This window comes from Furipterus horrens, unplaced genomic scaffold (assembly GCF_987537825.1).
Source record: "Furipterus horrens unplaced genomic scaffold, mFurHor1.1.pri manual_scaffold_1, whole genome shotgun sequence".
Lineage (NCBI taxonomy): Eukaryota > Metazoa > Chordata > Mammalia > Chiroptera > Furipteridae > Furipterus > Furipterus horrens.
The window spans coordinates 60,838,485-60,910,573 of NW_028327171.1; the positions used below are offsets into that span (position 1 = coordinate 60,838,485).

General features: G+C 38.4%; 1 protein-coding gene and 1 pseudogene across 2 annotated transcripts; both read right to left on the bottom strand.

Moving 5' to 3' along the window:
• Positions 1-7,349: 7,349 nt before the first annotated feature.
• LOC150021196 (cytochrome c oxidase assembly protein COX19 pseudogene) lies at positions 7,350-7,622 on the bottom strand (annotated as a pseudogene).
• A 7,179-nt stretch (positions 7,623-14,801) lies between these two features.
• On the bottom strand, positions 14,802-44,528 carry TM4SF18 (transmembrane 4 L six family member 18). Of its 2 annotated transcripts, none has more exons than XM_090285298.1 (7): positions 44,192-44,528; positions 34,618-34,711; positions 34,336-34,529; positions 31,334-31,423; positions 19,336-19,478; positions 15,828-16,008; positions 14,802-15,069 (listed from the first exon to the last, which is right to left on the bottom strand). In XM_090285298.1, exons 3-7 carry the CDS (start codon positions 34,510-34,512, stop codon positions 15,055-15,057), a joined length of 606 nt encoding a protein of 201 aa, XP_090141424.1. In that variant the 5' UTR covers positions 34,513-34,529; positions 34,618-34,711; positions 44,192-44,528; the 3' UTR covers positions 14,802-15,054. The 2 variants fall into 2 exon arrangements, with proteins under 2 accessions (XP_090141424.1, XP_090141491.1); XM_090285365.1 differs by having other exon boundaries at positions 34,618-34,768.
• Between the last annotated feature and the right edge of the window lie 27,561 nt (positions 44,529-72,089).

Consider the following 72,089-nt stretch of genomic DNA (forward strand, 5'->3'; position numbering starts at 1 on the left):
TCCATGAGGGGACCGAATGCCCATAAAACAAAGCACAGAAAGGAACAGTGAGGCATAGAAAGGATATTGAGGACCAGGGAAAAAGAGAAGAGCAGCCCCTAAAGTCCAGAGCTGTCCTGGCACTAACAGACCTTGGTCTTCTCCTGGTAGACACAATTTCCAGAACACTCACAACAGGTAATGCTACCTTGACCAGATGGATTGAGGCAAAGACAGACAAGGAACACAAACATTGTACAAACCTTTAAAATAACCAAATATTCCCTTATCCTGACTATAGCTGGCTGCTGCTTCTTTGCTAACTATACCTTTATTTTTGCTTTATTTTTCTGCCTTATAGATAAGTTTTATTATGGTATCCAAACATAGAATTGCCCCTACTTCCTCACTCCTTTCCTGTTCAGCTAAAGGAGAGAAGGGATCCTATACAAGAAGAAACACTTGTGAAGGTCATAGGCCAGTAACAGAGGCCAACTATAAGACTGGGATCTTCCCCACACCTTACCACTATACAGACAAGGCTCTAGTAGAATAAAAGTGGGTTCTAGCTGAAAGAGTTATAAGACACAGACTGTCCCTTAGAAGGACTCCTTAGGGAAGCCCAAAATCAAAAAAGAGAGACAAAAGGTGACACTGGAGGAGGTTGGAGCCTTTGGCACTTATAGCTACAGCAAACATTAAACATAATATCATAAATCCTCACACTACAGGCTTATTTACCTCAGTCCTTAGTACCTAGCACCACATTTTCATCTTTAAACAAACACAAGGCACACCCAAAAAACAAGAAAAAAAAAACAATCTAAAGAGACAAAGCAACTATTAGAACAAGAATCAGATATGACACAGATGTTAAAATTGTCAAACAGTGAACTTAAAATAACTATGATCAATATGTTAAGGGCTCTAATGACAAAATAGACAATGTGCAGAAATATATAAGCAATGTAAGTACAGAGATAAAAATTCTAAGAAAGAATGAATTGTAACAAAAATGAAGAATGCTTTTGATGCTTCATTAGACTGGACACAGCCAAGATGAGAATGAGTGAATTTGAAGATCAGTCAACAGACGCTTCCAAAACTGAAATTCAAAGGAAAAAGAAAAAAAGAATAAAAACAAAACTAGCAAAACAAACAATAAAGAACATGTAAGAACTGTGAATTAATTCCAAAAGATGTAACATACACAAACTTAAAATAGCAAGAATAGAAGTAATAATGGCTAAGAACTCTCCAAGAAGCCAAGAGTACAACAAATGTCAAAATAAATAATTTTAAAAACCTACAAACAAAAACCCTATATCTAAGCACATCATATTCAAACTACAAAAAAACCAAAGACAAAATCTTGAAAGAAGCCAGGAGGGGGAAAATATCTTACCTATAGAAAAACAAGGATAATTATTATAAAGTTGAACTGATCTTGTTCATCTCCCAAAAGCCATTCCAATCACTGTCTTCTTCATCTCAGTTAATGGTATTTCCAGTCTTCTAATAGCCCAGGCAAAAATCCTTTGGATTTATCCTTAGCTTCTCTCTTTCTGCTGTTTCGCATCCAGCCTGTCATTTGTTCAAAATATATCTAAAATCCAGCCACTTCTCACTACCTTACTGATACTTCTTTGGTTCAAGCCTCTAGGATTCTTGAAAAATATTCCTCTTCAATCTCCCTGTCCCGACCCCCAGGGCTGGATCTATCTGCCTCTACCAGATTTAGGTGAAGAGAAGGAGGCCCAGAGTTCAGAACAGAGACTTCCTCTGTCATATCCAAGAACACCAATGGCTCCTAAGAGCCTACTTTTCCATTTCAGAGAAGTTGATGAAAGACTCCTCCATGACAGGCAGCATCTGTACTCGTGGAGATTCACACCATGGTGTACCTGACAAATTACCTAGGGTGGCAGGACTCAGCCAGCATACATCATTCTGCTCACTGGGGTGGAAGCTCCCACATCTTGCTCCTTCCCAGGCTTCTAATTTCTAAAGTCCTGTTTTCTAGGTCTTTCAGGAATAGCTTTATTTGCCCTGAGGCCTCATTTAGCAGGGTTCTGTGTCCTTGGTCTGCAAAAGAAACCTCAATTCCCAGCCTAATGGAGCTCTGACTTCCATTGAGTGCCTTCTGTTTGTATCCTTACATTAGATACAATTGTTCTGGAAGTAGAGCCAGAGTTTCACTGAAGATGAAAGGAAGGATGGGGAATTAGAAGATGTATTGAGCTGCTCTCTAAAGATCTCAGTATCCCACGTTTGTCTATAGATAAAAATAAGTTTCTCTAAATATTTTCAGAATCATTCAAATACATTAACCTTAGTCCCTAGAGTGACAACCACAGTTTTTATAGGTACTCAAACATCTGAGGGCACATGGAAGGACATGCAGGACCAGATCTGGGTCACACAGAGGCTAACTTACAAATTTTGGAGAATGTAGTAAGGCTCCCAAACCTGCAGTTTAATGCAAGTTTCTGGGCTGCTGTGTTTGAGGCTTTCCTTGAGCTTGATTTCCCCAAGACTCACAATAAAACATTTTGTACAAAATCCAGAACTGATTATTAAAGATCCAGTGCCCTGGCTGGTGTGGCTCAGTGGATTGATTGCCAGTCTGCAAACCAAAGGGTTGTCAGTTCAATTCCTACTCAGAACACATGCCTGGGTTGCGGGCCAGGTCTCCAGTTGTGGGTGCATGAGAGGCAACCATACACTGATGTGTCTCTCCCTTTCTTTCTTCCTCCCTTCCCCTCTCTCTAAAAATAAATAAATAAAATCTTTAAAAAGATAATAAAATAAAATAAAGATCCAGTAATAGCTGGGTAACACAAGAATTACCTTGGTGAACAAGCTCACCCCCTGGAAAGTGAATTGTTCTTTTCTGTATCATTTCACCATTTTACTTGGATATCAATCCCTAAACAATATATTATTTTTGAAAAGTAATAGCAAGCATAAACATGCTTGCGTTAGCAACTGGGACACTATTGGATTAAAATTTATGTGAGAAGATAAGCTGAACCGTCTTGAGGTCATAGTCTGGCTTACATGGTCCACCTTTAGCTCTCAGGAGCTGGCAGAGGAAGACTGCTAGGGAATGAGCATATGTCCTTAACTGATCCGAACAGTGGAAATTGGAAGGGAGAGCAGGAACATCATCAGCATATAGTTAAACCAAACTACATATGGATAAAAATCTCACCCAGGCATACTGGCCTGAAGTTAAAAGAATAGTACATTGGCCGCAGGGTTGGTGACAACTGCCCTTGGCACATTTCTGTATCAAGTTACACTGTTTCAGTGGTGAACAGGTGTTACTCTGGGACACACTGTCCTCTGTCATATCCCCCGTTTCCTGAATCCTGTTTCTTCCTCTTCTTGAAGGAAGAATTCTTTCATTTTGATGAAGTGTATTCTCTAGAAACTTGCTGGAAAAAGGATGTTTTTGAGAACTTCCTCCTTAGAAAATGTCCTATATCATAAAAATAATTTCCTGCAGAATTTAAAGGGCATTGCTCCATGGTCTTTGTCCAATTTAGCTGTTCAAAAGTTTAAAGTCAATATGATTCCCTATACTTTCTATATGACATGTTCTTTCTCCTTGGAAGCTTATAGAATATCTTTTTTTGGGGGGGGGTGTTTAAAAATTTGGTATTACTTCGCTATCTGGATATTCATACTCTTCAGTTTCATGAAACTTTCTTAAATTATAATGATTTTTGTTCTCCATTTTCTTTGTTCTTTCTTTCTACAAATTTCTATTATTTGGTGTTGGACTTCTTAGACTGACCTGTTCTCTTTTTTTCTTAGTTTTTGCTCCATTAAAATAAGTCTCTTATTCTTTTTGCTCTAGTTTCTGAGTGATATCTCAACTTCATTTTCAAAATAATCTTTTATTTTAAAAAGATGTTATTTATTTATTATTAGAGAGAGTGGTAAGGGAGGGAGAAAGAAAGGGAGAGAAACATTGATCTGTTGCCTCTCACACACCCCCAACCTAGCACCTGGCCTGAAACCCAGCCAAGTGCACTGATTGGGAATTGAACTGGCAACCTTTGGGTTTGTGGTAAATGTCCAACTCACTGAGCCACACCATTCAAGGCCGTTTTCAAAATATTGAACTGAGTTTTTTGTTTAAGCTATCTTATTTCTAATTTCCAAGAGTCTTTGTTGTTGTTCTATTAATGCGTCCCCCTTTTTTGGTCATTTATAAATGATATAAAATTAAACAATGATTTTATTATGTCTATAAAAATGAGACAGGAGGAAAGTCATGTGATACCAGCAATGCTGCCACCCAGACAAGTGTCGTGGATTTCACTGTTCAGGACTCCAGCCATGTCGCCTGTGCACACAACCAAAACAGTCTAGATGTCAAAACACTTAGGAGACCAGGGACCATGTAACACACACAGTGGCAGGTTCTGATGACTATCAGATTTTGTTTATTGAAAGAGTAGGCCCATCTTCCCTGTCATTTGCCAATAAAGCAAGTGCCAAAGATTTCAGAGCATGAGAAACAGCCACCTATGACTATGATGCCGCTATGGTCAGTGGCATCATGGGGGTCCTGTAAGAGGGAGCAGGAGGGCTGGAGTGGGAAGACAGACAGAAGCAGAAGTCAGGGAGGAGAGAGGACAGCCACAGGCCTAAGTCTGCAGGTACCTCTAGACACTGGAAAAGGCAGGATTCTCCCCGGTACCCTTAGAGGAAACATGGCCCTGGGGGACATTTCAGTGACACAGACTCCAGACTATAGTAGAATCATCTGTGTTGTTGAAACCACTGAGTTTATGGTGACTGGTTAGAGCAGCGCAGGACATTCTGTGGAGGGGAAGCACTTGGCCTGCTCCCGAAGGATGGGACATGGCCAGCAGAGGGGCAGAGACACACAGGGCTGAGGGACCCAGGGGGACTCAGGTCTGTACCCTGAGCTCCTCAACATGACTTGTGTGGATGAGGCCATGGGCAGGGGCTGAAGTGAGCTGGGAGCAGGAGAGACAGGGTGTGACCCTGGCTGATTGACATCTCAACTTCTCTCCTGACTCAGGACACTTGGAAAATGTCCTGGAAGTTTGGGTGCCTTTTACTAAAACTGATGGCTTATTGTGACAAGTATATGAGAGATAAAATACACTCTTTACATAACAAGGGATGAACTGCTACGAACATCTGATGGCAGCTTTGGCAGGATCAGGCAGGACGTCTGGCTCCTAAGTGTCACATTTTTAGTAACGCGGACCTAGAAAATCCAAGGCGGTGTCAGGAAGCTGTCTACTGTTCCCACCCAGGGCTATTTTCAGACTGCTCCTCCCTTATTTCCTCTCCTGACTCTGAGACCCTCTGTGTCTGCACTTCCCTACTTGAAATTCACTGAATGTACTTCAGAATGATACTCCCGTAGAAAAGTCTGTAGGAAGTTGAACAACAAAAAGTTTAATACAAAATATGTTTTCATTTTGAAATAATTTGACTTCCAAAAAGTTGCAAAAATAGGAGTTCCATTTCTCTGCATAGCATCTTACAGAGTCACAGAACAAAAATGGAGTTGCCTGGGTAACTGACCTGCAGGTCTTCAGGTCTGGCCCAGGGCCTCTGGAGAGCCTCCCATCTGGTCTGGACAGCCACTCTGTTAGTTACTGAGGACCTGACACTTCTGATGATACTGATCTTCATTTTGTAGAAGCTCCTTGCCAGACTGAGGTTATGCACTTTGGGCAAGAAAACCACTGAAGTGTTGCCATGCCCTATTAGGGCATCAGGTCAGGGTGACAGCCTGGCAAGCCTCACTCTGTGGTGATCACTCAGTTATGATGACCACAGTGTAGTCTCTATCGTTCCCTTCACAATCACTAAGTGCCTGAGGGCAGGTCCTCTAGACTAGGCCGCTGTCCAGTCCACATCGCACTCCAACATCCACTTCACATCCCCCGACGTGCCTGAAGGGAACCATTCCTACTGCAGCATTTGCACACGGTGACTTGTCTCTGTCAGTCTCTTCATACCCATCAGAATCACCAGGAGCTGTCCTCTGCTCAGCTGATGTGCTTGTTCAGGTAGTCTTATCAGTATGGATTCGTGGGCTGTGATTTACTCTGTGGGCTACAACACACTACGGTCTTTATGTTATTGCTCAAATTGTCCCTGATTTGGCCATTGGGAGTGCCACACTCTTTATGTAGTCTCCTGTGTTCCTTGGACAAATCCCCATCATTTTTTCAGCATCTCCTTACTTTTGGACACGAGATAGTCCAGGCTTGTCTTGTACTTTGCAGTCCCTGGAGCCAGCCTTGCTTCAAGGAGCTCTGTTGATGGTGCTGGAATCCAGAATCCAGGTGCTGGGTGTAAGCCTTGCTGCTGGGTCTTGCTGCTTCCAGGCCCCTCCATGGTCAGAACTGAAATGGCTGCATGTAGGCGCACCTGACACACAACACATGCACACATGCACACATGTATGCACACATATACTCACATATGTACACATTTGCACATGTCTATTTCTGTAGTGAGCATAATGTGTCAGCAAACTAGCAGTCCAATATACCCAGCTCTTACCCACAACATAATTAGTCTTTTCAGTCTGAGAATACAGTTCCAGAACTGCTCTTCATGTGAGAAACAGACTGACTCACTAGGGTACAAAATCCTTCTTTACGGCTCTAGCTCTAGCTTTAGCTCTAGTCACAATTTCCACAGTGTCTGTCCCCTGCCCCATGCTGTAGTCAGAGCTGTATCTGTACCATGGGGCTGGTGTTCCATTTGGGGTCTGCCACATCCTGGCCCATTTTTTCAGCATGTAAAACATGAATATGGTTCAGTCAGAACTAAATTACATGCTGGTGACCATTCTCATTAGTTTCTGGTTTGTCCTTCCTGAATTTCTTTTTTATACAAATACACAGATATATCCACAGTTTTTTTTTTTTTAAATATATCTTGGATTCTGCTTTCTCATTTTTGTTTTAAAAAAGGAAAGAAACCATTTTGCTAGGGAATGGTTTTCTGAAATTCACAAACATGTAGCACATCAGTATTCACACATTCAGTGCTACAAGATGAAGTCACCACATCACAGGAGGCCCACGGGGATGAGTTCCCTCACTTGTGAGACCCTCTCAGTCCACCTGGGCTTCCCCAGGGACTCCGTAACAAACATGCATTTAAAGACAGAACTTAACACTCTTGAGGGAAATGAGAATCTAAAAGGAATAATAATTTCCCAAAATAATCTGGGAAGCTCAAAGGCATTCTGGGCATGCTATTCTCAGTCACACCACCTCACAAGTGACTATCAGGGTGATAGGTGAGTGCCACCACTCCATCCCAGGTGACCAGCCCAGAGGTCTTTGCATGGAAATTTAGAGTTTGTCTGCTTTTCCATCCATCAAATTTCTAAACCCCAGTTTTTCCAGTGGCTCTTGTGCCATTAGTTACCTCTCTATTCTGCATTCTAAATATTCTTTTGATCCATATCTGCACAAAGCATTTTCAAAATTATTTTCACAGAGACACTTCATGAACTTCTCCTTAAAGCATTTGCATTCACAGAAGTGGTCCAGTGGGAAGCTGCCCTTGTGGAGAGTGAGGTGCGGCTGGAATCTCTTGGCCCCAATGTTCATGGCCATCAACATGATAGTGGCACCAGACCCCTGAATGTACCCTTTCAAAGAGATTCTTATCATTTTTTCATGAAAACAGAGTCTTTTATTTTTTCAAGGAATTAATGATTTTTAAAAAGTTTTTTTTTCTTCATATTTGTTTCCTCCAAATTAGTCTCTATTTAAATTTGTTTTAGTCTCTACCTTTCATGCACGAAAGCTTTTATCAGATGTCTGGGAATTCTTGTCTATTTGTTCATGATAATGAATGGACAAAAGCTCATTGGAAACTGTGTGTGTGTGTGTGTGTGTGTGTGTGTGTGTGTGTGTGTGTAGGGCTTATTGAATCTGAACTCACTGTTGGATGAACTGGGTAAGCCATTTATTGAGGAATTCAGTTACAACTATATTAATTTCCTTTTGCTACTGTGACAAATAATCACAAACTTGGTGAATAAACCAACTCAGATATATTATCTTACAGTTCTGGAACACAGAAGTTCAAAATCAGTTTTACTGGATTACAATCAAGATTTCAGGATGCCTGAGTTGATTCTGAAGGTTCTAGCCAAGAATCCATTTCAATGCTCTACTGGCTGCCTGCACTTCCTCCATCCTCAAAGCCAACAGTCTAGCAGCTTCTCTCCTCTTTGACTCCTGCTTCTGTTCTTACATTTTCTCTCTCAACATGATACTCTTGCCTCCCTTTAAAAAAAAAAAAATCCTTATCTGAGGCTATGTTTATTGATTTTAGAGAGAAAGGAAGGAGGAGAGAGAGAGAGAGAGAGAGAGAGAGAGAGAGAGAGAGAGAGAGAGAGAGAGAGAGAGAGAGAGAGAGAGAGAGAGGGAGAGAGAAACATTGATGTAAGAAAAAAAGCATTGATTGGTTGCCTGCCCTGACTGGGAATTGAACCCGCAAACTTTTGGTGTATGGGACACTTCAAGCAACCTGATTAGGGCACCTCCCTCTTATAATAGTCCTTTGTGATTAATTAGATTCACCTGCATATTACAGGATACTGTTCTTATTTTAAGAACCTTAATTTAATCACACCTGCAAAGTTCATTTTAAGGTAACATAGTCACAGGCTCTAAGGATTAAGACATGGACATTTGGAGGGCCTACTATTTAGGCTACCAGGATGGGAAGCATCTAAGTTTTTCCTCTTGCACTGGTCAGCCTCCCCAGATAGAGATTTCAGCTTGGAAGGTAAAATTCTGGCTGCGAGCATTCTGGGATCTGGGTGAGTTAAGAGGGCTTGGGAGCAGGTGTGTCTTAGCATTCATCATTCAGGATATACCAGTCTCTTAATCTCTTCGGTTTTGGTGCAGTGTGTATATCTTTGGTGAATCTAATTCCCTCTAATTCAGAGACCCTCTACTGTACCCTTTCAGATGTCTGCTATGTTCCAGGGGCATGGAGAGGAGAAGGGATATAGGGACTCACCCCATTCTTCTTGTCTTAGTGATCTTTACTTCTAGTTCCAGAGATATCTAATGCTATCCATTTGGGAGTCTTTTGAGGATTCTGAGGTGTAAATCATGCTGGGTCTCAGCTTCCCCCACTGATAGCTTGGGATTTTCATGTTCCTTGAGTTATTTTGGTTAGTTATGTCTCATCAGTAGGCTTTGTAGCTTCCAAACTTTTATTGCTCTTGTCTCTTTCCCTAATATCCCCATATGTGTTGGTTTATGTCTTAAAAAAAAAAAAAACTTTATTGTGAATTTAGTGTGATTTTAGGCAGAAGTGAAAGTAGATGTGTATGTGAACATGTTTTTATATTAACCCAGAAAAAGCACTTGATTTGAATTGGTTATGTTCTTTGGGTCAGGCATGAGTTGGTTCTGACCTGGGTAGCCAGGTACCACATCTAGTAAAAATATTTTAGTGCCCAGGTTGTGTATCCTGAGCTTACCTGCCCAATTATACACATTCAAACTTGACTCCTTATTTCCTATTGATATCCCAGTTCTTCCGGGACTGGAATCTTGTCCTTAATTCTCAGCTTCATTTCAGAGCATAAAGCAGAACTGGCAGGAGTCTTTCTGAATGTAAGTGGTTATGGTTTTTATAATTGTAACCTTGAATTGGCCCTATCCCTATGGTTTTTTAGTGGATGGAAGTGTATAGGCCAAAGGCTGGAGTTTTAGGAACCTAACTGTGATAGCTATTAGGTTCACAATCTCCAAGCATGTAACAAAAGGAAGTGTTGGCCTCTCTTATACTTTATCTGCTTTAGCAATGCCTACCTCTTATCTTTGCCTTCTGTCTCTCCCCAAACTTCTGACCCTATGATCTTCCACTACCTTCTTCCTTTTCTGTTGTATTAGTGGCATCTCTAGGTCTCAGCTACCCCAAATCTACTCCAACTGAACCTGGGTTCAGATTTTAAGTCATTCTATTCCTAGGAGCTTTATACATACTAACTCACTTAATCTTCCCAGAAACTCTATTATTATTATTCCTATTTTATAAATTTGGAAACTTAAGCATAGAGAGGTTAAGTAAACTTGACCAGGATAACACAGCTAATAAGGCAGAGCTCAGATTTAAATCTGAGTAATTTGACCCCAGAGTATATCTGTAAATATCACTATGTTGTTATTACTGATAAATAAATCCCATCCATGTGCCAGACACTATTTTCTGAAATTATAAATATATATAAATTAGCATACATATACACAGGCATTTAGTACTCATAGAAACCCTAGATCAAGGAAACAACCAAAAAGGATAGTGAAGATCTAAACAAAATTAACAACTTGACACACACTGAAGCCTACACCCAGTATTTTGAGGAAACATACACTCATGCATAGAACATTTACAAATATTAGCCATAAAAAGTCTTAAAAATGTTCAAAGTATCAGTATCATATAGACCACATTCTGTGATCACAATTCAATTAAGTTAGAAATCAATAAAAAAGTAACCAAAATATATATTTGGGAATTTTGAAGCACATATAAAAACTCATAAATCATAAGTAAAAGTATAAAATATTTATAACTGAATAATAAGAAAATTACATTTCACAATTTGTTGATGTTAGCTAAGTAACAAAGTCATAGTCTTAAGCGCTTATTAAAAAAAGTTTGAAAATTAATAAGCTAGGCATTCAATTTAAGAAGTTAGGAAAAGTATAATGAGATAGAAGCAAGGAAATGAGAGAAATAATAAGTAGAAAAGCATATTGCATAAAATAGAAATCATTCTTAATTAGGATTAGCTGGCAATACTCAGTCTCTCTGAAAATTAGAAAACGGAAAAAGTTCCTTCTAAAAAGGGTAAGAAGAAAGGGCTGTCACACTCACACCTCATGTCCAGTTCTTTCTGAATTTAAGCTCCTTAAATGAATTTTACAGAAAAGGTTAAAGGACGTTTATTTTTTAATTACTTATTTTTTCTAATTATTCAAGTAATACATTTTCAAAGGAAGATTTTAAAAATACAGAACAATGTAAAGAAATGTCATCATTAGGTGCTAATTATTAACTATCAACATTGAGGTATTTTTTTTCAGGCTTTTTTCTGTGTATCTGCAGAGTTGTACATGTCTACTTGTAATTACAAAGTTGTTTTAACAATTTGGGCTCAAACTGCACATATAGAATTGTATTGAGCTCTTTTTAAAACAAATATGCTTTATTGATTATGCTGTTACAGTTGTCCCAATTTCTTTTCCCTTTGTTCCCCTCCACCCAGTGACCTCCCTCCCTCCATTTGTTCCCCCACTCTTAGTCCATGCCCACTGGTTGTTCATATAGTTCTTCTCAACATCTTCCTGTCTACTCCACTCCCTCCTAATATGCTTCTTAATTCCTGAACCATCTCCCTCCCTTACCTTCTTCCCCCTCCCTGCTGACCTCCCCCCAAAATGTTCCCCATACCTATAATTCTTGTTGCCTACTTAGTCTTTGTTTTGATTCCCTAACTTCTGTTGTTGGTTGCTGTGATACAATTTTCATTTTAATGTTCATAGTTTTGATTCTCTTTCTCCTAAACAAGTCCTTTTAACATTTCATATAACAGTGGTTTAGACCTGATGAACTCCTTTCAGTTTTACTTTGTCCTGGAAGCACTTTCTCTGCCCTTCTATTCTGAACAACAGTTTCTCAGGATGGAGTAATCATGGTTGTAGGTTTTTACTTTTCATTACTTTGACTATTTCTTGTCAGTCTCTTCTTGCCTGTGGAGTTTCTTTTGAGAAATCAGCGGATAGTCTTATTGGGACCTCTTTGAACGTAATTCTCTTCTTCCCTTTTGCTGCTTTTAAGATTCTCTCTTGATCCTTAATTTTTGATATTTTGATTATAATGTGTCTTGATGTGGTTCTCCCTGGGTCCAGTTTATTTGGAATTCTCTGTGCTTCCTGGACCTGTAAGTCTATTTCCTTCTCTAAGTTAGGGAAGTTCTGCTTCATTATTTTTTCACATAATTTTTCAATTTCTAGTTCTTCTTCAGTTTCTGGCAACTCTATGATTCAGATGTTGGCCCACTTATAGCTGTTCGATAAGTTTCTGAGCCTCTCCTCATTTTCCTCACTTTTTGTTTTCTCTTTCTGCACTGGTTGACTGTTTGTTCCTTCCCTATGTTCCAAGTTGTTGATTTGATCCCTGGTTTTCTTTCCCTCACCACTAGTTTCATACATGTTTTTGTTCATTTCAGTAGGACTAGCCTTCATTTCTTCCCCATCTTGTTTAAGATCTGCTGTTAGGTCTATAAGCATTTGTAAAACCAAAAGTCTGAACTGTGCCTCAGAAAGATTTCCTATCTGCTGAGCCATTAGATTAAATATTTGCTGGCTGGTCAGCTGCATCACCAGGATCTCTATCATGATCTGTGCCATCCTGACAGTTTTGTGTTTACCTCTGCTTCCTGGGCAGGGCTGTCACACCTCCTACTCTATAGGGGGCAGAACCCCGTGCACTTGTCACGACTGGGTGACTCTTCTCACCATGCTGTGGCATTTTGTGTGGGGGTGGGGGTCCAAGATGGATTCCTGCTGTTCGCTCTCCACTGAGAGACTGGAAGCCTCCTCCTCCATCTCCACCCCCTCTGGTCCTCACAGTCCAAGACAATGGGGGACTGCCTTCCCTGGCATTGGAATCGTGAGCTGACAGGTTTGGTCTGCAGCCAGGGGTGCTCCCCAGGTACTTTTTGCCTCCCCTTAAATATGGGTGTCTGTGCTTACCACCGTCCTGCCACCATTGCCACAGCTGCTGCCACTGGTACAGCTTGACCTCTCCACCCCAGTTTTGCCTCTCCCACCCGTCTGGACAAGCACCACTTCTTTATAACTTCATACGTTGGACTTCCATGTAGCTTTATTTTCTGGAACTTCTGGTTGTTTCTGGTTTTGCGGTAGTTGTATTCCTTCTTAGTTGTGGAGGGAGATGGAGCATGTCAGTCTAGGCCTCCATCTCGGCCAGACGTCCTGTATTGAGCTCTTTTACTTGAAATTGCATCATGGCATATCTTCTTTAGGTACTAAATTTTGAGTGGCTGTGTTTGTATTTAAATCACTGGTAGATATACTGTATTGCATTTGACTGTGCTCCGGTTTTTTGACAATGTTCCCGATTCTGTGGTGGAGTTATTTAGCTGACATCTATCCACAGCCAGCTCAATGTAAGATACCACATTGAATCTGAACACAGTTGAGAGAGTCTGAATATGTCTGACAAATGGGTGGGGTTGATCTGCCAGAAGCATCTTTATAAGAGTACTGTAAGAACTAAAGAAAGAGGGTACTAGACATAATGAGATTATTGGCTTTATAGAGTAATCAGATATTCTGTATGTTGGCTTCCTTCTTTGTCCTTTAATTATTTTTCTGACAGTAGTGCCTGGGTTGTTTCATTCTTGGCTTCCTAGGTCAAATTCTCAAACAAGAATGACTGCTAATCTTGTTTGGATATGTTTTCCTATTGGCTAAGTAAGAGACCACTAGGGTGACAATAGGCTGCCCATGGCTTGAGTACCTGGCCTAGTTCTGTCAGCTAGATCCAGGGCATGGGGTCGTGTGGTACACACATGACTTGTGTTCAAGATGTTCACTTCAGTGAAGGTTGTGGACTGGGAAGCTTCTCTTAAAGAAGTCAGTCGGCTGAGCAGGAACCAAGGAGAGAGCATTCTCCAAACTACTGGCTACTACTGCCCAGCTTTGGCACAGGGCAGGTGTTGGCAGAGCATCATTGACAGTGTCCATAGAGTACAGTGATGGGGAAGTGGCAGAAGAGTTAAGGCTCAGTGGGCTATGTTGGAGAGAGGTACTTAACAGAGCAGCCACAATGAGCAGAAGTTGAATATCAACATTGAGTGTCTAATATGCCCACTTTGTGCTACACTTTATGTGTCATGGGAAAATGTAAGACATGGTTGCTATTCTCAAGGAGGTCAAGGTAAGTATAGGTAGAAAAAAATGTTGCTGTTTTGCTTAATACCCTTTAAAAAATAAATATAGATAGTGATAGCTCCCCATGACAATTATAATATCAACTGGTCAATGGTTACTTTCTTTAACCCATTGAACATATCCTCAACTGATTTATTTCAAGGCTATCTCTTGTAGCCCACCACGCTCATCACAAAGAGTGAGAAAAAAATGCCAAGAAGTCAGTTAGGTTATATAAATTTATATAAAACTTTTTTGGCTTATCTATCTCACTTTCTTCATTGAACATTGATTGAAGTGTTATTCTATTGTATTTACAGGTACTCAAGGGTGGAAAAAGCATGTACTTCTTTAAAGTTGGAAAATAAGAAAAAATTTTAATTATAAAAATTTGAGTTTTTAAAAAGTATTTTGATAATAAAGTATAATAAAGAAAACTTGGAAAATAGAGAAATGTGGGAAGAAGGGTCACCTATGATGCAAATCAACCACAGTTAACATTTTTGTGTAAACACTTCTAGATTTAGTTTTTTTCTGTGTTTTGATTATTTGGTGTTTAGTTTATTTATTTTAAATGGTTATGCTTATACTGTAAACATAAATTTGTAATTTTCTTTTTCACATAGTGCTATTCATAATCTTTAAAATATTATTTGTAATGACCATATATTATAACTAATGTACCTACCTTAATTTAATCATTCCCATAACCTTTAAATTTTTTGTTATTTCAAATTTTCCAGATTATTAAATATTGAAATATATACATTTGCTTAAAATTTTATCTTGTATCCTTATTTATTTTGATAATATAGATTATTAGAAATGGGCTTTTTAAATCAAAGTGTGTAAACATTTCCAAAGATCTTGACACATATTGCTTAAAAAAATTCTAAATGAAAGTGTGGCAAAACTTGCACTTCCATTGAGGACTGTAAATTTCACAAATGGCTATAATAAACCCCAAATGGGGAAAACAACATTTGAATATTGCCCTCAACTCTAAATATAAGACTTTGATAGATGACTGTAACTTGATCATGGAAAACACTCTTGTCCTTATTCAAATGATTCCAGGCTATAAAAAAAAAGGAAAACCAAAATGAATAAAGCAGTAAATTTGACTTGATTAATGATTCATAATCCAGGTAGCAATTTAAATTTACAGTTTATATTCAAAACATAATGGACTAGGAAAATACCTACTTTACATTACTATAAAAGGAATTATCTAATATATGTTGTTAACAAGACACAAGATATCTCAATCATGATTTCTCTTCACTCTGGATTTGCTGGATAAGTTTAGCAGTTTCAACCATAACTGAATTAACATTAATATTTTAGTAGATGCTGCAGAAATAGTTCCAAGAGATAAAGACATATTTTACTTCTTAAAAACCACTCACTAATGAATCAGTATAAAGAAGGATTATTAGCTAAATGTAACATCATTAAAAACATTAGGGTGAGGTTGTAAGCCCTTGATTATTTTATGAACAGTAAAATTCTCAATAAATGCGTGTATTTATTTGAGCTTTGGGTTACAGCTATACAGAACACTGAAATGTTGCTCACTGAAAACACCAGGCTGTTTTTATCATACAACATGGAATTCAGATTTTATTATTCCATTGACTGAATCCATATAGATAAACCAACAGACATATTGGAATATTGGGGGGGAAATAGAGGTATTAGAGGTTGAGTAAAAATGAGGGCTGTAAGAATGGAAAGGGAATGATGGAACTCTAAAAGCCTTTTAACAAAATTCATTAAAACCTGGGCAGCAGAGGTAAAATGGAGGATGTCCAGGTGCCAGTGAGGATCTGTTACCTGGATAATGACTGAATAGGTTCCACACAATATCTTGGATAACTGAATGACTACTCTGATGAGGCAGACGATCACCTGAAGCCCACTGAGTGCTATGAGGATGGAAAACAAAATGATGTTCCACTCAACTACATGTGCAGGTTCAAGGCACTGAATCCATATGCTGGAATCTATAAGGAAACTGAGAAGGACAAGGGATATGGTCAATAAGACCTAACAAGGCCAAACTTACATACTTGTCCAAGGACAAAAGCTATAGTTATTTACATGTTTGGGACACTAATATATATGATTAAAATACATAATATTATCAAACATAAATTTATATGTTTTAAAAAACCATTCAGTACATATATTGAACATAGAGAAGGAAAACTCTGACTCCAAAAAACCTCCGCTGCCTTGCGGCATACTTCTTCAGGGGAAAGGCTAAGGGAGTAAACCCCGACAGAAAATCCGGAGCCGGAGTCCCTAAGGCGGTTTGACGTTGTAGTCAACACCGGCAACTCCTGCGGCGCACCTGAAGCCAAGCTGTATTGACTCCGTCTTTCCCTTGGACCCTTCAGCTGCGAAGAGAGGGGGGGTCTGCTGCATGGGCAATAGCAGACCCTCCATATCACCCTGCCCAGGCTCTGTAGCTTCAGCTTCACTGGAGAGGACACTCCAGCGTCATCGCAAGATGTCGATTCAACACGGGAGGAGACAGATACCGTGTCACTCCCGAGTCGGACTGCACAGCCATTCTCGGCGGTGCAGATAGACTCTTAAGAAGCTACACCATCGTCTCTCGAGACGGACGGCTGCCGACGAGTATACATAGCACCAGGTTATGCTTATTGTAAGCATGGTGCCTGCTGCACAGACAGTTCTAATTCAATGAGGAAGTAAGATACATAATGAAGAGTTCAATAGCAATGAAAGGCAGCGTATGTCAATACCAAGAGAGGTAAAGACTTTCCATTCTTTGGGAGTCTAGAAGTTTAGCCTGGGCTATCAGGGGCAGGGCTGAGCTTAAGCTGGATATAAAAATCATACAGGTGGCAAAATAACAAAAAGAAATTTTGCTAGATATTCCTGGACTGTCCCAAATCCCTTTAGAATAGTGATTCTCAAACTTGAGCATACATCAGGATGTGGAGGGTTTGTGAAAATGCAGATTGCTGAGCCTCTCCACAGAATTTTTGATTTAGAGGTTCTGGATGGGGCTCAACAGTTGGCATTTCTAAGTTCCCAGGTGTCGGTGAGGCTGCTGGTTTGCGGTCCAGAATGTGAGGGCTACTACTTTAGAAAGTTGCTATTCTGAAGCTCTTAAGATTTAGATTGTGTGGTAGGAATGCATAAGGTTTGATCAGTCTAGTTTTGCTCACAATTGTGAGAATTAAACTACTTCTGAGATAATTTGAAAGCCACTCTGAATCAACCTGACCAACGTTTGCTCACTTCCAGGTCTACCATGACCATTACTACTTCTTCTAAGGATAACGACCTCTTTGTTCGACTAAATCAAAATGGAACACTGGTATTCTCAAAAAGAAATCCCCCAAACAAAAACAATCAAACCTATATACAAGGCAGAATTTTCTATAAATATTTTGTCAATAGTAAGATGATTTTTCTTAAAATGGCAATGCAGGCAATTTGGGTACCAGCCAAGTAGCTCTGGGCAATAATGCTGTGGCAGAAAGGGGGGAGTTCTACATTTTGGTGACTACTACCACCACCATGACCTCTCTCTTTTCTTTGTTTTTCTCCCTCCCCACTCCATTTCTTTTTTATTCCCTTCATTTAACTCTCTTTTCTACTCTCTATGCTCCAGAACACTCAGTCGCTCTGAGAATTTCTTAGTATTGCCAATGGCCCTTGGGTCTCAAGAGGTAACAAGCACTGAATATGAAGTGAGAACTCCCAGATCTGAAGGCTCTTGGGCAAAGGACATTACAGCTTTGACCTCTAGACTCTTATCTGGACAATGAGTTTAAAATAGCTAACCCTAAAGGTTATTGTGACTTTTTGTTGAGCTATGTAAAAATGTCTTGGAACCTGTAAGGCACAGAACAGATCTAATTTCATGCTAACCATATCCCTAGGCCCATTTCACATGCCGTTATAGTCCTAACTCAGCCACCAGGGAAGCTAAACTCTTCAAATCATTACTCTAGACTGTTGCTAGTATGTGCTCTACACAGATCATCCAACACTTTAACACAAGATGACTTGCAGGGATTCTTTTTCTCTCCCAGCAGGGTCTACAAGGAATAGAGAAGCTGGAAATGGGTAAATGCAAATATCAAGGGCAACTTTAAGGGAGTAATGGAGAGGCAAGCAGGCATCCTGAGAGTCTCACATAGAAAAGGAGGCTTCTTTGGTTTCGGGGTGAGGAAAAGTTCAGGAGCTAATGACGTTTAAAAAATAATTTTTTTTTTTTTGGTACTGAGTAGGATTTTCTACATTAGGATCCCCTTTCCTGAAGCCCTTCAACCCCACATGATTGTTTCCTCCAAATGCCCACAAAGGCCTGGGGTTGTTTTCTAGGTTCTGACTTGGTGAGGAGCTCTGGACATAGCACCCTGTGGGACCTTCAGAGTGACGGCGCACAGAAGCAGCTCTGCCATCCAGGTCTAGGTGAGCATGTAAGACCTCAAATAGATGTGAGTCTTGAACAATAAAGCCAGTCATGGGAGTTGTGAAAAAAATGTAACTTCAGAGAATGGTACAGACACTCTCTCATTTTATTCCATAAAAAGTCTGAGCACAGGATGAGACGGGGAGATTCAGTGGCTCTCTCCTGTGTCTCTGCCTGGGCTCCATAACCTTTTGAGCTTCCTCTGCAAATGCTGGCACAGCAATAAGCCCAGCACAATGCCAGTGTGAGGCATTCTGTGATCTAAGATTGAGTCTCTCAACACCTGACTGACCTACTATCCCAGCCTTTTGATCAGCCCTTTAGAATGTTCTTCAAAACATGCTAGATGAGCTCCTGGCTCCTTCTACAAATTCTTGCACGTCTCTGGATCTCAGACTGCACTTTGCTACTCACTCTGCCTGGTCCTATCTCTGTGTAGTCCCTGCTGGTATAGCCTTTGGTGGCACTAGCCAAGGGCACTGTGATTCTCTCTCAGCTGAACCCTTTTACCTCTGTAATACACTACATGTCCAACATGACCACAAAATAATACTGACTTCACAGAACCACTCAAGTCCCAGGCTCCAGCAGTTGCCAGACCATAATAATCATGAAGCCTTGTTCTGAAGCATGGGAGAAACACGTCTTTCATTAGGATATCTCCATCACAGCCTCAAAACAGTGAATGTATATGGCATTAAGAGACTGGAGAAAAAGAAAACATCTAAACAAAGATTCGTGTAGTAACATATTGACCTGGAGATTAGGAAATGAATAGAAAAATTCTGCACTAAATTATCTGCATGGAACCCCATAGTGATCATGGAAAATAAGTATGAGCATCAGTGAGGTATTTTTCACTTGATTTGGGGAATTATTCCTTACCGTCCTGCAGTGCCTTCAAAGGCATATTCCCAGCCATTGAGGGTGCGGCAGTATGGGCCTTGGACAAGGCCCAAAGCTGATATGGCCAGGCAGTATCCAGAGAATGCAATTCCAAGGGCAGAAAAGATCATTGATAGCAGTGTCTAAATTAAACAGAAGTAGGAGGTTAGTGCCATAGAATGAGACAAAAGGATATTGTGGATAAATGATCAGATAGGTACCTTCCCTTCTCAACCAATCCTACTCTACTCTGTGTAATAGCAAATGTCCAGATAAAAATGGAAACAATCCAAACCCACCTAATTTTTAAAATACATTTTTATTTTATTTATTTGTTTACTTTTATTTTTAGATTTTATTTATTTTTAGAGAGAAGGGAAGAGGGGGAGAGAAACACCAACGTGAAGTTGCCTCTCACATATCCCCAACCAGGGACCTGGCTGCAACCCAGGCGTGTGCCCTGACTGGGAATCAAACCAGCGACCCTTTGGTTCACAGGCCGGTGCTCAATCCACTGAGCCACACCAGCCAGGGCCTAAAAATACATTTTTAAATGACTTTTTTGTTTGACAGTTCATAGAGACAACTAGTTAATTTACTGAATTTCTTTCTTTTTTCTGAAATTTTGATGTTAAAATAATGATCACCTCATACATAATGCATTGAAGGGATGTGATTAATTAGGATATACTTATTTATTGAAGATGTTATTTTCTAGGTAGGATGTTCTCTAAGAATCATAAGCTATGGTCCATGTTTTTCTCTTATGTAGATGATACTTTAATATCTTCACATATAAGAACATGGGGAAAATATCAGGTAGTCATATTTATATTTAAGTAAGGATGGGATTGATGAAGAAGAGGTTGTTTTTATTTAGACAGCAAAAATGATCAATGATATCAGGCAGACCAGCATAGGGAGAGTTATGAGAGTAAGTAGATTGGTTTGATGGAAGAGGGGGTTCCTGCAAAGGCATAGAGGAGAGAGTTATAAAGACCAGACTGGCACAGTGCTAATGCTGGGAAACAGGGTTGATAGGATACAATCTAGCCCTTCTGTCTCTTACAAAGTGAGTGCAGCTTGATAGATCTGGGTGGAACATGGCCTAGAATTCTGCATCAAGGACTCTTCACTTCCTCTTTCAGGGCAAGCAGCAGTCCCTCCATAAACTTTTATTTTAAAAATTTCAAATCTACAAAAAAGTTGAAAGTACAGTACAATGAATCCCTATATACGCTTTACCTAGACTCACCCTTTGTGAATATTTATCACTTTTGCTTGCACAGCCTCTCTCCCTCTCTGTACATATGTGTGTATGTGTATTTGATACATTTTTGTTGCTGAAGTATTTGAAAGACATTATGATTTCTCACTGCTACATACATCAGCTCATGTCTTCCAAGAATAAAGACATTCTAGTGTTCTGTAGCTGTTTTTTACTTTTTATACAGAAGCCAATGAAGGTTTATGCACAAAATGACATCTCTTTAGTTTCCTTTAATTTCCTTTAATGTACACTAATCTTACTGCCTATTTGTTTTTCAGTATATTAAATTATTTTTGAAGGATCCTAGCGAGCTTTCTTGTAGAATGCTCTACATTCTGGGTTTTTCTGGTTGTTTCCTCCACATTGGACTTGGGTTGAACATGTTCATGAGAACATGTCATTGGTGTGGGTTTATTTGGGGCTTCTTACTGCTATTGGTGATGCTAAGTTTGAGCTCTTGGTTAAGGTGGTTTCCTACAGTTCTATGAATGTACATTTTCTACTTTGCAAGAGTGAATAGTTTTTTGAGGTAGTACTTTGAGATTGTGTAACATCGTTTCCCTAAACACATTTCAACTGATGGATTTTGCCTTCAAGGATGATCCGCATATCCATTGGTCACCAATTTTCATAATGATTGGTTGCAATGTGCTGCTTTTCCAATTCTATCACTTCTTCTGCATTTATAAGTTATCATTTTTCTGCACAGAACTTTCATTTCCCATTTCTTTCTTCACTGAATTTCTGTATTATTGTAGACTCATAAATATTCTACTTCACTTGTTATAACTCATAACTGTTATCGTTTTAGATATGGGGATGGTTCAAATATGGCCAGTGGAACATCTATTCGAAGTCAGTTCCTGTGCCCTCTGACATGTCCTGATTATTCTTTGAACACCTCCTTGCTTTCTGGCACAGATGTCCCAAGCTCATCTTGGATTTATGTTGCCCTAGACCTGGAATAAGTTCTTTTTCTTACAAGTCATGTAGTTGGTTTTTGAGCACGAATGTGATATAAACCAATACATGATATTGGAAGATTTCTCTAGCAGTGATTTCATGCCAGCTAGAAATAAGACAGCCCAGGAATAAAGATTCCATGTGGAAACATCCTCAAGTTCAAGTGTCAAAGACATGCACTAGAGAAAAAAAGACATTAAGGAAGAAATAAGTAGCTGAAGTTGGACTTTAAAAAAAAATCCAGATTTTGAGACATGCATGAAAAGAAGACAGGAATAGGGATTCCAAGAAGGATGGTTTGGTTTAGAAGAAAAATTTAGTTTTAGAAGTGTTTATTTTAAGTGAGAGTAGGACAGTCACACAGAAACATGGAGTAGTATGTTGATGATAAATTCAAAAGCTGAGGCCAGAAAAAAGTGAAAACAACAAACCTGTGATTTTAGGAACAAGAGTTATCTATATTTCTTGGTTTAAAATTATTTTACTGATTAGCACATGTTTATTATGGAAAATTGTAAAAATTATTTCAAAAACAAAAGAACAATTCTGCTTTTCTCCTGTCTGCTATTATTTCATTGATATTCTCTCATACGATTAAAAGCTCTTTCAAGTTATATTTCTCACATTGATTATAATAGGGTTTGCCACATTATGGAATGAGATAAACAGAGCTACGTTGTTTTGTTTTGTTTTTTTAAACAGTTGATTATGGCTAGTTACACTGTGTAAAGAAAATTTACCTATTCACCAATGCCACCTTTGCAAAAGGAAGAAGGATGTTTTGAAAAGATTGAGTTCCTTGTTTACCAAATGTCCTCTTAAGCAGTTCACTGGGAAGAGCAGTGAATGATTTCTTCATCTGGGGAAGTTGGCAACCATAGCATAGTATGTATATGTGACACACGCTCATTACAATGTAATTAGTGTTAGATACCATTGCAAATCGAGGTAAGCATCAAAATAAATGAGAATAAGAATCTCTGAATCACAGTTTCATTTTCTGTAAAATGCAGATTATGTAGATGATTATAGCCCCCACATAACAAGGCTATTTGAAAAATTAAAGGACACCTTAGATATAAAACTTATTTGAAAGTGTAAAGGGAAATTAAAACATTACCTATTTATTCCAAGTGCCTTTCTTTGGCCAATAATTGTTTTCCAAACAGAACAGCCCACAAAATTTGAGAAGATGAGACTCCATGGAGGAATGAGTAGCAGCCAAGAAGTTTATGGAGTTCAGGTTACGCTACACTAAAATATAGCACCTTGGCATACTGAATATCTTAAGCTGAAGGAGTTTAAGAAAAGTGTAGAAGCAGAATGCCATGTGCAGACAATTTCCAGTTGAGGTGTGTTACTCTGACCCCCCACCCACCCTTCTTCTCTGAAACAGATAATAAAACTCCCATAATAGATACCCTCCCTGTACCAGGAAGAAGGAAGACATCACCAGACACAGGAAATCTGGGACCAAGAAATAAATATCAAGAATCTTGTTAACCTAAACTAAATCTTTCTAATTACTCTTCACCATTTACTACCCCTAACTCAAACCCCTCTGTTTTGTCAATGTTCAAAACTATATTGTTTCTTTGTCTAGAAGAAGCTTGTGGCTCTGGCTGCTTTTTCAGGTCTTTATTCTCTTGTGAAGGATCACATGTACATGTAAAGATTCAGTAAAATTTGTATGCTTTTCTTTTGTTAATATGTCCTTGTTTGTTTAATTTTCAGCTATAGCCAGAGATCCTAAGAGAGTCAAGGAAAACTTTTTTCTCCCTGACAGTTCTTGCACCCGAAATGCGGCACCTTTGGCTGGGGACACCTTGCTTGATCTGGAAGTTGCGCTCAGAGAAAGATACTGAACCTCTAACAAAAGTGGGTGGAAGGTAAAAATTCTTCACACATCAGTCTTTTAGATCTGCCTGTTGCAATGAGTTGGGCAAAGGTGGTAATAACCTTTGTCCTTTTCAGATTCAGATTGACAGAAGAAAAACATTTGTGAGAATTAGTTCTTTGGTTTGTGCTCTGGTTAAAATTTGGTTTTGGCATGCCCATTACTTACTGATCCTTTCCCTCCCAGAGACAGCTGTTGCTTTCCTGTTTCTCTCTTGTTTTGTGTCCTGAGAACTTGGCTTTTCCTTCTGCCTGTTGGGGCATGCAGGTGCCTCAGGCAACCAATTGTTAAACTGGGGGCCCCCAAAATATGGCTGTATAGAAATGTGGGTTGCACCTATGTGTGGCTAGTGTCCTGCTGACTTTTTGCCAGCTCTCAGGAAAGTCTTTTGGTTAGCATTGGGAGTGGTTCTGGGTCTTGGGAGTTTGCATCTTTTTCACTTTTTGTGGGGATGCCTCTTGAGTTCATGGCTAAATAATGGCTTTGGTTTTAAGTCACTTGATAGGTAAACCTTTGGTATACATATTTGAAATATGTGAAACTACTTTTTAAAAAGAGCTCTATGGCCAGAAGTTGGCCCAAATTGGAGGTTGCTATTCAGAGCCAGATAGGACTTTTTTAAAGGACTTCTCTCTTAGCTAAAATGAAACGATGTACTCAAAGGGAAAGAAAACATGATGCAGGCTTTGTGGGATGACTTATTAAAGCATTCCAAATGCTCAGCTCTAAATCTAGAACAGATTTTTTTTTATTTCTATCTTAGTTGGAAATCTCCCTGATATAAGAAGCAAATTGAAGATAATGCAGTTGGATGGGTGAGGCATCCCTTTGTTTCGTTCAGGCTGCAAACCAATTCTTGGAGGAATTTTTAAAAAACTATCCTTGTCTTACAAATCTAGTCTTTACAAAACCAGAAATGTGGCTCTAATAGCAGTTCAAAGTCCACCTACCCTTACCAATACTCAAATATCCCCTATTCATCTCAAAATGCTTGTAGACATAAAAGATCAGGACATTGACAACAGAATTGTTCTGAATTTAAGAGAGAGAAGAAAAATTAAAATAATAATCACCCTAGACCTCTGATAGTAGACAAATATGCACCAAAACTCCTTCTCAGAGGAAACCTATATACTTTCTGTGACCCTAGAAGACGGAAATCTTACCATGTCTTTGAAATATAAACATCCCAAGAGATAACTAAGATACTATTCACAACTACCTGAGATTGAAGAAAGCAAAAAGGGAAAAGAAGCTTTAAAAAAACCCAAAAAACCCAAACTGCTATAAAAGCTACCTTACCCAAAATCTAGTCCATAGCATCCATAACATCACTTGTCAAGGGCAGATACAAATTTTGTCTTCTTCAGAAATATTAGTAAAATGCTTTAAACATCTGAGCAGATAACTTGCTCCATCTGTTCTTTTAAAAACCAGTGAGTTTTGTACTAATGTACCTGACATGATTAAAATTGAAAAACAAGAGCTATAAAATCTCAGTGTCTGTCTATATGTTTATTTATGTTGATATATGTGTTATTAAATCAATTAACTGTAAGGCCATTAGGCTAGGGGGCTCTAATGTGATAGCCCCTATGTAAGTCTGTAAATGCTTCCAGTTGTGAAATTAAAACCCAAGAACGACCAATCCCAAACAGCCAACTAGGTTTTAAGCTATAGGCAATCAATAATGTCCTTATTTGCTTCCACCTTTTCTCTGTAAAATCTCCCCCTAAACTCCTATCTGTTGAGTGTACCGAACCATTCCTGTTTGGAAATGTCTGATTCAAATAGGTTTTTGCTCAAATAAATGAAAAAAAATTTAAATACCTCAGTTTATCTTTTAAAAGTATGTTATGGATGTGTGATATTTTTCTACTTTTGTATGGTATTATCAAATTACTTATAATATCTTTCAAAGCAGTTCTAGATGAATGCCATGCAAATTAAGCATCCCTAAAATTCTCAGAAATACAAAATCTACCCAAAGTTTTGTTTTTTTAAGTTCACGTGGTATGGAATAATCTTTGGTAAATAAAGCTAGTTTTAAGATTGTTGAGAAAACAACAGGCATGACTTTAGGGTTGTCACCATTAAATATAATGCAGACAAAGAATTTTTTTCTACCTAGTTTACTAGTCAATGTTATCTATATTAGATGTTTAAGATTATAAAATGATAAATTCTACCTAAAAACAAAACATAGATTGCTTAATGCATGTCGAGTATGTATGGTAGCTTAAAAAAAGTTATATGTTTAACTTTTTAGTTGCATTGTTTCTAATGATGTTTGATGCTTCTCATATATATAGATATACATCTGTACATACTTGGTTATATATATTACAAAATTTGTCAGAAAGAAAAATGACAAAAGATGAAAGCTAACTTTGTCTAATGCCTCAAGAAATTTTTATGAGTGTCCTGAGTGGTGTGGCTCAGTGGATTGGGTGTCATCTTGCAAGTTGAAAGGTTGCAGGTTTGGTTCCTGGTCAGGGCATGTGCCTGGGTTGCGGGCCAGGTCCCCGGTTGGGGGCATGTGAGAGGCAACAGTTCTATGTTTCTTTCCCTTTCTTTCTCCTTCCCTTCCCTTCTAAAAATAAATAAATAAAATCTTTAAAAATTTTTTCATGAATAATTTAAATACAATTGTTAGAGTGAATGAATTAAATAAATGAAAGATAAAAGTTTATAATAAATGAGCTTTTTAACAAAAATTATGTTGTATAAAATATGTTTAAATAGCTTCCAAAATCTTTTTGGTAACTTGAAACTTTAAAGTTATACTTTTCAGTTAAATGATGGAAATTCACTGAGTATCTAGATTATTTCCAAATAAGATAAAACACTGAAACATTAATTACTGAATGTAAGTTTATTTACTTTCATCTTCTTATTGCAGAAGAATTAAAGATATTTTGGATCTGTTAATAAACATGTCCTGTGTCATACTGAAAATTATACTCTGAGAAAATGTATACATCCAGAAATTTTTAAATGTATGTTCATAAATTTGCCAATCAACAGAATGTTGGTATAAAATAGTTTACAACTGTTTATTTTCTAGTTTCCACTAGAAATTAAGGTTTGTGAGAGCTAAGAATTCTAGTTAACATGTAATTAAAATTACTAGATTAATAAGGGAACTTTGTATGTAGGAAAATTAGGATGTATTTTTGGTACAAAAAGGTATGAGGTATGGAAATATGTTTTTGTTAAGGAAAAAAAGACAATAATTTTGTCCTGAAATAAAATAAGGACTGATAAGTTCAGTGATCATTTTAATTATTATCTTAAAATATTCTATGCCACAAAAATAACCAAATTTCCTTGTCAATTATATGATAATAAACTCTCACCAGATCTTTAATTATGGCCACTATTAAGTGTTTTGTCATTTATAGACAGTTATTGATTTACTCTGATGGTTTTGCAAAGTGCTTGTCTTTTCAAAACTATGAACAATAAAATGGCAATAAATACATATCTATCAACAATTGAATCTAAAAAACAGACTAAGAAAACAAGAAGAACAGAGACAGAATCATGGATACAGAGAGTGTTCTAATGGTTGCCAGATGGGAGTAGGGTATGGAGGAATGGGTGAAGAGGTGGGGAGATTAAGTACAGAATAGCCATTGGGATGTAAAGTACAGTATAGGAAATGGAGTAGCCAAAGACCTTATGCACATGACCCATGGACATGAACAATGGTGTGGGGATTGCTTGAGGGAGTGGGGGATGCTGGGTGGAGGGGGCAAAGGGGAAAAATTGGGACAACTGTAATAGCATAATCAATAACAAAATTTAAAAAATAGAAATAACAAAGTTCTTGTCTTTAAGGAGATTCATGGAAACAACTCTAACAAATATAGGTTTATAATAACTTTAAGATCAAACTACTGAACTGGTTAAAAATTTCCAAAACTGTAATGGAAAAAACAGATGCATTTATAATACTGTTAACATAAGATCAAGCAGAAGAAAAATTAATTACCATATATGGTACTGAATAAATTGTTGAGGATGACAATTGGAAACTGGATATATTACAAAGCCTTTCACTGGAATACCATATTTAAGAATGTATTTAGAATCAGATATTTCCAGACAGTTTTAAGAAACTAAGGTTTACTTTATGGAGTCAAATGAAGACCGTTGGCAAAACTAGCAGCCTTACTTACCAGGTGAGTAAGGAAGGTCACTTCCTGATAAGCCCAGGAAGCTCAGGATATTTTGGAGACTTCAAGGAGAAAGAAATTAACCTAAATCTATAGGTATGGCAGGCAAAGTCTAATGACAAGTCCTTGTCTTGGCTTCTTAGCCTTGAGAGACTTAAAAATCTAATCTGACTTATGAAGAGTTGCAGCAAAGCAAACTTTAAAAGAGCCTATAGAATCATCACGATTCTTGCTGCACTTACATAAATAACCAGGCCAAATTTAATGAGACTAGACATTTTGCAGAGAAATTAGTCTTACTTTGATTATCTCTGATAGAAACAGGGGTGATTATTAAAAAACGTTTTAGTAAAACACTATCACAACCCACTGTGGAGATCAGATTCTGGTCCTGCTCACTGTTTTTGAGGTTTGGTTATCAACCTGTAAACTGTACTGGATCCTAAGTTTTTATAGTTTCCTCCAACATTTGGCTACAGCTTCCAAATTAATGGTCCCAATTTTATCCCCTCCTTCTGACTTTGAATCATTGAAAATTAAAACTGCCCCTTCCTGATGCCCTACAAGCTAAGGTGGGACAACCTGATATAAACTTCAAACAAATCGCCACAATAGCTCATGTTTAGACAATATTCATTCTTGTTGTTGTGTGTGCTACTCAGTGAGTTTAGCAGAACACTTGATAACATCCCCAGGGACATTCAACTACAAACCAGGAAAATCAGTCGTATTTCCATTGCCTGCCACTATTCTATCTGAAGATGCTTGGAGCCCGACATGTAGAAATCTTAACCGACAGCTTTCTGGACTTAAAAATAGAGTTTATAGTTGTTCTAACCATTAGCCTTTGCTCTTCCATAGAAATGCCCCAGACTGAGATACTGCTTCTATGGGTTATGGGAAAATTTACTAACTCAGTGAGACTTCTTGGGGGGAAGTTTCAGATGGGATTCAGGAAATGCTACCCCCAAATATGGCGTCTTGTAAAATTGAACATTTTAAGCTAAAGGAATGTGAGAAAGTGACAGAAACAGGAAGGTTACTCTGACCAATGCTCCCCTCACAGTCTGGCTTTTTTTTCCCCTGAAACAAGTCATAGAACTCCCACAAGAAAAGTATCCTCCCTGTGCCAGGAGGAAGGAAGACATTCATATCACCAGAGATAGGAACTTTGAGCTGAAAAATCTGTATAAACAAATCTTATTAAACTAACCCTTATCTTCTTAAATACTTCTTAACCATTTACTAGCCCAAGCCCTTTTGCCTTGCCAATTGTTCACATATTTGTTTCTTTATCTAAAAGGTATAACCCTGGCTGGGTTACTCAGTGGGTTGGAGCAGCGTCCCATGCACCAAAAGGAGTTCAATTCTCTGTTGGGGTATATAAGAGAAGCAAATGAGGTTTTACTCTCACATTGTGGTTTCTCTCATGTCTATGTCTGTCTCTCTCTCTCTCTCTCTCTCTCTCTCTCTCTCTCTCTCCCCCTTCCTCTCTCTATAAAATCAATGAAAACATAACCTTGGGTGAGGATTTATTTATTTTTTAAAAAAGGGGGGTGATTGCCCTGCCCGGTGTGATTAGAACATCATCCTATTACCAAAGGGTCGCTGGTGGTTTGATCCCCAGTGTGGATGCTTACAGAAGGTAAGCAGTCAATCAATGCTCTTCTGCATCAGTCTTTCTCTCTCTCCCTCCTTCTTTCCTTCCCTCTTTCTCTAAAAAGCAATACAAAAATGTCCTCAGTAGAGGATTTTTAGAAAAGTATAAAAGCCTCATGCTCTGGCTACTTCTTTAAGTCTTTATTCTCTTGTGAAAACTACCATGTACATGTAAAAATTTAATAAAATATGTATGCTTTTCTCCTGTTAATCTGTCTCATGTTGGTTTAATTTTTCAGACTCATCCAGGGACCCTTAAGAAGGTCAAGGACAACATTATCCCCCTAAAAAGTGAATCTTGGGTGACTTCAATTTCCATTCTGGAACTTCAGAAGTTACAAACAGATACAGACTCAGATTTAGCCTGAAAGGTGTGCTTTATTTAATTTAAATGAGAATTCATTGCCAACATTTTATAGTTGAGAGGTTTTAGGTAAAAATTCATATTTCTACTTTTTATTGAAAAAAGAATCATTACCCAATTTCATCATGGTAAGAATTGGCTGGACTAGAGTAGCAACTCCCTTTCTTCCTTAAATGGGAGTTTTGCTCTAATGCCTACCAGACATTAATTTCTATCATATAATTGGCTAGGGACATATGACTTGGGCCTTCTATTGGGGAGCCTACTTGAAAGAGCCAATCTGGGAATCCAGGGAATCCTCTCTCCCTTCCTTCTGTTCTTCCCAGTCAGATGACAGTCATCTCATTCAGTGCTGATTTTAAGACTCTGTTCAGACTCTAACCTTTTTCTAGCACCCATTTGTGCTGAAGATGCTAACACTGACTTAGGGCAAATGGAATACATTGATTTTTATTGGCACATACATTTGTTTTCTAGAAATTTCCTGAGTGTCATAGTTTAAATTCATCCGAATCCACTGCTTTACCTAGGCAATTGTGAAAGCTTTTCCCTAAGTATACTACCAATAGCTACTGGGGGATATCTGAGTCAATTGGTCAAGAAACACACACACACACACACACACACACGTACAAGTATATTTTAATTTTTCAGTTCTTCACCAAGGGCATAGTGCTAAACTAGGCAACTAATTTAATCTTCCAAAGGCGTTAAAGAAGTATCATGACTGCACATTAAAATCTGGTTGTACATCAGACCAACTAAGTCAGGTACTTGGGGTGCGATTCAACCTCTAAAACCATAGATGATTGAAATGTGCAGCCAAAGTGTGAAACCACTGCTGCTAAAAATGACCACCAGACCTCAAAGCTCCTCCTAGTTAATAAATAACATGCTCTCTTTGAGCCACAGGTGACTCATCTCTAAAAGAGGAGTAAGAATGATCGAATTCACTGGCTAAATGTAAAAGAACTCTGAAGTGTTATGCAAATATGAATGAGCAATGACAAAGATGAGGAGGGGAAGAATACTGATGGAAATGTAGCAGGACAGCTCATGCTTGTTCAGCATAAGCTTAGAAAATTAAGGTATATTATTCCCTCTTAATTCTACTTTAATTATTTTTAAGGTTCCCATTTAGAAATGTACATTGTCTATTACCAATAAAATGGATGAATCCAAAAGTATGCTGAATGAAAGAAGCTAGAAACAAAAGGCAAATACTGTATGATTCTGTTGATACAAAATATAAATCAACCTATAATGACAAAAAGTAGATCAAAGATTAGTCTTTTGGGGGTGATGAAAATGTTCTATCTTGACGGTGATGGTGGTTTCATGGGTGTATGCACTGTCAAAACTCATGGAATTATACGCTTTTAATGGATAAAGTTGTTAAGAAGAAGAAAAATTACTCACAGAAACCCAGTTGTTTTCTAATTTCATGTATCTTTAAATCCTGAATTTCTGAAAGAACATCAGCAGAACAAAGGTAAAGAAAAGACTGTAAACAAAATGAAAGATTATTTCTGGAGTAAATTCTTGGGCTCTGTACTAAAAGGATGATGGTGTGGGTACCATAATGTTAATATTTTTGTCTTTCTAAGTAAGAGAAGAGAAAGCCAAAGCCCCTTCAACCATCTTCAAAAAACTATTGCTCTTACCATATATTTTTTATTGCAGTTTTCACTCTGGCAACATTTATAGTTGTTTTCACTCTCCAGGACAAGAAGAACTGCTGCAACTATAAGCATCTATAGTAGAGAAGAGGAAAAAAATGTCAAAAATGATATACTAGTTTACATTCATGCTCATAGTCAGAGCACAATGATTCAGAGCATAGATTCTGAATCAGGTAGACCTGGGGAAGAATCTCAGCTCTGTCAATTTCTAACTGTAAACTCGAAAGTCCTTCCTATAAAGCTTTGCTATTAAGGTATTATGAGGTAATGTATGTAAAATTTTGAACATAGTGCTTACTCCATAGTAAGTGACTGATCAATGATAGCTATTACTATCATTGATGAGTCATCAAAAGCTAACAATTGAAGAGGAGTAAATGGTATGGACTTGAGAATGCCACCTGGGCAGGAAACCTGCCTTTCTCACTGACCTATTCATTAAAGACAAGGAAAACCATTCACAGACTTCACAGTTTGCTAGCCTCTCTGCATTTACTGCTCTCTGGGACTGGAGGTGAGAGGCATGGTAAATCTGAAACTACAGCTCTGAATTCAAAAGTAAAGTTAAGTCAAGTAAGTCAATTCCCCCATGCATTCAAGCCATCTCAGGTTCAAATTTTCCAGAGTGTTTTGTTTATAGCAAGCCAACAAACTGGAAGAAGTCAATGTATTCCACTTCCTTTTTTTTTTTTTTTTTTTTTTGCTACCTTAGGCAAAGGGTTGTATTTTTGTTCTGGAAAGACAGGAATTTCCTGATTTTTATAATTTTTGGATGGGGCAGGTATGGAGCATGTATTGCTTCTGGCAAATTGTCCACCTATCCTTCACTCCCACTGTTCAGTACTGAATCTTGAAGCTAAGTTCATTGTTATTTTACTGTTTGTAGTCAATATTTTCAGTTTCCAAATTCCTCACTTTATTTATTTATCAATCAATTTAATTATTTATCTACATTCCTCTCCTTTCTCTTAAAAGGATTTGATGCAGTAACAATATTTTTCAGAAATATTAGGCAATGAAAAAGAGAAGAGATTCTTTCCCCAGTTTTAAATTGTACATAAATATGCGGAAAAGAGTCCTGTGTTCCCCTCCTTTCAACACCATTAGTTACCATCAATTTCAATAGATTTTAACCCAATAATGCCTTGCAACACATCCATTTACTACGATTACATATTGAGGGAAACAATGAGATAGGTCACAGTAAACCAGATACAGTAACCAGCTTCAGTATAATATTGATAGAAATAATTAGACCCAGGCCATGGAGTCCTTGTGCCAAAAGGAAAACACAGGCATAGCCTGTATTGAAAGAAACTACTTTCTTTCTATGTTGTAAGATATAACTGCAATACAGAGGGCTCAAGAATAAGAGGGGAAAATTACCCATAATTCTGCCACCTTCACTTGTTTTTATGTATGCATCCCAGTGTTTTCCCACCTGTGTATATTTTACATAGTTGCAATCATAATGTATTCACAATTTTGTTATGCCTTTCTTTCCTCTTACAGAACAATGTTTATTTTCCATGTTATTAGATCTTCATCATTAAAATGTTCATCACCATGTAAAATGAATGTATCATAGTTTATTTGCTACTTCTATGCTAGAATGCTTCTAATTATTTACCATTATAATACCATTATAATGCTACCACAAACATCTGTGTATACATCTCTTTCCTCGTTCTGGATTATTTCCTCAGAATGAATGATCAGATTTAGGATTACTGACTCAGAAGACAGAGCATTCTCACAGCTCTTAAAATATCATCTTCTCCAAAAGTTTGCACTTATGTACAGAACCACTACCACAATCTGTTATGTACCGATCACATAGCAGCTTCAATAGCACTGGGTATTAATATTTTAACGTTTACTCATTTAATATGCAAACAGGAACAAAATGAAAACTTTACCAACATAACTATAAGTATTATAATCCAACCACAAAGATGTAGAAATAGATTATAACGGATTTTCTTTTAGTTATTGGTTATTACAACACATTGATTAAGCTTCAAGTGCACAATGTACTGTTTGTCACAATGATATGACCAGGAAAAGTGTCTTTTCTTCTGATTTGCCAACATGATTTACTTTTATTTTTTAATCTGTTCTTGATTTATTTTACATACTCAGGACATAGCACAATGCCTGGCGATTTATTTATTTATTTATTTATTTATTTATTTATTTATTTAAAGAAAAGTCATCAGGAGAACATTCATGAGTTCTTATTGTGCATAATTAGATTTAATTTTTCAAAAATACCCTCTATTATTAGGGATATAAAGTTGCACTACAAAACGATGATATGACCCTTCCTTCAATAAGTATTTATAATCACAATAGTCATTGGCTACCTACTACAAGTCAGTCTCTGTACAGAGTGCTTCATACATGAGATTTTATTTAATCCCCACAAGTACCTGAAAACTAAATGTCATTATCTCCCCCCATCCCACCCCCATTTTCCAAATGAAAACACTGTGGCTCAAAGACACTGAGTAACTTGCTCAAGGTCTCCTGGCACAAATGACAGAGTTTAGTTTTCAATGCAAATTTTGTATGAATCTTCGAGTCTCCATTTTGCCCATGCCGTCTTAATACAAAGCTACAGCACTTGTGAGTGCAGGTGGAAAATCTGTTCTAGGAAAAAGCAATGCCACTGTAGATTAAACAGTTTAAATTGACACACAAAGTTCATGAGGGCATATTTCTATAGGCAAGAGTCTCACAAGCTTTTATTAAAACTAATTTCCTGCATTGCCAAAGCTACATAAATGAGCAGCTTACCAAAAAACAAAACTACTCTCCAAATCCTAAGGGACTACCTGCCTATCTGTTTCCACCCATCTTCCAAATCTCAAATGCAGGATTAGTAGAATAATTTTACCATTACCTACTATTTTTATTAGAGACAAAACAATTCAGGAAAAACTCCCCCTTTTGTGTCCACAAGTCTCCAAAGTCACACTTACCATGATACCTGAGAAACAGATTCCTTCGAAATACCACACGTAGTTGGTGAGCTTATTGCTGGATGCATAGGAAGTTTGCCCATTTGGAAAATACAATAATATATTCACAATTATACTCCAAAGTGCAAGCGGAATCAGCAGACCACTTAGGCAGCTTCCACATTTCCGAGACCCCATTTTACCCTGCTCAGAACCTGCAGGAGATTTCAAGAGTGTAAAATTACATAAGGCCTGTTTTTCATCCTACCTGCTCCCCCTCCCCCCCTTTTTTTAATTACCTACCACTTTCTGGGTCAGAGCCCTTCACTTCACATTCATGAGGAGCCCAGGACTCAGGACTGCAGCCCACAATCTCTCGGTGTGAAATAGTGCTAGACTGTTTGGAGAACAATAGACAATGATCTACAACTGAAGAGCTGAGCTGGTCTTCATCCTGTGCCAAAGGAATGCAGTGTTTTCACTGCTTTTAAAATAAGTTATTTTCCTCTGGATTAGAGTGCTACAGATTTAACCCTGAGCACGTTTTAAAAAGAAAGTCAGGGTTGGGGTTCTCATTGAGTCTGGCAAACTTCATCTAACACTGGAAGGGAGTTAAAAAAACTACCAGAAGAGCTTATATAGAGCATGGTATGTGGTATGTTTGCTCAAATAGCCTGCCTTTATATATCGGTCTTTTACTCAGAGTTCTTCATTGTGGACTCCCTCTTCACCAGGCATTGTTTAAACTGCAGGGGGCACAAAAAGGACAGAGAAAGGGACAGACAGGCTGGTGGTTGAGAAAAACAAGACATCACAGTTGCTGAGTTTATTGTTACAAGAACAGTATAGCTTTCCTTCCAGGAGTTCATATCTATTTTCCCCTACCTCTCTGAAAAATAATAAGAGGAATAAGTTCATATCTTTCTTACTGCTTAGGAAAAGAAAGTAAGAAAAGTTGGGTAAAAAAATAAAGATTTTTTAAAAAGACTTTATGAGTAATAAATTTAAAACAAGAATTTAAGAATTCTTCCTTCTAAATTATTACCCTAAATTTAAAGAGCCACAGATCCCCTTTAATTATGATGATATGAGGAGAGGATTAAGGGAAGGAATCCTGGCACTAACATGTTAGAGATGATGTAAACAGTGATGGTAAAGAATTCAAAGATTGCCTGACCTCATTGTCAGATTTTTCAGTAACCAAAGAACCTCAGAACACTGCTTGACTTAAATTTCTTAAGCCTCAACTGTCTCAGCTATGAAATGAAAAATGGCATCTCCCCCACAAGGATAACATGAGAATTAAGTGAGATTATCTGTGCAATTAAATTAGAATATTATGCAGTGTCAGGTGGTATAGAAAAAATGGGCAATGAATGAGAGCCATTATTAATAATAAAAATAGCAGTTATTGCTCTGGTCAGTGTGGCTGGGTCAGTTGGAACATTGTCCCATATACCAAAAGATCGTGGGTTCAGCCTAGGTCAGGGCACATACCTGGGTTGCAGGTTTGATCCCTGGTCAGAGCATACAAGAGGAAACTGATCAGTATTTCTGTCTTACATAGATATTTCTCTCTCTCTCTCTCTCCCCCTGCCCCCTCTTTCCCTCTCTCTAAAATTGATGAGCACATCCTCAGGTGAGGTTTAAAACAAATTTTTTTAAAGAGCAGTTATAGGAATATAATGATCAAAATAGTACAGAGATTAGAAGTAAAGTCTTCTCATTTATTCCTCACAGACCCAAAGAGTTCTGTATCATGAACTCCTAAAATTTTGATCCCAGAAATATTTATATTTAATTTGTTATTGTCCTCCAGGAAATAAATATTAATACTATGTAACATACATACTTTTAATTCAAGAGAATAAAAATGTATTTTTATGTAAATAGTTTTAAATTGTATTATATTTATACTTTTTTAAAATTGAGATACTTGGAGCCATTTCTGGATTCAAACAAAACAAACCTAGAAACTAGCAATCTTACACTATGAAAGATTCCAAAGAGGTTTCTTGGCACGCCTGATGGACGTGAAATTTTTTCCTTTAGTGTTTTGAGCAAAGTGCATCAAAAAAGTCTTATCATTAAAATTTTTTTTCCAGGGACATAGAAACAACTTAAAATCATATTTACTAGAGCCCTTGGAAAGAGGGGGAGAGCAATAACATATTTGGTTGAATATTTATTGAGTGCCTCCTATGTGTCAGGTACTGTTCTTGGAGCTGAGGAGATATCAATGAACAAGAGAGCCCCAAATCCTGGCCCTCATGGAGCTTACAGTCTACTATAGGGAAGACTAACAATAAAAAAATGGATAAGTAAAACATAGAGCTTATCAGGTAGTGATAAATCAGGAAAGACAACTAAGACTGCCAGAGACTAAAGATGAGGATGTTATTTCAAATAGGATGGTTAGGGAAGACATTACTGAGAAGGTGAAGAGAGCAAAGATCTGAAGGAAGTGGAGGGGGTCAGCCAGGCAGAGAACTTGAGGAAATGCATTACAGGCAGAGAGAAGAGCAAGTGTGCCAACCCCAAGAGGTAGAAGTGAGCCATAGCAAGGAGATCTCTGGCCTGAGGCAAGTGCGGGAGGGTAAGAACAGTGATATCTGAGATTAGTTTTGAGTAGAAAATGTTTTGATATGCTAAAAGCTCACTCTGGCTGCTGTGCTGTGAATAGTTTGTGGAGGGTAGGTATGAAAGAAGGGAGATGAGTTCTGAAGCCATTTCCACAATCCAGTCTTACCATGGAAGATAAGGGATCAGACCACAATGGCAGTAGCAGAGATGGTGAGAAAAGACTGCATTGTGTATATATTTTGAAGATAGAGACAAGTACGTTGTGACAGACTGGATTGAATGTAAGAAGAGAGGAGTCAAAGATGACTATGTAGTTTGGGACCTGAACAAACAAAACAATAAAGTTGTCAATAACTGAAATGAGCAAAGGACCAGATTGAGCAGGTTTGGGAAGGGGAAGATGAAGTGGTCAGTTTCAGGCATCCCAACTTTTGAGATAACCTATCAGAAATCCAAACAGACATGCCAATTATGTATTTGGATACACAAATATGAAGTTCAGGGATGAGGTCTGGGAAGAAGTATATGAGAGTTGCCAGCATATAAATGGTATTTAAAGCCATGAAACACTATGGGAATGAGTATAGACAGAAAAGTGGTCTGAAGACTAAATCCTACGCAGTCTAATGAAGTGAGTTTGGAGAAATGAGGGGGCTAAGAAGTGACCAGTGAGTAGGAAGAAAAGCCAGGAGCTTATCCTGGGAGTCGAGTCTCTAGTTGAGGAAGAACTGATCAACTGAGTCAAACACTGCCTACAGAGCAAGCAATATGCGAAAGCTGAGAATTGGCTACTGGATTTACCATGTGAAGCATACCAATGACCTTGATAAGAGGAGCTGTAGTGGTGGGATAGACATGAGAGTCCAACTGGAGTAGGTTCAGAAGAGTTTGGAAAGAGAGGAATTGGAGACAGAATGAAGTAACTTTTTTAGAGAGTTTTGCTATAGAAGAGAGCAGAGAAATTAGCAGTAGCTGGAGGGAAAGTGGGAGTCAAGGGAAAAATTATAGCATGTTTGTATACTGATAGGAATGTTTTTGTTGGGGGCAGAGAGGTGAGGACTGACAATTCAAGACACACACAGAGAGAGAGAGGAGAATGTCTGGAACAGTGAGTGTCCCTGAGTTAATTAGAAGGGGTTGGGTGGGAGTGTGTGCACAGATGGCAGAGCTGGCCTTAGAAGCATGGGCAGTTTAGTCCTAGGATTGGAGGTAGTTTGGAACTTCTGATTGCTCTGCTTTCTCAGTGAAACAGAACAGAAGTTTATCAGCAGAGAGAAAGAGAGAGAGAGAGAGAGGATAAGGAGAGAGTATTAGAGATTTGGAGAGAGAAAAGAAGGTATGAAACAGTTGCTTAAGAAATGGAACAGGATTGCTAGCAGGCACTGAGTCCTCGAAATTCATATGTTGGAAACTTTATCCCCATAACCTCAGAATGTGACTGTATTTGGAGACAGAGCCTATAAAGGAGTGATTAAGTTAAAATGAGGCTGTTAGGGTTCGACTAATCCAATCTGACTGTCGTCTTTATAAGAACAAATTTGAGCCCTGGCTGTGTGTCACAGTTGGTTGGAGCATTATCGTGTACACCAAAAGGTAGTGGGTTCGATTGCTGATCAGGGCACATACCTGGGTTTTAGGTTTGGTCCCTGGTCAGAGCATGTACAGGAGGCAACCAATTGATGTTTCTCTCACATTAATGTCTGTCTGTCTGTCTCTGTCCCCCTCTCTCTCCCCCTCTCTTTCTCTCTCTCTCTCCCCACTTCCTCTCTCCCCTCTTCCTCTCTCTCTAAAAGCAATGAAAAAAAAAAAAGAATAAATATGAACATACAGAGAGCTACTGGGGTGCTTGTGCACAGAGAAAAGACCACAGGAGGACACAGAAAGGAGGTGACCATCTGCAAGCCAAGGAGAGAAGTCTTAAGAGAAACCAAACTTGTTGACATCTTGATCTTGGGTTTATGGCTTTCATTTCTGTGAGAAATAAATTTCTGTTGTTTAAGCCACCTACTCTGTAGTATTAATTATGGTAGTCCCAGCAGACTGATACCATAGGTATGACTGGCTGAGGTAGGACGGAAGGCAAGAGGATTAGAAGAAAGGAACTGAGAGGGCTGGATATTGGGATGACTACTTAGAATGAATATTAAAATCAACAAACATGACAACGGTAGTTTTGGCGAGACTGACTACACTTAGAGAGCCAGGCGCAGAACTCTTCAAGGAATGAAAGAAAGTAACCTCAAGATGGAGTGAGCTGAGGGTGGCAGGTGATAGCAATATACACCAGCAGGGACATTTACAATCTTTTCAGCCAATACTCAACCATCTCCTCCCTCATCAACTTTTAAGCAAAGCTGTCTAAAATACTGCAAATGTTTGATGTGACTTTTGGTATTCCTCACCTTGAAACATCTTGTCATAGAAATTCTAACAGGCACTGAAATGAGGAGAAAGGAGAAAAATGAGATGATCTCTGAAGGGGATAACAAGAAACCCAGAAGCAATGTGCTTTACCAACATATTTGCAAGGTTTGAAGAGGGTTTAGTTGAGATTTTATGAAAGTTCTAATTGCCAATTTTTTGTTCTTTGGAGAGGAGTAACTAAGAATACCTTGTGTTAAAGTTCATGGGGCGTGAAATCACTGAGCATTTCCCATCTTGTTTTAATGACTGATGTATTAATTTGTAGCTTCCAGGAATTTTCAGTGTCGGTGAGGTGAGCTGTCACTCCCAATCAAAGCTTCCCTCACTTAATTATGAGAAATTGACATCCTTCTGCTATGCATTGTGCTAGTAGATTTCACATACATTAAAAACAAACAAACAAAAAGTATTCTCACATGACACTCTGATGAAGGCATTATTAACCCCACTTTAAATGTGAAAAAAAAAAATGGATCCAGGAAAAAAATTTTACAACCTGCCCAGGAACTAGAAGTTAAGCCCAAGGCTTTCATATTCTTTGGACTCTTTTACCATATCCACTATTGCCTGATACACTTTTATGTATTGCCTTCTCTTCTTCATTACAAATAGATTTTAAGTGTGGATATTCCTTGGGAGTTACTGCCTACAATGTTATTTTGAAGACATGCTGGTTTCAGTGGGAGAGATATACAGTTCTGCTATTTAAATAGATTACAGAAGACTTCTGGGAAGATGGGGTCAGGGATGGGCAACATGTGTGGCTAGTGTTCCCCAGTCCTGGTCAAACCCCAAAAGGTGTCTCTGGTGATGTTTTTATGTCACAGGTAGTTAAGAAGACCTGTCATATGGAAGACTATTTAGTAAGCATGACAAAATGGAATGAAGAGGAGATGACAAGCTGGAAAACTTGATTAAATTATGAAGAGGGGAATTGAGCAATTTCCTTGTCTTTGGCTATCTCATTTACAAAAACAGCTAATGAAGTATTCCTGGACAACTAAAATTTTTGCTTAATTTTATTCCTAAGAACATTCTTTTTAAATCTGCCTGCCGAAAAAAATGTTTGTACTTATAAAGAAGCATTCCCAAAGCCATTTGTCTCCAGTAAGTTCCCAGTTTTCTTGCCAAAGAATTCTTACTAAATCAGGGTTTTCTTGCGAGTTCTCCAGGAACCAGGAAGAGTCACTGGGTTTTCTGTGCTTATTGGCTGCTCCTGCCCTTGGCTTCTCATTCTCAATAGCAGAGCTGAGGAAATCCGCAGGATGCCTGCTACCAGGGGACAAGGTGACTCCGGAGGAAACCCTCCACCTAAAATAGTCTTGGTGTGCAGTCTCTGAGTCACTTTGAAATCAGAGTTAATATATGATCCTGGAATTAATCTCACAGGTGAAGGGAAATGAAGAAGAAGGAAGCATCTGAAAGAAGTTTATCAAAAAGTTTGCCAAGAAGATAAAAGTTTGAATGCAGCAAAAGCCAATACACAGAAAGAAATTTCAGCGATTTCCTTCACTGACTGTGGGCATAAAGTGTTGGTCATGGTTCAATCTAAGCACCCACTGGGATTGCAGATTTCCTTGAAAACACATTTTAAAAGCTTCAGTAGAACAGCTGTGTAAACAGAAATGGACCTTTGGGATGCAGTATCCTTGATTTTTGTGTTTATAATTCTTCCTCTAGCCCAAAATTATCTGGCCCAAAATGTTTATAGTGCTGCTAGACTTTAGGTCCATCTCCAACTAACGGTAAACATCTAGTGTTTTGCCTATGGAGAGAAGGGGAGGAGTATATAATTCATATTCAAAGCTCCTCAAGCAATATTCTATATTTGGAATAGCCTCTCAGACCCTTGTCTTATCTACCTTTTATTCCCTTCCCCCTGACTCCAAGCCCTCCAGAGTCCATTTATTTATTTCAGCTCTTCACAGTGAAGGACCAAGGAGCTGCACTCCATCACTTATTTTTTAAATATGTTTTGAACAATTACTACCTAGCAGGCCAACAAAGGACACCCATTTCTTGTCCCAAGATACTCTTCATTGGGCTGCACAGAAGCACTGAGTTAGGAAATAGTGGCCACTCTGCAGCTTAGGGTTAGTCGAGCTAGGCTGAGTCTGGTTGCCTGAGTGGGATACAAGGGATGTGGTTAGGAAAGTGCTCAGAGCTCAAAAGGTCTTGTGTATGTCAGGTTAAAGAGTTTGGACTTTATCCTGAGGAAGTCAGAGCCACTTAAGAATGAATAGGACTTTAAGTTTTATTATAGCTTCAGTTTGAAGGATGGATTGGAGTTTGAAAGGTTTGGAACTAAGATGAATCCAAAGACAATTTTATGTCTGTTATATATAAAGAAGGCTAAATGCTGGTGAGGATGAAGAGCAACAGAAAGTCTTGTTTGTTGCTGGCTGGAATGCAAAATTGTACCGTCCCTTTGGAAAACAGTTTGGTAGACTTTTACGAAGTTACATATATACATACCATACAACCCAGTAATCCCACTCTTAGTTATTTGCTTATGGAGGGAAAAAGGAAAAAGGACTCATGGAGATGGAAAACAGCGTGGTGGTTGCGGGGCAAAGGGGGGGCATAATGGGACTGAATGATAATGGGAAAAAATACAGTAAAGATTAAATTTTAAAAAGAAAAGTGAAAACGTAAGTCCACACAAATACTTTTACAAAAATGTGTATAATCAGCAAAAATTGGAAGCACCAACTGGTAAATGGATAAATTATAAATCAGATGCTTTGCAATGAAAATGGAAGGAACTATTGATACTGCAACATGAATGAGTCTCAAAAGCCTTATGTTAAGTGAAAGAAGCAGACTACATATTATACTGATATGACATTCTGAAAAGACAAAGCTATTGTTATAGAAATCAGATCAGTGATTACCAGGCGCTGAGGTGGGGGAAGAGTTGACTACAAAGGGCCACATAGACCTTTCTGGGGTGATGGAAATAATTTATGTGGTATTTTTGTTGTGGTGGTATTTACACAGCAGTCAAAGCTCTGCCTTCAAAGTGTGAATTTCACCGTACAGAAATTTTATCTCAATATAGTTCACTTAAAAAAAAAGGGGGGGGGGGTGGAAGGATTGAGGAAAAAAAAGACAAAATAGGAAAGAAAAACTCATGATCACAGACAACAGTGTGGTGATTGCTGGGGGGAGGTGAAGAAGGGTAAGGGGAGAGAAATGGTGATGGAGGGAGACTTGACTTCAGGTGGTGAACACAATGCAGTGTATGGTTGACGTGTTGTAGAATTGTGCACCTGAAACCTGTTAATCAGTGTCAGCCCAATCAACCCAATTAAAAAAGAAAAAAACACATTGGCAAAAAGGGGGGAATGTCAGAGGGGGGCTGGGGGCTGAGTAAAGGAGGTAAAGGGATTAAGAAGTATAAGGTGGCAGTTACAGAATAGTCATGTGGATGTAAAATACAGCACAGGGAATATAGCCAGTAATACAGTAATAACTACGGTGCCAAGTGGGTACTAGACTTACCAGGGGGAGCACTTTGTAAGTTATATAAATGTCTAATCACTGGGTTGTACACCTGAAACTAACATAATATTGAATGTCAACTGTAATTAAAACATTTTAAAAGGGGGAAGAAAAAGAATAATAGGACTTAGGTACTTACCGGATAGGGGGAGAAAAAGTGAAAGACGTTTCGGTGACTAAGAAAACAGACATATTCAAAGAATTTATATGCATGACCCATGGACATGAACTAAGCGGGGGTGGGATTGCTGGAGGGAAGAAGGTTACTGGGCAGAGGGGAACAAAGGGGGAAAAAATGGAACTACTGTAACAACATAATTAATAAAACATACTTAAAAAAAAACAGACATAGTAAAAAAGGAGTGGAAATGTCATGATATGGCCATTTAATTGTTGCATGAATGAAATGCTGAATCAAGTTATAGCTAGGAGTAATTCAGAATGTACTAAAATATTTTCATCTGTTTTTATGTTATTACTTTAGTGGCCAACTTGTCAGAGTATGAGGAAAATGTTAACTTTTAAAAGCGTATAATAAATTCACAGGAAGAGATTTGTATTCTGAGAACATACAGAGAAATTGTGTGTGTGTGTGTGTGTGTATGCATGGGCATGCCTGTCTCAAAGAATCTGATAATAATTTTCCATGGGATATGTTTCTCACTGATTTTACATGTTTTTTACGCAAAATGATTTCTTAATTCTAATTAATAAAAAACACTAATTTTTTTAAATGAAGAATCCCTATAATTTGGCAGAACTAGGCACACAGACAGTTTGGAGAGAATTTAAGAAGGTAGAATCTTTTCCAGGAAGTGATTTGTCATATAAGACATACTTGAACATGGGCATATGGGCCAACCAAATAAGAATACTTCTATAGTATTTGTGGAGAGAAAAGACTGGAAATAATTTAATTACCCATTAATAGGAAACCGATTAAATTAATATGGCATCTCTATACAATATAGAATACTATGCAAATGTTTATAATGAAATAAATCTATGTGTGCTGTTATGCAGTGATGGCTGAGTTCAAAAAACACTGCACAGAATATCACTATTTATATAACAAAAGAAGTACATATGCACACAGGTTGTATTGACATAGAATATCTCCAGAGGATTATGATAAAAAGGTGTTCTGTCAGGGTCCATTCAGGATACAAAAATTACACAATAATTTGCATAGCGACTGTTTAATATAAAGAATAATTATTTACTAAGAACTCTCATGAATATCCTAGGACTGAGAAAGAGTACCCAAGGAATGCATGAGCTTGGAGGCTTAACGCCTCAAGGCTGGACCCAGACCTCTTTGAAGAGGGGGCAGCCCCCTGAATAATGTAATATTTTGCTGGATTACCTCATGTCAGAGCTGGTCCACAGTTGACAGGCTGGGAGTCACAGTCCAGGGCTCACAAGCTGGGAATTCCTCCACAGGAGAACCGGGAATCTGAGGCTAGCAGAAGGAAGTCACTGGCTGAGAATGCTGCTGAAATTCACTGGGAAACTGGTGGAGATTGCTGTTGAACTTGATGGGAAGCTGGCCGGTCCACAGATTTGACTCGTTGAAAAGTTGCCAGGAAGCTGCTTACAGGGATGTCGCTAAGCTGGCCCTGGGGACGCCAGGTGGGGCACCCACAAAACTTGCTGGGGCGAGCCCTATCACTGGTTCTCCCACACACCCACCCAGCACCACAGGAGCAATTAAAGGACAGAAAGCCAACCAGAAACAGGAAGAGAATCCCATTTTTCCTCCGGAGTCTCTCCAGCGTCCTCTACTGGGCGCTGGACAAAGGAAATGTTCCTTTTATCACAGAGAAATGAAGGGTGAATTTGGGGCTGAAAGGCAAAACCTTCATAAATGCCATAGCTGGTAGCAGTTGTATCTGGGGTGAAAAACTGGTTGATAAGGCTCAAATGTGAGAGAGAAACTTACCTTCCCATGTAAATCTTTGATTTTGGGGAGGGGCATTGAGAAATTTCTTTAATGCATTATACTGAGTTTCATACTAGAAAATAACGCTTTTGTTGATAGTACTATGCCAAACACTATTCTAAATGCTTTAACTATATTAAGTCACCTAATATATCCCCAGTTACTATTATTAGATCCAGTTTTTACACCTGGTGGAAACTGAGGCTCAAAGAAATTAAGTAACTTGCCCAAGATTAGCTGGTAAATGATTGAGCTGTAACTGGTAATCTGGCTGCAGATTCTGTGCTCTTAACCACTGCACTGTATTAACTTCCCACATCTATCAATTTTTACTGTGGCATTAAACATATGAACATAGTGATAGTTGTTAATACTGCTCATCATATATTTACTGAACTCTTACTCTCCTTAGGGGTGAGTTGGATCATATGATTAATGAGCTGTGTGTGTGTCATTTCCAGTCAAGCATCTCATTATTTGTGGGAGCTTCTTCCTAGCTCTCTTTCTCTTTATGCATGGACTCTCTGTGTTGACTGTGATGGGTAGACAGCTTTAGCAAGAAATAAACCTTTGATTTTCTAAGCCCTTGATATTTTGATGCTGTTTCTTAAGTAAAATCTAGCTTGTTTTTACTAGTACAAGTAATGTATTCTGATAACAGTTAAATAACAAAAAAAAAGTTTTAAAAAATGTCAAATAAGATATATTACTATTCTAAACTTTTTTGTCTTGAAAAATTTTGCACTTAGAAAAATTGAAAAATTAGAATTATATAATGATCATTATTTATCTTTCAACTAGATTCATCGATTGCTCATATTTTGCTTTCTCTGCTTTATGTTTCTCACATTTTTTTTTCTAAATCATCAAAAAGAAAGTTGCATAAATCATGAAATTTCATTGGAAAACTCAATAGGCATCTTCTAAGACCAAAAACATTCTGCATGACCACACCAAAAATCTTGGTTCCTAATAGCATTAGAATATTTACTTTTCTGCTTTATAATCTATAAAAAATAGCTTTAAAATTATAATTCTAATATTATTATCAAAAATCTATGAACTAGAGTTTAGTTTTCTTGCAGCCCATTTTTTTATTTACAATATAAAGACATCAAGGATGAGCAATCAAGGTACTGTGTCTAGTAAAGAGCAAAGTAATTTAAGTAACTTTGAACACAATCCGTAGTGAGATATATTCTAAGGTCAAAAAGAACTGCAAAGAAATATTAATAATAATTTGATATAGAGATTCATTTGTTTCTGTTTACATTCAATTTTAGGCTTTGCTTTTTAAAATCTTTTCATTAAGTTTTATTAATGGATTACCTTTACTTGGTTCAAAAGTGAGGACAATATAAAAAGGTATATTTAAGGAACTTTTGCTCTCACTGCTTTCCTCCACTTTGTTCCAACCATCTTCATAAGTAGGTATTTTTATTAATCTCTGTTTTATCTTTTTGGTGTTTCTTTTTTTTTGCAAAAGTCAGCAAACGTATATATATATGTACATATATATATGAATACATATATATATATATATGAATACATATTCTTATGTTTCCTTATTTTTTACGTGGTAATGTACCATATGCACATTACTTTTTCACTTAATAGTGTGTCCTGGAAATCACTGCATATCAGTTTATAAAAGTTTTCACATTTTTTAAACTATGACTACATGGTACTCCATCATGTAGGTGTACTACAATTTGACTTATTAGTGGTTATTTGGATTGTTCCATTATGTTATTATTGCAGATAATATTGTAATGAAGAGCATTATATATACATTCTTTAATATTTGTGACAGTTTACTTTCAATGTAGTTTTTTGTTTTTGTTTTAAGACTTTATTCTCTTATTTTTAGGGAGAGGTAGGTAGAGAGAAAGAGAGGGAGAGAAACATCCATGTGTAGTTGCCTCTTGCACGCACCCAAACCCAGCCATGTGCCCTGACTGGGAATGAACCCGGTGACCCTTTGGTTTGTAGGCTGGTGCTCAATCAACCGAGCCACACCAGCCAGGCCAAGGTAGTTTTTTAGAAGTGGTTTTCCTAGGTAAATACATAATTATTAGTGTTAGATATTGCCTAGTTTTATTCATCAGGAGCTTTTTTATTTGGCATTCTCATGAGCATTGTATGTATGATAGTGCTTGTTTCTTCATAATTTTGCCAAGAGTATGCAACTAAGCTTTTGAATTATTGTCAATCTGATAGGTGATAAATGATATCTCTGTATAGTTTTAATTTATATTTATCTTATTTTGAGTAAATTTCAACAACTTTTTATATATTTAAGAGTCATCTGCATATCTCTTCTGTGAATTGTCTATTTGTGACTTTGTCCATTTTCTTATCAGGTTTTAGATTTTATTCTTTTTGATTTTTAGGCACTCTATTAAAAAGGTTAATCCTTTGGCTAGAAATAATTTGCAAATATTTTCCTTTTGTCATTTGCCTTTTGACTTTGCATATGATGTTTTACACCTTGCCAAAAATAAACTTTATTTTTATGTAGTCAAATTTATCCAGATTATCTATTGTTGCTTTGGGATATTGTTTTATAGCTTTGAGAAATTCTTTCCAATTCTAGTTGTTTTCTTCAAGTTCTTTTATACCTTACTTTTTTTATACTTAGATTACTGATCTATTTGGAATTTATTCTGCTCTATAGCATGAGATAGGGCTATTCAGTTGTCTTTAATTTTTTTTAGCATAGTATTTCCCCTAGCGACTATCTTGGTCATTTACTAAATTTCCATATATGCTTTGGTCTAGGTGCTTTTCAATGTCTAGGCAATTCCATCGGTCTGTATTTCTTTTCATATTATACCTTTTTATTTTTATTTATTTTTATTTTTTCAATCTTTGCCCGAGGATATGTCTATTGATTTTAGAGAGAGAGGAAAGGAGAGAGGCAGAAAGACAGAGTGAAACGTCAATGTGAGAGACAAATATCAATTGATTGCCTTCTATATGTGCCCTGTTTAAGGGCTGAACTTGCAAACTATGTGCCATGACTGGGATCAAACCCACAACATTTTGGTGTACGGGATGATGCTCTAACCAACTGAGCCATCCAGCTTGGGCCATGTTATACCTTTTAAAATCACATGCAAGTATTACTGCCTCATTCCTCTTGAGAAATAATTTTAGAAAAGAGTGCAGTGTCCATGGGATCTGTTGACTAACTGAATGTGGAAGTTGAAATAGAAGATTTCCACATTTACCCAGATAACTCTCACACTTTTTTTTTCTATTTGCCTTAAGTGGAGAGTAAAGCTGTTTGCCAATAGATGCCGGGGGGGCGGGGGGTGTAAAGAAAGAGTATCAACAACAGGTGGAAATCTTGGCTCTCACCAAGGGTATGCACAGAAGAGGAAACTATAAGGAAGACAGAGTGTAGAGTGAAGAGATGTATATTAGTTTCCTAAGGCTGCCATAAAACACATTACCACAAACTGGGTGGCTTAAAACAATAGAAATTTATTGTCTCTGTTCAGGAGACAAGAGATCTGAAATCAAGATGCCAGCACATTTGGTTCCTTGTAGTTTCTGAAGGATAATCTGTTCCATGAGTATCTCCTAGCTTAGGTTGTTGCTGGAAATCCTTGGGCATTCCTTGACTTGAACTGTATCCCTCTAATCTCTGCTTCTATCATCACTTGGCCTTTATCTCTTCATGTGTCTTCACACTGGGCTTCTTATAAGAACACCAATCACTGGATTTAGGGCTCCATCCATCTAACTACTGTAGTCATCTTAACTAATTACATGTACAAAGACTCTGTTTTCAAATAAGGTCAGATTCTGAGGTTCTGGTGAATATGAATTTGAGGAAGGGAGACACTCTTCAACCTGGTATAAGAAGGGAGAAAACAAAGGGTTGAAGCAACATGGAAATCAAGGGGAGGAAATTTCAAGGTTCAGCAGGTCCAGTGCTTAGGAAGTCCAAGTGAAACCTCCCCAGAGAATCACTGCTTGCTCCCCACTGTTCAATTACCCAAGCTCCCTGCCCTGCCCCAAGGTCCTGTCCTTGCTGTTCCCACTGCCTAGAACTCTATCCCACCTGCCTTGGCCAGCAGGCATTATCTCATATTTCATGCCTCATCTTGGAGCCCCACAGAGCAAGCTTTGCATCCATCTTAAACAAATGTATACCCAGTGCCTTCACTGTTTGGCACATAGTAGATTCTTTTTTAATTTCTTAATTTTTTAATTATATTTTATTGATCATGCTATTACAGTTGTCCCAAATATTCCCCCTTTACCCCACTCCACCCAGCACCCTCCACTCCTTCAGGCAATCCCCACACCATTGTTCATAAGTTCTTTGGTGACTCATTTCCTATACTGTACTTTACATACCCGTGGCTATTCTGTAACTACCTATTTGTACTTCTTAATCCCTTCACCTTTCCATTCATTTCCCCAAACCCCCCTTCCATCTGGCAACCATCAAAATACTCTCTGTATCCATGATCCTGTCTCTCATTTTCTTCTTTGCTTAGTTTATATTTTAGATTCAGTTGTTGATACATATGTATGTATTGCCATTTTATTGTTCATAATTTTGATCTTTTTCTGAAGTAAGTCCTTTTAACATTTCATATAATAATGGTTTGATGATGATGAATTCCCTTACTTTTTTTGTGTCTGGAAAGCTCTTTATCTGCCCTTCAATTCCAAATAATAACTTTGCTGGGTAGAGCAATTTTGACTGTAGGCCCCTGCTTTTCATGACTTTGAATATTTCTTACCAATATTTCTTGCCCGAAAAGTTTCTTTTGAGAAATCAGCTGACAGTCTTATGGGAACTCCCCTGTAGGTAACTAACTTCTCTTGCTGCTTTTAAGATTTTCTCTCTTAGGTTCCCCAACTGGGGATTGAACCCACAATCTAGGTTTGTGCCCTGACTGGTAACAGAACCCATGACCTTTCGATGTAGGGGTTGACACTTCAATCAACTGAGACACACCAGCCAGGGATTAGGGGGAGGTTTTTGATGGTTGTTTTTATCTTCTCACTGTTGGTTGGTCTATTTAGATTTTCCAGTCCTTCATGATTTAGTCTAGAAGGTTATATATTCTTAGGAATCTATCCATTTCTTTTAGGTTATTAAATTTGGTGGCATATAGTCTTTTATAGTATTCTAGTATAAATTTTTTTGTATATCTGTAATGTTTATGGTAACTTCTGTTCTTTCATTTCTGACTTTGTTTATATGAGTGTTTTCTCTTTTTCCCTTAGCGAGTCTAGCCTGGGGTTTGTTAATTTTATTAATCTTTTCAAAGAACCAGCTCTTTGTTGTATTGATTATTTGTATAATTTTTTGTTCTTTATTTCATTCAGTTTTGCTCTAATTTTTGTTATTTTTTTTCTTCTGCTGACTTTGAGTTGCTTTTGTTCTTTAAGATATAATGTTAAATTGTTTACTTGGGATTTTTCTTGTTTCTTGAGATAAGTCTATAATGATATAAAACTTCCCTCTTTTTTAAAATTCATTGCCTGGGGATATGTTTATTGGTTTAGAGAGAGAGGAAGAGGGGGGTGGGTAGAGAGACATCGATGTGAAAATGAGAAACATCAGTTGGTTGCCTTTTGTACATTCCCTGACAAGGAATTGAACCTGCAACCTATGGATGTTCCCTGACTGGGATCAAAGGCACAACCTTTTTGGTATATGGGATGATGCTCCAACCAACTGAGCCATTCGGTCAGTGCTAAACTTTTCTGTTATTACTGCTTTTGCTGCATGCCAGTTTTGATATGTCATATTTTCATTTGCATTTGTCTCTACATATCTTTTAATCTCACCTTTTATATCTTCTTTGATCCCATCACTTTTTTAATAGTATGTTGTTTAACTTCCACATATTTGTTCATTTCTTAACTTAGTTTTTTAGCTGATTTCATTTCAAAGAATTGTGGTCAGAGAAGATTTTTTTGGTATGATTTTCATCTTCTTGAATTTGTTGAGGCTAGTTCCGTGACCCAGCATATGGTCTATCCTTGAGTATATTTCATGTGCACTGGAGAAGAATGTATAATCTGATGTTCTGGGATGAAAGGCTCTGTAAGTGTCAATTAATGTGTCATTTAAGGCCAATAATTCTTTATTGATTTTCTGTTTGTATGATCTGTCTAGAACTGTCAATGAAGTATTTAGGTCCCCAAATATGATTGTGTTTTTTTCCATTTCTCCCTTTAGTTCTGTTTTTAGTTGCTTTATATATTTTAATGCTCCCTGATTGGGTGCATATGTATTAAGAAGTGTTATGTCTTATTACTGCAGTGTCTCCTTTATCATTAAAAAATGTCCACATTTGTCTCTTGTTACCTTTGTTATCATGAAATCTATTTCTTCAGATATACCTATGGCTACATCTGCTTTTCTGTGAATGCTATTTGCTTGGAAAATCATTTTCTACACTTTCATTTTGAGTCTAACTTTGTTTTTGCAGCTTAGATGTGTCTCTTGCAGGTGGGTTTTATTTTTTGATCCAATCTGCAACTCTGTGTCTCTTTATTGGTTAATTCAGTTCATTTAATTTTAGGGTAATTATAGGTTTATGAGGATTTTTATAGCCATTTTATCTTTTGTTTTCTGGTAGCTCTCTACCTCCTTTTTTTTTTTTTTTTAAATTCTCACCCAAGGATATGTTTTTCTTCCACTGATTTCAGAGAGAGAGAAAGGAAGAGAGAGAGAGAAAGAAAAGAGAAACATCAATATGAGGAAAATTTTGATCAGTTGCATCCAGTTGCACCTTAACTGGGGTTCAAACCCACAACCTAGGTAAGTGCCCTAACTGGAAATCAAACCCTCAACCTTCTGGTGCACAGGACAACACTCCAACCAACTGAGCCATCCAGCCAGGTCACCATTGTTTCCTTTTTTGTGTGTGTTTCTGTGTGTTTTTATGTAACTTCTCCTCTCTTTCTTCTTTTATTTTTTAAGTTATGTGCCTCAGTTTGAGGTTTTGGGGGGGGTGTAGTTACCATTAGATTTATAAAAAAGAAAGTTTTGTATATAGAGAACTTCTTTTTTTTTTTAAAGCATCTGATCTTCATCTTCCTTTGCAAATTCAGACATTCACCCCCTCCCCTTTAATGTTTTGTTGTCACAAATTTTCTCTCTTTATGCTGTAAGTTTCTTGGTGATCTTATTTCCTAGTTTTGTGACCTTTTGTACTTTGTTTCAGGTAGAATAACCCTTTTGGGTATTTTCTGCAATGGAGGTCTTGTGGTGATAAATTCCCTCAGCTTTTGCATGTCTGGAAAGGTCTTTATTTCTCCTTCATGTTTAAAGGATAACTTTGCTGGATATATTATTTTTGGCTGTGTTTCAGTAGTTTGCATATTTGGTTCAACTCTCTTCTGCTTATAGTTTTTGCTGGGAAGTCCAATGATAACCGAATGAGCTTTCCTTTATAAGTTACCTTCTTCTTTTTCCTGACTATCTTGATATTTTTTCCTTTGTCATTGATTTTTTTTTTTTTTTTACAGTTTTAGTACAATATTCCTTGGAGAAGGCCTCTTTGGATTAAGGTAACTAGGTATTTTGTTTGCTTCTTGGATTCAAGGATGTAGCTCTTTCCATAGTTTTGGGAAGTTCTCATCAACTCTTTTTTGAATAGGCTTTCAATTTCCTTTTCCCTCTCTTCTTTCTCTGGTATGCCTATTATTTTTATAATGCTCTTTCTGATGAAGTCAGATAGTTCTTGTAGAGTTCTATTTTTTAAAATTCTCAAGTCTTTCTCTCCTCCCCTCTACATCGTTTCTAGATTTCTTTGACATCACTAATTCCTTCCCCCACCTGGTCTGCTCTATTTTCTGTTTGCTAGTACATTCTTGATCTCTTATTGAGTTCTTTACCTCCAGAATTTCTGTTTGGTTATTTTTAGAAGTTTTAAGATCATTGGGTCCGATCCAAGATGGTGGAGGAGTAAGTGGAAGCTACACTAACCTCCTCTCAGGACCAATCTGGAATTACAACTTAATTGTGGAGAAATAATCTGGAATAACCAACTGAACACTAGCTGGAGAGAAGTCTTATAACCACAGAGAGACAGTAAAGGCCACTTCATCACAATGTGACTGGTAGGAAGTGTGGAGATGTGAAAGGGCTTGCTGGGCTTCCACGGGTGGCACCTGAAGGGACTGAGAAACAGCTCAGCAGCTGGGGGTTCCCCTTGAGAAGGGCAGGGTCTAAACCCCCAGCTGGGCTTCCCAGCCTACAGCAACAGAGCAGAAAGTAAAAAAATATCCAGCTGTGAAAAGTGAAAAGCCATAAGGTTTTTTGCTGACCCAAAAGAAATAGGAGAAAAAGAGCTCTCAAGCAGATCAGGTATGAAAATATTTTGGCATCCACTTACCCTGGACTCAAGCAGAGGGAGGGCAGGGAGGACTAGAGATGCTTGGGGAGAATTTGGGGTGGTGACTTTGAGGAGAAAACTGAGGAAGCAGCTGACCGGGTCCCAGTTCTGACTCATTCCCCCGACTGCAGGCAGACCACTCCCCTCCAAACAGTGTCAGCCTGAGGGGAAGCAAAAGCCCCACCTGCAGGAATTAATCTGCCCCACCCTTGGTGCTTAAGCCTGATGGCTGATCACAGATTGAATAGATTAACAACTAAAGGAGACAGACAAAGACAGTAGGTCTCTGGTGGTCTCCAACAAGCTGCCTAGGCCCAGACTAGTACACAATCTGACGCCACCAGGGGCAGATCCAGGAAGCACAGATTAATCTAAGAAGCAGCAACAAACAAGAAGAGTCACAAAAATGGGGAGACAGAGAAACAACCCCCCATTGAAAGAAAAGGAGGAATCCCAGAAAGAGTCCTAAATGAAATAGAGGGGAGCAAACTATCAGACATGGAATTCAAAACATGGATTATAGGGAAGCTCAATGAGCTCAGCGTGCTCAAAGAAAACTACAAAGAACTCCAGGAAAACTACATGGAACTTACTGAGAATTACCCCAGAATGAAAAAGGACATAGAAGCTATCAATAACAGCCAGGAGGAAATGAAGAATACAATTTCTAAATTGAAGAACACAGTAGAAGCAGAGATTGGGTCAGTGAGCTGGAGGACAATGTAGAAAAAAATTCCCAGACAGTGCAACAAAATGAAAAAGTACTGAAAAAGAATGAACAGGTTTTAAGAGAACTTCAGGACAACATGAAACATAATAATATCCATATTATAGGAATACCAGAAGGAGAAGAAGAGAAGCAAGGGATAGAAAACCTCTCTGAAAAACTAATGACAGAAAACTTTCTTAACTTGATGAGAGAAAAAGTCATGCAAGTCCAAGAAGCACAGAGGGTCCCAATGAAGATGAACCCCCACAGGCCCACTTCAAGACACATCACAATTAAAATGGCAACATTGAAAGACAAAGAGAGAATCCTAAAAGCAGCAAGAGAGAAACAGCTAATAATATACAAAGGAGCTCCAATAAGGCTAGCATCAGATTTCTCAACAGAAACACAACAAGCCAGAAGAGAATAGCAAAAAATATTCCATGAAATGAAAAAAAAAGGCCTACAACCAAGTCTACTCTACCCAGCAAGGCTCTCATTCAAAATGGAAAGTGAAATAAGAAGTTTCCCAGACAAAAGAAAGCTAAAAGAATACATCTCCACCAAACCGGCATTGCAAGAGTTGCTAAAGGGTCTGCTTTAAGAAGATGAAGAGGCAGAGAGAGACAGAGAAGAATACAAGTACAAAGGGGGGAAATGACAATGAATAAGTACCTATCGATAATAATCTTAAATGTAAATGGATTAAATACACCAATCAAAAGACATAGGGTAGCTGAATGGATTAGAACGCATGACCCGCATATATGCTATCTACAAGAGACCCACCTTAGAACAAAGGATCTACACAGACTGAAAGTGAAGGGATGGAAAAAATATTTCAAGCAAATGGACATGAAAAAGCTGGAGTAACAATACTTATATCAGATGAAACAGATTTCACAGCAAAGGCCATAAAAAGAGACAAAGAAGGACATTTCATAATACTGAAGGGAAAAATCCATCAAGAAGATATAACCCTTGTAAACATATATGCACCCAACATAGGAGCTCCCAAATGTGTAAGAAAAATTTTGAAAGACTTCAGGAAGGACATAGACAGCAACACACTCATAGTAAGGAACTTTAACACCCCATTGTCAACAATGGACAGGTCTTCAAAACAAAGAAACACCAAGGATATTGAGGCATCAAACAACACTCTAGATCAAATGGACTTAGCTGATATATAAAAATTTTCACCCCAAAGAAGCAAAATATACATTTTTTTCAAGTTCACTTGGAACAGTTTCAAAGATAGACCACATGGTAAGACACAAAACAAGCCTCAACAAATTCAAGAAAATTGAAATTATATCAAGCATCTTCTCAGATCACAATGACTTGAAACTGGAAATCAACCTCAAGGAAAAAACTCAAAAACATTCAAACTCATGGGGAATGAATAACATGCTATTAAGTTATGACTGGGTTAACAATGACATCAAAGAATAAATCAAGAAGTTTCTGGAAACAAATGATAATGAACACACAACATCCCCAAACCTATGGGATACAGCGAAAGCAGTCTTGAGTGGAAAGTTCAGAGTAATACAGGCCTACCTGAAAAGGATAGAAGAATCTCTAATAAAAAAATCTAACCCTAAAGCTACAAGAACTAGGGGCACAACAACAAACAAAGCCCAGATCAAGTAGAAGGAAGGAAATCACCAAGATCAGAGCAGAATTAAGTGACATAGAGAATAAACAAACAATTCAAAAGATCAATAAAACCAGGAGCTGGTTCTTTAAAAAAGATAAACAAAATTGACAAGCCTTTAACCAGGCTCATCAAGAAAAAAGAAAGAAGACCCACATAAATAAAATCAGAAATGAAAGAGGAGAAATCACAACCGATGCTACAGAAATACAAAAGAATGTAAGAAATTATTATGAACAACTGTATCACAAGAAATTTGACAACCTAGATGAAATGGACAAATTCCTGGAAACACATAATCTTCCAAAAGTGAATGAAGAAGAAGCAGAAAGCCTGAACAGACCAATAACAACTAGTGAACTTAAAGCAGTAATCAAAAAACTCCAGGCACACAAAAGCGCTGGACCGGATGGCTTCACAGGTGAATTTTACAAAACATTTAGGAAAGAACTAACTCCCATCTTTCTCAAACTATTCCAAAAAATCCAAGAAGAGGATATTACTCTAATTCCTAAACCAGGTCAAGACACAACAAAGAAAGAAAACTACAGGCCAATATTGCTGATGAACATAGATGCTAAAATCCTCAACAAAACATTTGCGTACTAGATCCAGCAACACATTAGGAAGTGGGATTCATCCCAGGGTTGCAAGGATGGTTTAATATTTGCAAATCAATAAACATAATAAACCACATAAACAAAATGAAAGACAAAAATCACATGATCATATAAATAGATGCTGATAAAACATTTAATAAAGTATAATACCCATTTATGATGAAAACACTCCCAAAAATGAAAATAGAGGGAGCATACCTCAATATAATAAAGGCCATATATGAGAAACCTGAAGCCAACATCATACTCAATGGGCATAAACTGAAAGCATTCTCCCCGATGTCAGAAACAAGACAAGGATGTCCACTCTCCCCACTCCTGTTCAACATAGCCTTGGAAGTTCTAGCCACAGCAATCAGACAAGAAAGAGAAATAAAAGGCATCCAAATTGGAAAAGAGGAAGTAAAACTGTCATTATATGCAAACGACATGATAGTGTATATAGAAAACCCTATAGACTCCATGAAAAAACTACTTGACCTAATAAGTGAATTTGGCAAAATAGCAGAGTACAAAGTCAATATTCAGAAATCGAAGGGATTTCTGTACACCAAAAATAAAATCTCAGAGATAGAAATTAAAAAAAAAATCCCATTTACTATAGCAACAAGAAAAATAAAGTACCTAGGAATAAACTTAACCAAAGAGATAAAAGCCCTGTACTCAGAAAACTACATAATACTGAAAAAAAAATAAATTAAGGAAGATATAAATAAATGGAAGCATATACCATGTTCATGGATGGGAAGAATCAACATCATTAAAGTGTCACTATCCAAAACAATTTATAGCTTCAATGCAATCCCTATTAAAATACCAATGACATATTTCACAGACCTAGGACAAATACTTCAAAAACTTATATGGAACCTAAAAAGAGCCCGAATAGCCACAGCAATCTTGAGGAAGAAGAACACAGTAGGAGGAATCACAATACCTGATACCAAACTATACTGCAATCCACGGTAATCAGAATAGTCTGGTACTGGCATAAGAACATATATATATATAGATCAATGGAACAGAATAGAGAGTCCAGAAATAAACTCAGGTCTATATGGTCAACCAATATTCCACAAAGAGGAAAGGAACATAAAATGGAGTGAGAAGAGCCTCTTCAACAAATGGTGCTGGGAGAACTGGACAGGGACGTGCAAAAAAATGAAACTAGACCATCAACTTACACCACACATGAGAATAAACTCAAGATGGATCAGAAACTTAAATGTAAGCCATGACACCATAAAAGTCCGAGAGGAAAACATAAGCAGGAAAATTTCAGATATCCCATGTAGCAATATTTTCACTGATGTATCTCCGAAGGCAAGAGAAATAAAGAAAAGAATAAACCAATGGGACTACATCGAACTAAAGAGTTTCTGCTCAGCAAAAGAAAACATCATCAAGATGAAAAGGGAACCAACCATATGAAAAAATATATTTGCCAACGATACCTCAGACAAGGGATTGATCTCCAAAATATATAAAGAACTTATACAACTCAACACCAAGAAGACAGACAACCCAATTAAAAAATGGGTAAAAGACCTAAACAAACACTTCTCTAGAGAGGACATACAGAAGGTCCATAGGTATATGAAAGAATTCTCAACATCACTAGCACAGAGAGATGCAAATAAAAACCACAATGAGATAGCACCTCACACCAGTCAGAATGGCTATCATCAACAAATCAACAAACAACATGTGCTGGTGAGGATGCGGAGAAAAGGGAACCCGAGTGCACTGCTGGTGAGAATGCAGACTGGTACAGCCACTATGAAAAACAGTATGGAACTTCCTCAAAAACTAAAAATGGAAATACCTTTTGAACCAGCAATTACATTGCTAGGATTATATCTGAAGAATCCTGAAACACCAATTAAAAAGAATCTATGCCCCTCTATGTTCATAACAGCACTATTTATAATAGCCAAGTGCTGAAAACAACCTAAGTGCCTGTCTGTAGATGAGTGGATCAAAAGCTGTGGTACATTTACACAGTGGAGTACTATGTAGCAGAAAGAAAGAAGGAACTTCTACCATTTACAACAACATGGATGGAACTAGAGAGAATTATTCTTAGTGAAATAAGCCAGACAATGAAAGAAAAATACCTTATGCTGTCACCTATTACAGGAAACTAATGAACAACACAAACAAATGAGCAAAACTGAACCTGAGGTATGTATACAAGGAGTAAACTAATAGTGACAAGGGATGATGAGGGAGAAAAAGAAGGGGGTAAAAAGGGGAAGAGTCTAGTCAAAGAACATGTATAAATGACCCATGCACATGGACAACTGGGTGGGGACTGACTGTTGGAGAAGGGGTGGACAGGGTGCGGGGAAGCAATAGGGGAAAAAGTGGGACAACTGTAATAGAAAAACAAACAAACAAAAATTTTTAGTGGGGGGGGGAAGGGAAAGCAAAATAAATTAATAAATAAGCCAGCAACCCCCCCCCCCACACACACACACAAGAAAACCTCACATGTATGAAAGTGAAGAAAAGAAAATGTAAAGTATGGAAATGCAATTTTAGTGAATATTAGAAGGACAAGAATTTTTCTTCACATTATATTTTTCTCCCTACCTGATCCCTCCAGAATTTGGCATTCTGGAGAAGTAATGACATAAGGTTCTTTACATAAAACTAATAAGATCGGTTGTTAATACAGCTTTTGTTGACCATGACTTTGATTGGAATGTCATGCCTAAAGGAGACATGCTTGGACTCTGGTTACCAAAAAGCCCTGAGGAACTGGGATTGACTTTCAAAAGTAATAAAAGCTCATGAGAAAAAAAAGGCATGATACCTTGGTTTGTTGTGCGGTCCAGGGCAATCTTTCCAAGAAAGGAACGAAAGTTGCTTTCCTAGAAGATGGCTATAAGGGACCTTAGGGCACAATGGAAAACCTGAAGGACTTGGAAAAGACAGGTGTTTACGGGCAAGGCTGAATGGCAGGTATGTGGCTCAGCTTCTGTGCCCTGAAGGGCAGACTGAAAGTCACCCCAAAGGTTCCTTGTGTAAGTTCCAGCAAAACAGATGTAAAGATCACAAGTGGTCATTTGCTGCTCTTGTTGTGTTTATGCAAATGAACAGGATAAATCAAAACTGGACTTAATGTGGTCCCTTTAATGACAAGGAGGGTAATCTTAAGGAGAAAAGTTGTGATTCAAGGAAAATCACAATGCTCAGTGGTAGGACTATAAAGTAGTGCAGCTAACTGTCAGTAAAGTTTATTTTCATTTAAAGTTTGTTTTCATTTGAAAGTCAAACTAGGTCTGTGACATCATCAAAGATGCTTAATTTACAGGCAAGAAAAATGTCAAATGCCTTGCAACTGGATGTCTTTCCAATAAAGATGGTGTTGCAGATTTAGAGACTGGTTTGTGGGTTTTGTTGCATAAATTAACATGTGTGTTTTGTTTTCATAGGGCATAAGCCTATGATCTCATTACCTGAGTGATTATCTGTACATATAGGCCTCACTTAATCCTGTCTGCATTGCTGCCTCCTGAGACTGAACGATTTGGCTGAACTAAGTGGCTGGGTTGGTGAAGCATGGGGTGGTCTGTGAGCTTCACTTTAAAACTGGTTTCTCTTTTCTATCCTAATGGCTTGGACAGAAAGGGCCCAGAGTTCTGAGAGGTGGGGGAGGAACCTAAAATATTCCCCTCAGCCCAAACTAAGTATAGTGGGCAAAAGGGGTGATGTGCCTTGCACACCTTCCTCCAAAGAAGCCTCTTTTTCCCTGGGACATTGAAAAATTAATCTTTGCCTTTTGTCATCTAGTGGTTATGGATTGAATGATGCCTTTTAATCTTGTTGCCAAATCTGTTGCCCCCAGAATACAACAAGGATGCCAGCCTGTTAAACCAATCACGCCATTGTCCGGGGACAGCCACTTGACCTGGAGTCTGCACGATCCTTCTCCATGTGGGAAGGCCACCCTCCCCTCCACTCCCTGCTCTTATTAGGGATTTCTGGACCCAAGGGTAGATAGGATGATGACCATACCCAGCTTGAAGCAACTAGAGGATTACAAGAACTTCACCCATTGTCCTTTATACGATTATAAAAGGTCTTAAGCCTGAGAGGGGGGAATTGTTATAAAAAATTAATTAATTAATTTAAGAAAAGAATAATATAGGAAAGGGTGAAGCCAAGGAACTTATATGCACAACCCATAGACATGAACTAAGGGGGGTGGGATTGCTGGGGGAAGGGGGTACTGGGCGGAGGGGAGCAAAGGGGAAAAAAATTAGAACTATTGTAACAACATAATCAGTAAAATGTACTTTAAAAAAAGATCATTGGTAAAGCACTCATTTTGTTCATTGATTTGTTTTTTGAACCCATTACACTGTCTACCTATATTTTCTTGCATGTTGTTGAGTTTTTTCAGAACTACTATCTTGAATTCCCTGTGATTTAAATCACACATTTCCATGTTTTTAAGTTTGTTTTCAGATTTTTAATTTTCTCTCTGGATTCCTTTTCTGTCTAGGCATCTGTGTATGAATGGTACTTTTCTAGTAGATTGACAGGAAGAAGTCTTTTTATTATTTTCCAGTAGGTGGTGCTAAATCACAAGATTTCCTTTTTAGCTCTCTTGCACTTCTCTGGCTTTTCAGATCTACCCGGGGTGGTGGAAAGTGGAAGGTGGGTATCTCCCCTGTGATCCAGTCACCCCACTCCAGAAGACCAACCATGCAGGTAAATAGTGAGCATTGGGGCACCAAATCCATAAAATACTAGATGTTGCTATCAGTGTAGCCACAGTTTGTGGGGGTGGAGTGGGCCAAGGGAAATTACCAGCTTCTTTGTTGTTTTGCCTTCTTTGTAATGGTAACCCCAAACCTTGATGGGTTCTTTCTTGCACCCTGACCCCAGGACTGGTCACAGAGTACATCCTATGCTCAGGGGAAAAAGTGATTCTGTAGTATTGTATCTTGGGTTTGCAGGTAATATACTTTGCAACCCAACACCAAGGGTGAAGGGAGGTGAGCTCTGGGAGGCTATAGGGCAGCAGGGCTCTATAGCTTTGTTTCTCTATCTGGAAGGCCGACCCTCTGACAACTGCAGATGCACCCTCTTGCTGTGTTTTTGCCCAGGTCCCTGGGCTCAGCTGCATCTTGTACTACTCACTCTTGCAGAAATGTCCACCAAATCTTGTTGCTCCTCCCATCTAAAGGGAGTGCCAGCCACAAACAGATTCTTCCCCATGGGCTGAGCTCCACCATGAACTCCTGGCTGCAGAGATACCTCTGTGATTCCCCTTAGCCCTTCTCCCTTCTTGCACAACCCCTTTTGCTCTCACTTCCCCACCTTTAGATGTTTCATTGCACAGATCTATTAGACATGTTTATGCATTAAGCAGGGAATTTGTTGAGTTAGAGCTGTCCAAATTGTTGAAACTTAAAGGGGGGAGGCCAAGGGGATCTCTCACACCACCATTCCTCTGACGTAACTGTATACCAATGTATCTTAAAGTAAATTACATGTGACATGACATTGGGTTTGAAAGTATATTTTATTTAATGCTTATATGTTGCATACTATGTTCCAGCTACTGTTTTAAGTGTTTTACCAATATTAACTCATTTAATCCTCATAAAGCCCTGGCTGGTTTGGCTCAGTGGATTGAGCGTCGGCCTGCGAGCTAAGTGTCGCTGGTTCGATCTTCCAGTCAGGGCACATCAGAGAAGGAAAACTCTGACTCCAAAAAACTTCCGCTGCCTTGCGGCATACCTCTTCAGGGGAAAGGCTAAGGGAGTAAACCCCGACAGAAAATCCGGAGCCGGAGTCCCTAAGGCGGTTTGACGTTGTAGTCAACACCGGCAACTCCTGCGGCGCACCTGAAGCCAAGCTGTATTGACTCCGTCTTTCCCTTGGATCCTTCAGCTGCGAAGAGAGGGGGGGTCTGCTGCATGGGCAACAGCAGACCCTCCATATCACCCTGCCCAGGCTCTGTAGCTTCAGCTTCACTGGAGAGGACACTCCAGCGTCATCGCAAGATGTCGATTCAACACGGGAGGAGACAGATACTGTGTCACTCCCGAGTCGGACTGCACAGCCATTCTCGGCGGTGCAGATAGACTCTTAAGAAGCTACGCCATCGTCTCTCGAGACGGACGGCTGCCGACGACGACGAGGAATCCTCATAATAACCTAATGAAGCAGATAATAATATTAACTCCATTTGATGGAAGAGGAAACTAAGGTACAATGAAGTTAAGTTACTTCCCTGAAGTCACTCAGCTGATAAGATCTGAAGGTAGGATTTAAGGCTGGCATTGTGATCTAGGTAGAGTCTGTGCTCTAGGCTGCCTCTCAACCTACATTTAACCTTTCCTTAGATGGACAGTACTTTTTCATATAACCTTTTTCTGCACTGTGAAATAAAGAGATCAGGCTGTAGGTTTTTCCTGTGGTCCCCACCTACAAGCTCCATATTTGCATCCAGCTGTTCATACACAACTCCCTAAGAACACACACACAATAACGTACACATGCTATGCAGTCCAAATCAGATTTAGGAAAGTCTAAACCAGATTTGGTCCAAGCTGAAGTTACTCATGCTAAGCTCCATGTCAGCAAACCAAAACTTTTAACTAAGTTTCTATGGTTGGCTCGCCCAGAAAAGAACGGCTCAGGTCAACAAATGAGCACTTGCCTGCTTGGCAGCTCCAAGATTTCCCTTTACTCCATATAAGAAAATTAACCTTGGACTTCTGGTCAAGATGGAGGCATAGGTAGATTTGCTTTGCCTCCTCAAGCAACCATAGAAAGAATTACAACCAGATCTCAAAAACAAATAACAACTGGAACCATCAGAAAATCAAGCTACATGGAAGTCTGACAACCAAGGATCTAAAGAAGCCACATTCGTCCAGATGGGTAGGAGGGTGGAGTCACAGAGATGGAGCGGAGAGGCTGTGTGGCTTGGACCAGCCACAGTGGTGGCATCAGAACTTACATGCCTGACCCATGGACATGAACTAAGTGGGGGGCATTGTTGGAGAGAAGGAGGGTGCTGGGCAGAGGTGGGTAAGGGGGAAAATTGGGACAACTGTTACAGCATAATCAATAAAATATACTTATGAAAAAGGTAAAATTAACCTCGCAATAACAATCTGCTTTTGCCCAGTATAACTTCATTGTTTCTGCTCACGTTGGTCTTGGATTATGTTAACTATTTGGAGCTCTTTTCCATTTACAGCTGGATTGGATTCTGCAGGATTCATGAATCCCTAAATAAAACCATTAGAATCTGTAAAAATCTACTCAGTTGAATTTTGTTCTTTACCAAAAAGAAATCATTTTCTAAAGCCACCATAACTAAATATATTCTCCCATTCAGTCAATTCCCTTTGCATTTTAATGATGGTTTCTTTAGCCATGCAGAAGCTTTTTATTTGATGTAGTCCCATTTGTTTATTTTTTCCTTTATTTCCCTTGTCCTGGGAGCTATATTAGCAAAAAATATTGCTACATAAGATATCTGAGTTTTTACTGACTATGTTCCACTAGGACTTTTACGGTATCATGACTTTTATTGTCCTTTATTCATTTTGAGTTTATTCTGCTGTTTGGTGTAAGTTGGTGGTTTAGTTTCATTTTTTACACATTACCAGTCCAGTTCTCTCAAAACCAGTTATTAGAAAGGCTATTTTTACTCCATTGTGTGCTCATGCACCCTTTGTCAAATATTAATCGACCATAGAGACATGGGTTTATTTCTGGGCTAACTATTCTGTCCCATTGATCTATGTGTCTGTTCTTATGCCAGTATCAGACTGTTTTGATTACCGTGGCCTTGTAGTATACTTTGATAGTTACAGAGTGGGGGTCTCCAAAAATCCCCAGAGCCTGCAGGTTGGGCGATGGGGAAAGGGGAACAGCTTTTAAGATGCTTTTGCATGACTATGGCTAGTAGCTTAGTTTCTCAGTTATGCAAATGGCTTTGGTTCTTCCAAGACCCCAAGACGATGGGATGGATGGGTTTTGACCATGGAATGGTGCAGAAAAAGCATACAGAGCCTGAGCAAAGTTCTGCGAATGATCGGAACTAGGTACCACACCCACTGTATCAGAGGACACAGTCAGGAGTTTAAAAATAGGCAGCAGACATTTTGGCTAAGATCTCCATGCAGTTTTGAAAAGAGGAGAGCAGATCTGCATGGTTTGCAAGGAAGGGAGAGAAGGAACTCCATGTGGCTTTGAAAGGGAGAGATAACACCCCTGCGGCTTTGAAAAGGCAAAGGGAGAACCATGCGTGATTCAGTGCAACATGGCACATGTGTTTCCTGGACTGTTATACAGAGGCTAATGACATTGTACACCAGATCCTGAAGGAGACAGCTGACAGATAAGGGATAGGGAACTTCTGGCCATGTTTTTGGCTTCTAGCCTTTTGAGGAGCTTGGGAAGTGCTGGGTCCCGTGGGAGAACAGGGCTCTGAGCTGAAGTGCTCACTGCCCTCCCCAGGTTGGAATATTGTAAATAAAGACCTGTTTTCCTCAACACTAGTTTTCGGGTTTACACCAAGGCGCCACATGAGAGAACCCCCTTTTGCTCTGTAACAATATCAAGTTTTGTGATCCCTCTTACTTTATTCTTTTTCTTAGGATTGCTGAGGCTATTTGGGGTCTTTTTTGTTCTATGTAAATTTTTGAAATATTTGTTCTAGATCTGTGAAATATGCCATTGGTATTTTAATAGGAATTATATTGAATCTATAGATTCTTTTGGGTAGTATGATCATCTAAATGATGTTAATTCATCCTATCTATGAACATGGTATATATTTGCATTTATTTATATCTTTTTCAGTTTCTTTCTTCAGTGTTGTATAGTGTTCTGAGTACAGGTCTTTTACTTCCTTGGTTAATTTTATTCCTAGGTACTTTATTTTTCTTGTTGCTATAGTAAATAGTATTTTTTTCCCTTAGTTTCTCTTTATGACAGTGCATTGTTGGTGTATAGAAATGCCATTGACATCTGAATATTGACTTATCCTAGTACATTTTTGGTGGGAATTTAGACTGGTGCAGCCATGTGAAAGACCACATGGAATTTCCTTTAAAAATTATAAGTGGAACTGCCTTTTGACCTAGCAATTCCTTTGCTGGAAATATACCCACAGGAAACCTGAAACACCAATTTAAAAGAACCTGTGCAGATCTATGTTCATAGCAGCACTATTTACTATAGCCAACTGTTGAAATCAGCCTAAGTGCACATCAGCTGATGAATGGATTTAAAAACTGTGGTACCTTTACAGAATGGAATTCTATGCAGCAGAAAGAAAGAAAGAAAGAATTTCTACCTTTTGTGACAGCATGGATGGAACTGGAGACTATTATGCTAAAATAAGCCAATACGTGAAAGACAAATACCATATGATCTCACTTATAGGAAGAATCTAATGAGCAAAATAAACTAATGAGCAAAATAGAACCTGAAGCATGGAAACATGGAACAGATTGACAGCTGCCAGAGGAGAAGGGGTGGAGGGATAGTGGAAAGAAGGGGAAGGGACTAGTCAAAGAATGCGTATGAATGACCCATGGGCATGGACAACAATGTGTGGATTGATTGTGGGAAAGGGGGAGAGGGATGGGCAGAGGAGGCCAAAGTGGGAAAAGTTAGGACAACTGTAATAAAATAAACAAAAATAAAAATAAAAATCTCACCATAAACAGAAGGGAAATAAGTTTGCTAAAGAAAAATATCCTAAAACTAAATACAAGCCAAAACAAAAAAATTACATTACTAATCAGAGCCCTTAATTTGAATTCTGATTACTTTTTATCCTCAGTAAGATTGCGTGTACACTTGTGCTTTATATTTGCATTATAGTAACTGATTATAGTAACTATTTTTTCACAAAAAGGAGTCATTACCCTGAAGGCCCTTACCCTAGATAATGTTTTACAAAGGGTTTATCATAAATTACTAATTAGGATAGAAAATACAGTACACTGAAGTATTGCCTTTGTGAAACTTTGTATATAGACTTCTATAGAAAATGGTCTCGATCATCATAGCTTTGCTGCAAGGTGACGAAAAATTTAGCTCTGGATAGCAGAAACTATCATTTGCAAAACAGCAGTTTTTTACATTTTCAAAAAATGCAAATATCTTACCTCTCCTAAGAATTTTATTTCAATCATATATTATCTTATAGTTTACAAAGTGTTTTAGTGACATATCATTGACTTAATAGTTCTGTGGGGTATGCAGGAAGAACATTCTCATCTCATAAATTCACACAGATAACAAACCAATATGCTATAGGCAGACTGACTAGCCCAGAGTCTTCTTGGCTGGGCTATGGGAACTGTCCCTGTAATCCACCTTTCTAATTCTAGCTATTTCAGGCCTCCCATGGCTGCTGGCTGGTATTATATGCCCTTGTACTACAGGGACTCACAAATGCCTCATGTGGTTAGAATTGTAGGTGCATCAGTCCATTTTTTAGAACTAGTTGGTAGAGGTGACTACTACTGGTTGTTTTCAAGACAACTACTAGCTCAGAATAAGGGTATATAAGGGAAAAACCATCTGCAATTGCCTTGGTTATCTGTGACCCGAGAACAGACCACAGATCAGCTCACTCTCCATATTTAGTTAGACCAGTGGGTCCCACCTCTGGCTGCACATTTATTTATGGTTAAACATCCAGAAGCCCAAGGCATATCTTAGACCAGCTGCATCAGACTCTGGAGTTGAAGTCTGGACATCAGTTTTAAAACTTTCCAGGTGATTCTGATATGTAGTCCAGGTCAAGATCCAGCAAATTAGAGAAATATGGTAAATGTCATCTTCTCTAAACCTTTAATTCTTTATTAAATGGTTCAACTCTTGATTTGAACATAACAAAAATACATTCATCATCTGATTGGTCTATGAATTTTGGACTCATTACTATTATTACAATAAAGCCCAATGGATAGTGCAATCTGCTCAGCATTACATTTTGTGAGTATTATCTAATTTAAATCTCCCTTAGTAGGTATTTTCTCCAATTCACAGGCAAGGAAGCTGAGGCACTCGGGGCTTAGTGACAGCCCCAAATCACACAGCTGCTAAGTGGTGGAATTGGCATTCAAACCCAAGTAATCTTGACTCAAACACTCAACAGACTTAACATCTGAGCATCACTGCCTGCTTGAGAATTATTGATTTTATGAGCTGAGTCTATGTTTAGCTGTTGGCATTTGTTTATGCAGTTATGTCTCTCAATATAAATGATATCAACTAAGACTGGCTCAGATATTTTTCCTCTCTGTTTCTTTAGTGCCTGTGGTTCTCTCCAGACAGTCAGGTTCCTTGAGAAAGAGGCCAAGTTCTGTTCCATAACCAGACCGATGCCTGACCCATAGTAAGGCTCACACCCTAACTACTATTTCAGTGAATGACATTCTAAGCCACACGGACTATACCCATTTGACCAGTTTGCATAGTCCGATTACTAATAAATATATGAATGCTTTGAGAATCAATACTATGGTGTTAAGCTAGAAATAAAATGAAGTATTTAATCAACTAAAAGTACATAGTGTGCATAATGAGTAATGCAAGGGTTCAGAATGAGTTACCCCAACATGTGCCTCTGTGCTATGAGTATTACTTTGAGCCTTGCCAGCCAAAGATAAACTTCTGCCCCACCACTTAATTACTTAGAAAAATTTTAAATCAGGGATCTTGCCATAATAGGAGTTATTATCAGAAATAACCTCTTTGATTTATCTATATAGCAAGGAAAACATCTAATTACTGAATATCCGCTCTTACCAGTTTGCAAATTACCCTCTTCTCTTCTGAAGCTTCAGGTGCCAAACCTCATCCCTTAGCTCAAGATTTCATATACACTCATTTTATCTGTCTCTGAACTTCTCATGTATGTGAGATCTCTGGCTCTCATATATGTATGCATGTAAGTAAATTTGGTTATTTTCTCTTGTTAATCTGTGTCATCTCCATCTGATTAGACTAACTAGAAGAACCTAGAAGGGTAAAGTAAAATTTCTTCCTCCCCCACGGTAGCATGAATAACTTTTCCAAGAGATTCTTTTTTTTTTTTTTTTTTTTCAGATTTAATGTGTTTTATTGATTAAAATATTACATTTGTGCCAATTTCCCTTCCCTCTGCTCCCCTCCACCTGGTGGCCCCCCTCCCTCCAGTTGTCCCCCCCTTTTAGATTATGTCCATTAGTTGTGCATACAGTTCCTCCCAACCTCTCTCCGTCTATTCCATTCCCTCCTACCATGATCCCCAATTCCTATATCATCTCCCTCCCTCTCCCCACTCCCCCTCCCTGTTGACCTCCCCCCAATATGCTTCCCGTACCCACAGTTCCTTTTCCACTCTCGTTGCCTGTTTAGTTTGCCTTTGTTTCGTCTCCCTAGCTTCTGTTTTTTAAACCAGTCCCTTTAACATCTCATATAACAGTGGTTTGGATCTAATGAACTCTTTCCGTTTTATTTTGTCCTGGAAACACTTTCTCTGTCCTTCTATTCTGAATGACAATTTCGCTGGATAGAGTATTCGTGGTTGTAGGTTTTGGATTTTCATTACTTTGAATATTTCTTGCCAGTCCCTTCTTGCCTGTAGGGTCTCTCTTGAGAAGTCAGCTGATAGTCTAATTGGGACCCCTTTGTACATAATTCTTTTCTTCTCTCTTGCTGCTTTTAAGATTCTCTCTTTATCTTTAATTTTTGACATTTTGATTATAATGTGTCTTGGAGTGGTTCTCCCTGGGTCCAGTCTCTTGGGAACTCTCCTTGCTTCCTGGACCTGCAAGTCTATTTCCTTCCCCAAGTCTGGGAAGTTCTCCTTTATTATATTTTCACTCAATTTTTCAAGTTCTAGTTCATCTTCCTCGCTCTCTGGCAAACCAATGATTCTTATGTTGGGCCTTTTATAGCTGTCCCAGAGGTTTCTGATCCTCTCATTGTTGCTTCCCATTTCCTCTCGCTGCATTGGTTGACTGCTTGTTCCTTCTCCATATTCCAGTTTGTTGAAATGAACTCTGGATTTTTTTTCCTCACCATCTGTCTCGTATGTGGTTTTGTTCCTTTCGTTATGAATGTTTTTCGCTTCTTTCTTATCTTTTTCCTGCTCTTTTGTGAATTCTGTAAGCCACCTGATAACAATGGCCCAGAACTGAGCCTCTGACATGTTTCTTATCTGTTCATCTGTCAGGTTCTCTATCTGTTGCCTGGTGAGCTGTGCTACCGGGATTTCTATAGTTGTCTGCCTCATTTTGACAGATGCGTTTTGTTTTCTTGGGCCGGCTGTAAGGGGCAGTGCCTGTGTACGCGTCACAATTCAGCGACTGGCGCCTGTCCGCAACCTATTTCGCAGCCCTGTGGTGCTTTCTTTGGGGGTGGGGGTCCAAGATGGATTCACACAGTTATTCCGCTAGGAGACTGGGATCCGTCCTCCCGCCCCCCTGTGCCTCACTGTTCAAGGCGATGCGGCGGCCGCTCTCCCCAGCGCTGGGGCCGCGCACCGCCAGGGGCTTGACTGCCGCCGGGATTTTTCGCCGCCCCGCCGCTCCAGGTGCGACCGCAAACAGCGCTGCCCTTTTTAACTCTTACCTGCCCAAATGGCACCGCTGGTTTATAACTTCATATGTTGGGCTTCCGTGTAGTTTTATTTTCTGGAATTTCTAGTTATCCTTTGTTTTGAAGTAGTTGTATTCCTCTCTAGTTGTAGAGGGAGACCTAGCGTGTCCATCTAAGCCTCCATCTTGGCCGGAAGTCCCTCCAAGAGATTCTTAAAACATTAAATAGTTACATATAGAATTGTAAACATTTAACATGATATCAGTAATTAACCTATAGCAGTGAGTATCCAAACACAATGTATTGGTTAGCTATACTAATGTGGGAACCAAGGCGAATGGAAATTACTCCAGGCCTGAAAAAATAAAAATAAATAAATAAATAAATAAATAAATAAAATTGTAGACATTTGAGCTGAAATGTACCATAGAGAAAAATGTAATGACTCCAGTGTAATCTGTCAAAGTAAGAATGTCCAAACCCAAAGAGAATTCTTATAAAAATTTATGTGAGCCAAACAGAGAATATACCTGAGAGTAAAATCTCAACAGACTGAGATAAATGCTCTGGAGAATAACAGTTTGCAGTTTCTTTTATGCATTTGAAATTAAGGAGGGAAGGTAAGAAGGATTTTATGAAAATGGGAGAAAGCAAGATAGGGTTTGGATTACAGGATAGTTAAGATTATGTGCTGCCTTGCACAATTTTGAAGGAGGGGTCTGAAAGAGGACATTTCAAAGGCGTGTTAACCTAGATGCACAGAAACAACTGACAGGGCTTGCTTAAGGCAAAGATAAGCCTTAAGGTGAAGAAGTTATATGTCTGGGATGTAACAACCCAACATGACCTGCCCAGTTAAGAATTTATGATGACGTCACCCTGCGAGGTTGTAACAGAGTAGGGGCGCTTCCCAAAGTTCCCACAGCTCTTGGTCTTGGGGATGGGGAAAGGAGCTAGTACAGCTTTTAAGGTACTTTGCATATCAGTGGAAAGTTGATAACTAGATAATAGTTATCAACTATTTGCCCAGGGCAAAAGGGCAGATGATAAGCTTAAGATACTAGCCTTTTCTGAAGGGAAGCTATGCTACCCCCAGGTAAAAGGGCAGATGGTAAGCCTAAGATACCTTTCAAAACAATGATATAAGGTGCCATGGGTTAGCATTTAAAATAAGGGCAGGCAGCCATAAGAGGAGAGAAACCATGCAGTCTGGAAAAGTGGTGTAGATGGGAGTCAACTAGGAGGTATGAGGTGTAAGGGGGATGCCACGTGGTTTTGGAGAAAGTCCACCATGAGGTCTGGAATGAGAAAGAGGAGACCCACTGGGAAACCTGCCTGGAGAACACAGCTGCACAGCTGATGAGGCTGGAATTATGGGAACCTGCCTAACCAAGCATGAATTAGTTAGAGATGCCTGAAATGCTGAACTGTGACCAGGAATACAGAGCCGTGGACTTCTGCTTTTCTGAAAGACAGTATCTCTGACTGGAGTATTCTGAAACTGGCCTGGTTTGGCAGGAAGTACTAAGTGTTTTTGGTTGTTTTAAATGGGTAGGACATAACAGTAGAAACCCACCGTTATTCTGAATTTGTAGAACTTCTAAATAAACTCCCTTTCTTTTTCTACCAAACTTTTGTATTGAGACTCATGCTTCTTGGTGGTGGGCAATCGGACCCCACAGCTGTTCCAAGACAGCATAGGCTGGGGCTCTGTAACAAGGTTACTTTCCATAGAACCCCCTTTTTGTCTACAAGTTCCATTTGGAATAACCAGATTGGATCTTCCCACTCTTTCCTCTACCTTCTTTTCAAAAAACAAGTCAGCACACCTCACAGCAACACACACCACGGAGGAAATGTAACAATGCTTGCTATCAGTAGCCTGGAGCATGATGCTCAGGGGCTCCAGCAAAGCCTGCTAAAGTCAAAATGATACGGATTCTTAAAAAATGTAAAAAGTCTATTTATGCCAAACTCTGGAGGGATCAAATAGGGAGAAAAATATACAACGTGAAGGAAAATCTTTGTCCTAATATTCATTGAACTGGCATTTCGGGGAGGGAGATGCTGGGTGGAGGGGAGTAAAGGGGAGAAAATTGGAACTATTGTAACAATATAATCAATAAAATACATTTGAAAAAATAAAAATAAAAAATAAAGGGAATTTGCACATAAAAAAAGAAAAGTCTATTTATAACATTTGCTTTAGAATGTAATTAGTATGAACTCCGACAACTCAAAATATGGTGAGGGAGGAAAACATTTTCTTCCTTTTTCCTTCTAGTCCTCTGGCTGGTCTAAAAAGCAAAATGACATGAGACAGATGAACAGAAAAATAAACAAATTTAATTACATATGTACATATGGGGGT

What these genes read in the sequence shown, in the direction of transcription:
- TM4SF18 (XM_090285298.1), bottom strand. Translation starts at nt 34,512, where the DNA reads ATGGGGTCTCGGAAATGTGGAAGCTGCCTAAGTGGTCTGCTGATTCCG. An exon ending in TCTGTTTCTCAGGTATCATG is followed by an intron (nt 31,424 to 34,335) that starts GTAAGTGTGACT and finishes TCTCTACTATAG; the next exon opens with ATGCTTATAGTTGCAGCAGT. An exon ending in ACTGCAATAAAAAATATATG is followed by an intron (nt 19,479 to 31,333) that starts GTAAGAGCAATA and finishes TGTTTAATTTAG; the next exon opens with ACACTGCTATCAATGATCTT.